The following is a 69,223-nucleotide window of genomic DNA, read 5'->3' as shown; positions in this document are numbered from 1 at the left end:
CTTTCAGAACCGGAGGTTGCTGCCTGCTAAACACAAAGTACAGCTGAGGCTAATGGGAATGACAGTTTTAGTATTTAGTTGTAAACCAAAGTATTAGATTTTGAATTGATGGCATTTTGAAAAGTTAACAGATCACCAAAGTCATTTGAATTTATTATCTAGGGACCTTGAAAAGCTGAAGCAAAACTTTCTACAGCGTTTCGCTCAAAACCAAAAAATGAAAAACCTGGGGAATACTAACGTCAGAAGGACTAGAATAATATGTAAACATGTATGTGTCAATCCATCCAGTAGATGTCAAGCTGTCTCACTGCAAGAAAACTAAACTTTGACTTGGGGATGGCGTTAGATGAAAAGTCAAGGGATCAACAAAGTCAGTAGGATGCATCATCTGGGAAACCATAACTTTACAAAATGTTAAAGCATTGCATCCAATAGTTGAGATATTTCAGTCTGGACCAAAGTGGAGGACTGACCAACCCACCGGTGTTGCCATCACTGGAGCCATGGGTTGCTAAAAAAACATTGAGCGTGCTTTATTTGTAACAAGCAGATGTTCCTGAAATACTTCTCAAAAACAAACTTTTGCCACTGAGCCAATAACTTATGTAAAGTAAAAAAAACATAGTTCAGGTGGTTCCATGTTTCTGTCAGATTCTATTCACAGTTCCAAATAAGTAGTATATAAACACAAAATCTAGGAAACAGGGTTTGTGAAATGATATACTATGGTGGTTTTATTTGAATTGGTCACAATATTTGTTCCGTTTATGCTAAGATTTTGTATTTGAATTTCTGTACGCCTCAGGAAGTCTTTCACCACCAAGGAAACGCGAGCAGCTGCTGCCACAGCGATGCATAAAACAAGCGTGACACACATGGAGGACGACGAGGGAATTAAACTCTGCATCTCATCAACGTCTGTGCCTTAATGTTACGGTTGCACTTCAAAAAAAACAAACACACAAAACACAGTGCCTACTTTCATACAGTGCATAATTATGTTTGCACATGTCACACAAAAACACACACAGAGGCAGAAACCTGACAACACAGACTTTCCAAGACGAAACAATTTCCTGCAAATGTAGGCAGAGAACAAACAAAAAAAATAATTAAATGTTTGTACTGAAACACAAATCCCATAACTGAATGATAAATACTTCTGATTAGCATCATCTGACCTTCAACAACCTGGGCAGCATTATATATGAATTTTGATCAGCGTCCTCTCCACTCATGGTGGGTACATATTGGCATTTGAGGTACAGTCGCGGGGAAAAAGAGCCGCGCTCTCCTCGGGGATCATGTGACGCAAGTCGCAAGAATTACAGCGCCAGATATGGCATGCGACATGGCACCTGTGTCGTTGCTATTCCGAACGGCATCCCTGCAGTGAAATGTGAAGGTCGTTGGCAAAGAGGAGGGCATATGTTGGGGAAAAGATCCAGCCTCCTGGATTAGAGATCCCTGGGGAGGAAAGCTCCCTGGCCTCTGCATGACATGCTGTCGCAGTAATAGATTGGTGGGGCAACACAGTGTATTGGACCATTGCTTTATGTCTGACCTGAGAGGAGTTAGTTCCCAGTAACGGAGAGACCACAGGCATGGACATGGATGCTAATAGAGTCTCTTCAATTGATTGTGGATTGAGCTCGGATATTTTATTTTGTCAAAAGGTTTGACAGGCGGGGGGCTGATGAAATCAAGAGAGGATTGTGGGCCCTCTCTCTGCCTTTCACTCGTCTTGTTGAACAGAATCAGAACGAGAGTCAACGCCTGAATAGCAATGAGTTATAATCACCACGTCCACAAAATATATCCGGGAATTAAACCCCGACTTTCATATACGGTGAAAATTGATTAGGGCTGCGACTAAAAGAAATCAATAACTTTGCAGTGATCTCTTATTTGGAAGATAAAACCTCATTAACAGTGAAAAAATACCATCACAATTTCCTATAGCCCAGGGAAATGTCATGAGACGAATAATCTGAAACCCAAAAAGATTGAATTATTGTGATGTAAAAAGTGAAAGCAGCAAAATTCTCACAATTGAGAGGCTCGAAGAATCAAATGTTTGGCTTTTTTGCCGGAAAAAAAACTAATGATTGCGGCTCCAGAACTAAAAGTGGGCAATACTCTAAAACACAACACATTCAACAGTTAATATTATTTAGTTATCAGCATATGATCAGCAGAACAAACAGTATATATGTAGCTGGGGAGGAAAAAGTAAAACGAATGTTATTCCTTCGACTATTTTCTCGTCTTAGAAAAGGCATCCTGCTGCATTATTTCTGCAAATTATCAGGCTTGCACCTTCCTGCAGTAGCCGATCGCAAGAGACACGTTTGAAGTGCGAACCACAGTTTGTACGGAGCAGATGGGCTGACTAATGTAACTCCTGAGCGGAGCTGTGAATGTTTCGCTGCCAAATCACAGTGAGAGATAGCAGGATGGCTCATTTGGGAACGTAGCGGGCTGCAGCAGGAATCACCAGGATGGAGAGGAGCAAGAACTCAATTAAAATGGTTATCACAATAAACAACCCCAGACATATGCTTATTTAATTTCGGCTTTCTCGGCGGCTGTAGATGTGGGAGTCGCCGAACGCAATTTAAAAATAAGATATTTTGTTGCGGGCGGGTTAGAGATACTTATTGTGCTGGCAAACAGCTGGCAAACTGTCATTTAGCGAGAAATTCTGTATTCCAGAGTCGAGTCCCCCGGAGGCTCGCTGACCTTTCCCGGAATAAATCCATATGGGAAGAATACACAATGTGTTTATTATGAGAGATGTGCACAACGGATCTTTCCAGAGCTTCCCTTAAATGTGATGGAGATTTTGTCAATGACAATTATGGTGTTTTCAAATGTTAAATAGAGATTTATTTACTTGCTGCTACTACTACTACTAGTTCTACTACTACTACTACTACTAATAATAATAATAATACTAGCAGAATAAATCTACAGCCATGCTAGCAGCTCTGTGAGGCCGTCCTTTGGCATAGCGGTGCTTTCAATGTCACTCTTCTGAAGCGCTTTGTAACTTTGCTCTGTGAAGAGTACTAAATAGAGGCGATGTTTAGCAGGTATAATGTTTACAGTGCTCACAAACTCATTTTAGCTTAATTGCATGCTAACAATTGCCAATTAGCACAAAATACAGCTTAGGCGGATGAGATTGTCATTAGTTTTGCAGGTGTATTTGGACAAATTTTGACCAAATGTCATTGTAATCCATTCAATAGCTGTATATAGCTGTGAGACATTTATTACATTACTGTAACACTAGTATACCTATAAACCCAATAATGCCATCAGGCAGTCCTGCCTATCAAGTTGCAACATTGCCCACAATACACTATTAAAAGGGATAGATACCAAGGTATAAAAGACATTCCAAAATTGGATAAAACGTTGCAAAGTCAGTATTATTTTTTGTGTAGAAACAAAATTAATCTGGATGGCTGCTATACTGTGTAGGGCTACCATTAGAAGAACGCGTCCCATATAAATTGGACATTCTGGACATTGTTTAAGTTCTTATTTTTTTGTTTTTTTCTTCATTGAAGGATAGTCAGGAGGAGGCGAAAATAAGGATGGAGAGGAGGAAGGTGTAAAAGAAGGAGAAAGGAGGAAAAATAAAAAAGAAAGCAATACTACAGCACGTAAAACTAGTATCAGCTTGCAGATAGATGGTGACCTTGCTTTGATGCTATTTTGGCAGGCTGGTGGTAACCATGGTAACAAAGTAAAAAGGGGGATCCCAGCGCATCCATTGAGCAAAGGGAATTTTCCTGCTCTGTATTTCAGGGTGTGAAATTACAACTTCCAGATTAAATTTCACAGCTTGCTGCCCACTAAACACAGCACATATACATTCACACAAACACCAACATGCCTACACACACACACACACACACACACACACACACACACACACACACACACACACACACACACACACACACACACACACACACACACACACACACACACACACACACACACACACACACACACACACACACACACACACACAAAGTAGGACAATATGCAAAGTAGGATTTGATATATCCTACTTATTTGGCTCTCATTTCCTCCCATAGGGCGGAAAATCTAAACACAGCGTGCATTTACAGTAAACATATACAGCCACACATGTATGCTCACGTGCATCAAAGCAAATAGATCACCTACATACTATCATGCATGCACACCCGTGCACAAAAGACCCAAATAACCACCACACAACGGCAGATAATGATGTGGTTGCCTGTCAGAGATTCCAATCAAAGGCTTGTTTGCAGCCTCAGGTAGAGTTGATTCTTATTATGCTCCTGCCACTTGTGATTCACTGTCTCCACATCGCCACAATGACAGGAGCATCACCATTACTCCGATCGTTTCACCCTGACACTTGCTATAGACTGTAGGAAGTTTGTATTAGAGAGCTCCGAGGCCAAATGCATCTCTTAAAGGAAAATTCTGATTCATCACATAGTGTGTCTTATTTAACATGTCAGAAAAAAACAATTTTAATGCATTTAGGGAACAGAGTTTTCTTCTGACTTTATTTGGAAGAGAAAACCTTGTAGATGGTAAAAATATAACACAAACCTTCCATCATAAACATATTTCACAGTTCCTAAACCAACCTTACTCCACTGTTCTTGCCGTAGTTGTGTGCACACTAAAAGACATTTCATGTTTCTTCACTTAGCTTTACCTTAAATAAATTGGCAGTTGGCTTTTTTTGTGTGATCATCTGACCACTACTGTTTAAAACAGACCAGAAGACTAAAAGAAATGGTCAAACACATCCACACTTTAGTACGAGTCAAGCTCTAAAACACTGGCTCCAACACATGCCAAGAGGCAACCGCAAATATATATATTGTGTATACGCAACACCAGGTTTGTAACTCAGGGTTTCTGTTATGAATTTACCATCTCCAATCCGATATTGACATAACCCTGATGACATCATTAGGGTCATCTTTCAACCCCTCCCAAGGCCACAGACGACTAGCTGAGTACGTGTGACATATAAACTAATTGTGTGTGTAAATCCATGGAGTGTCCCTTTGATATTTCTAGTTGCATCAGCACCACTGTAAGCCATATTCATATCTAATGAGGGGGACTGGCAATTTATGAAAATGTTGCGTTCAAGGGATTACAGGATTTTGCATTAATGTGATGAAGTACTTTGATTTATCATGTCCATCTGGTCATTTTATTAATAGATGATTTTCAATTGCATTTCATATGATTTAGATCCCTAAAGAGATAAAAGATATCATGCATATTGCCCACCTCTTTATCAGAATGCACAAATATCTTACTATGAATTGAAGCTCAGTTTTCCAGAGAATACATTTTATGACAATTAGAGCTGGCTGATTGATCAATATGATCATTTATCTTCTTTAATGGCATCATATATGATATTTGCTGATACCCAATTACGTTGTCTAAATTGATAACAAGCATTTACCGTCTGAAATTTTGCAGTAAAAATTCTTAATTAATTGAGAAAATACTCTAAGTATCTAATTCACACAAGTGTATACACAACCATGTGGATATTTCATATAACCATCTATTTATTGAATAATCAGAAAACATTGTGATCTAAATCGATTAGTTGAGTGTTACTTCCATGTTAAAATAATTTAAAATATAAATCTGTTTACAGCCTGGTTCAAAAACAGTTTTGGTCTTCATTGCTAAAACCCCTGTTCATGAAAACTGCACAGAGGGTGAATTTTTATATAACTCACCCATTTAAATCATATTAAGCTTAAAGCTATGCAAATTAAGGCAGTGGCCGCATATTAACATTAAGGGCATTCTCTTTTGAAAATACACGTAGGTCTCTATAAAATAAAGTCAATGAAGAGTAAAACATTTTCGGTGAGTGAAATTCTATTATTTTATTTTATTGTATTACATTTTATTAAATTTTTAGCCGGCTAGCAACACGGGGTAGCATATCGCCTAGCTTCTTAGCCTAGCTTGTTGGACCGGTTAGCCTTAGCTAGCTTTGTAGCTTTGAGCTAGGTGGGCTGGTTTCAGCAACCAGGCTTCATTTGTCCTGCTTGGCTCCGTCCACGCTCCACTTCTCAGCCTAGTTTTTGGATTAGGCTGTGTCGTCACTGCCAATATGGCGTAGCCGGAGCCGCCCACTGTGAGCTTGACTTTGGCTCTTCAGAAACTTATGGGTGATGTCACAGAGTCTAATACTACCTGCTTGTCAATTCTGCCTGTCACACCTCCAATATGATTCAACACTGACTATTTCCAAAAGGCCATAACTGCATCTGATTCCAACAAGCCCAACAGACATGAAAGTACTGTGGACTCTGTGTTACAGAACCATTTACTGACCCGGGCATCTGTAAAATATTTAACCGATAGCGCTGTGAGGGCCTGACTGAGGGGATGATTCAGGTCAGCTGAGGCGATGAGACAGCCTGGGCACAGCTGTGGGAAAGGACCCGGTGCAAAACACATCCGCTGTTAGCTCACAGAGGCAATGCATAATAATAGAGGAGAGGAGTGTTGCAAGGCAAATTGAATCTAAATAATAATGAGCAGTCATTTCTGCCTAATGACAATGATATAATGCTGCAATATTAAAAGCATTTTGCTCTTGCATTTCCCAGAGGAAGTACAAAACAGAGGCCATGTATGTGCTTTTTCGATGTGCTTCATCATTTTGTGTTGCATAAAGAAACACGGTGTGTAGGGGGGGGGCTGCTGTCCTCCATTAACCACAATATGTAATTTTAAGGTTTTGTTTTTTTTACAATTACCAGACCACAACAATCAAATCCAATCACCCAAGCCATGATGTAAGCTTCCCCTTCATTCCTTTTTAATGTTAATGGCCGAGCAATTCATCTCTTCTGCAAAAATCCAAACAAAAGCAAACAAAGCAGAAAGCTTCATGAGGACAGACTTCAAAGCGGGAGTCCTCATTAGACGTAGTGCGCCTTTGAAGAGACATCGGCAATCCTCAGTGCAACATCACAGATGGATCTCTCTAAAAGCTCTGTTTTGCTCCCACTGGGGTCCCTGTAATTATGAACACATTAACAGGATGTATTGTTTTGGGCTTTTAATGAGTAGTATATCTGGAGCCTCTGACAAGCAGGGTGGTGTTGGTGCTTGTGTATACATCACTGCTGAGTGGGATCAATTCCAACGCTGGTGGTGTGCTGCTGACAGTGCCAAAGTGCCCATAAATCTGAGGAAGAGTTTGTTTATTGGCTCTATTAAGTGCTTGCACTGATTCAAATGTGATATAAATAAAGCCAATTATTGTACCATCCATTTAGAGGAAATGGTTTGTAATTGGCCTTTTTATGGGTTTTGGAATATATTGTATGGCCTCAGGGTTCAAAGTTCATAGGAAAACATATTAGATCACAACTCACCATCAAGTATTAATCCCTCAAACCAGTTTGCTTATTTTATTTCCCCTAATATAACTTTAACATCTTTATCCACACTGTCAGAATCAGAATCATATGTATCTTATGTATTATCATAATCAACGTTTTTTTTGCGATTCATGGGTTAATCATTTTTTTAATAAAATAGTGAAAAACATCTTCAAATTGCTTGTTTTGTCTGACCAACAGTCCACAACTCAAAAGTATTTACAATTTACAACAATATAAATGACAGTATGACAGCAAATCTTCACATTTGAGGAGCTGCAACCAGAGAATGTTTGGTATTTTTTTCTTGATAATGAATTAACTAACTTTGGGAATTAATGCCAATTAATTTTCTATTTATTGACAAATTAATTAATGTATTGATTTGTTTTATCTTAAGTCTATTGCGTCATAAACAACTGACCAGCCCAGAAAATAACGTAAGTTATGATGTTACATTTAACACGATGTTTTTCACCTCCTTTTCTGAGCTCAGTCATTGCAGTTTAAATTCACATTTGTCCAAAATGTAACCACTTTATCATTTGATCCTATTAGACAGGATCAAAGGACATCTTTGTGAAACTGTCATAATTAGCATATGAGTTATGGCTCAAAAACATGATTTTTTTTTTTGGAGTTACAGTGACCTTTGACCACCAAGTTCTACTCAGTTCAACCTTGACAGCAAGTTGAGGCTTGTGCCAAATATGAAGAAATTGGCTCAACACATTCAAGGGAATTGGTTGCACATGAGGTAAAAGTCACCCTGAATTCTGACCTTTAACCGCCAAAATCAAATTAGTTCTTCCTTGAGCCCAAGTGACCGTTTGTGTCAAATTTGCAGAAACTCCATCCAGGCCTAAGACACTGCGTTCTCTAGAATGGACCAGACAGATGGTCCGCCATTAAGGAGGCATACAAAGGTAGTGACAACCAATCTTTCTTTTCTTTTATACCAATTCCGACAACCATCAGCCAATACCCTTTTCCCCCAATTTTAAAAATCTTTGCACCTCACTGCAAGGTGACTCATTGGAAATGATTAAGGTGATTTGAGGTGAGGGAATTGATGTGGAACTAACGGTGGCTGAAAAAAAATGCAACTATTAGCAGAAACACTGACACTGAAGAATATCTAATCTGGATTTGTCTCGTTGTGTTCAATACCTGATCCACTTAATGAGCTCATTATTGACAGAAATAATGATTAGTGCATCCCTGAGGAAAGGCCCTCTTCCTTAAACACAAGTCACATGTTTTATAAACTGTAAAACCAGAAAAAGAAAACACAGGTGAGGAATGAAAGGAGATCATCATCATATATAAGGAAATAAAACATATAAGGGACTTTTATCTCACCTAAATCACAACAATCAATGCCTCCCCTCTTCAAAAAACTATTACTATTCAGATATGTCTTTTCCTTAACTGCAAAACCAAACACTCAGTAAAACACACACGCAGACAATTTCCCAGAGCACGGTTTGTTATCTTGAGCGAACATATTCGAGCAAATGTGATAAAATATGAGGCGTGCTGGACTCATTTACTTGCAAAGCACTCACACAGTCACAGTCATTCATGCGCACAATGAAGACAGCGGAAAGTGACACATTTATTCCAAAAACATCCGCTCAGACTTTAAATGTGTCACGTTTGATACCGCTCACGTTTGTTCTCTCAGCACATCTCACTGAACAAACAAGTAAGAGATATTGGACACAGTGGCTGCTCCCTCAACACCAGGGGGAGGTCTCACTTCCTCCCGCCTGTGCAATTGCCTTAGCTCAATGATTTATGAAAAGGAGAACAATTTGTGCACAGATGGGACATAGATAAAAATATTCTGTCTCGTCACAAGGAGGCCAGACCGCTCTGCTGCCTGTTTCAGGTGATCTATAACACGGAGGATTAGAGCTGTGCTGGAACGAGTTTTAAAAATTCCTCCAATAAAAAAAGGGCAAAAAATGGGAAAAACTCACAAAGCAAAGGGGAACTGTATTATGTGTCAAGGCGTATCCATCTTGTGTTTTGGTTTTTTTCTTGTATTTGATACAAGCAACTTCAAATACAGCTGTTTTTATGTAATGACATAATAAATAAATGTTCAGCCGCATGAATCAAGCACATTGATATAGAATCGGCATGTGATTTAATCGTATGCCTGCTCCGGACTGCCACAGTTGTTTACTACCTACACCTGATCCAAGCCGGCTCATTACCAAGCAAACACATCAGTATGTGTGTTTTGTTTTTGTTTTTTTCTTTTGAAGGTTCCCGAGAGAATCGAAAGCAATTTTCTGTGACGAAAAACCCTCGTAAAGCAAAATGCTCATTTCACTACTCCATTGATTTTGGACAGAGAGTTACATCTGCTCAGACTGTGAATCAGAGCATCAACACTTTATTAGATGGCCCACATGATTGGCTCATTTGAGCATATCTGCTAAAGTAGTACGAAAAACCTGCAAAAAAAGAAGAATTTTATACCACTATATTGATTTTAAAACATAAATATTGATATCATCCTCAAAAATTCAATATAAATCAGGCACTAATTATCATTAGTGTCAGTTTCTAGAGTAAATCTACAAAGAGACACAAGGACTTTCTAGAAAGTGACATCTGGATGCTCATTCATTTCTGATTTAATAACTGGCTGTGGGTAAAACAATGGGTTTCCGGAGCTGCTTCATTATTTACTGTTCGATGAAGCAGCTTGGTTTGAGCCAACCACAGAGTTTCTCTCAACTAAAGGAGGACAAAAAGTTCTCCAAACTAAACCACTAAAGTGTCTGTCACTGTCGCTGCCTTCCAAAATGACAAATATCAGCAATTTCTGAGCCAACGTCAGAAAAACAGCAGGATAAAGTTGTTGGTGCCTTTTGTCATGGTCACATTGGTTGCTGAACATAAAGGCTGGTCTTGGCTCATTGCGGAATAGCTTCTTTGTTGCCGTAATGGACAATGAATGATAACCCTGGCCCAGGCCACTAGTTGCACAGCTAAAATCAAATACTTATAACATAAGTCAAAATGTTGTCACTTTTGAGGGAAAGCAATGCTAATTAATAACCTTCATTTGTACATTTTCTTTTTATCAGGAGTGGGAAATGTCTTGCTGCCTTGGCGCTGTTAAATGACTGCAGCGGAAACACTGGTTTCTCTTTGCACTTTTGTGTTAACCTAAATTAAGTTAAACCAACGCTGAGCTGTGAGTCGTAAGTGATTGTTTGCTGATGGACCAGAGGATGGCAGGGTCCCACCACTCGGCTCAAGAGAGGCAACACTGCTGGAAACGGGGAAAGTCCAGGAAAGTTGGAATGGCCAGCATTCACATACGGTCTGCATTCTGAATGCAATTGTAATCAGATGTTGCGGACTTTAAAGATTTTGTGTAAAGTACTTCCATTGAACGCTGTTACAAATGGCCGCTTTAGGATGGTTAAACTTCAGAGACAGAACAATTATGTTAAAAAAAAACAATATGATGTGAATGAATGTTGATCCACCCATCTGCAGGGATCTTTCATCCTCACAAACAAGAGCCAATACCACAGCTGAATTTAAAGCATCTTTATTTTAAAGCCCCACATACTGACTACAGTGATGTAAATCACTATTGCAATATTTGAGTTATTATAAAGATGGTAAAACAGCTGATACAAAAACAAATGAAACTGACAGAAAACTATGCGATCCGTCAGTGTTTACGTTCACAACACGGAATCCTACATCAAACGCCACATCACTCTCCCTCCGAGGCTCCGTGCAGCATGAAATGTATGTTGCTGTCTAAATATAGGCGTCATTATTATGCAGGAATTCCTTATGGATGAGCATGCATAAAGCATTCCCTGTAAAGTGGTTTTCAGTAAAGCCTTTGTCTATTCCCGAACAATCAGTCTCTGCACATCATTTGATAGAATCCTACAGCACCATGACTTCCACCAGTCGGACCATAATGCATTCCAGTCTTGGACTATCACAAAGATGAAGTCACTCATGCCTCGGAGGCTTTGTTCAGTATGCCATGGTGCTGCTGCTGCTGCTGCTGATGCTGACATTTAGTCCAATTCCTCACAATAAGATCTGGGCAAACCTTCCTCCACATAGAAAGCGTAATTAACCAATAATCTAGAGTTTTCCAGAAGTCGGTCTGTGCATCTGTTGTTGTTGGCCTCGCACAGTGAAAAAAATCCCTGAGAGGATTAATTTGCTCCTTCTAATGAGCAGTTGGACAGGCATACCTCATAAACTGTCGCTGCTCCTCTGAGGATATAGGCGTCAAAAACAGGATGTGTTATGCTATACATCCACTGGATCGGTGCAGAGGAGGGAACATAAAGATGAGAAATTAATGTAAAGTTCTTTGAGCATCTAAATTACTAAATGTTTTGACATATTTTTTTTAAAATCAGATTAATCTCATATGGCAACTGTTTTTAATCAACGCTGGCATGTAAACATTTAAAAAGAGGTTAAATATAATAATACAAAAATATACTACTGATCTATTAAAATGTTCGTTCAGTAATAAAAAAAAATGGAAAAAAAGATAAATACATGAAGGAATTAGCTATATGGGAGTTTTTTAATCTACTTTAATATTCCATCATGAACAGTGTCACCATGACTCCACAGGAGGGCAGCAGATTGCTAATCCACAAACTCACACTGCTGGCTGACTGTGAGGTGTTGTTTTATCCATCTTGTTTCAATTCTGTGGGCATTCAGCAGCAACACTGCTGGACCGAAAACGGACAACAGACAGATTCATTGAAAATGACAGCAAAGGCTTAGTAATGCTTTTTTCTTCTTCACCCTCTCATGTGGCAGACTGACCGACCACCTCAGTGTGGATTAAGGATGTTTAAACTGAAAATCCCATGCTCACTGCAACTTCAGGGCCAAGGACAGAAGTGTGCAGTTAGTGGTGATGCACAAAAGGTCTGTGTTTACTCTTAAGGTTAACCCTCTGAACCCCAAAAGCCAATTGGAAAAGCATGTTTTCTTATTATCGCTGGATTATCAACTTCTCCGGCTGTCCTTGAACGGATCATGTAACGCCTCAGTCAGGAAATGTAAACAAATAGAAGATTAAAATTGTGATATTTCATCAAAATCACTTAATTCTGTCTCATTTAAAATTTTGTGACAAATAAACCGTTTGCACCAACCAGACCCCCAAAAAACATTAAATTATTTTCTACAACTGGGAAGCAATGAATGACCAACAGTCACATGACCAAAAGTCAAGAAAACTGTAACTGAACTGCAGGCTGTTTACACAGAGCATAGAGGAGAAGACAAGAGAGGTTGTTAGTAGAGGTTGTAGGACACTTTCAAAAAATGTGATTATATAGATTCCAATTTTTTTCCAATTTTTGTTAAAAGAAATTATCAAAAAAAATTAAACTTATGTTTCCATTCTTCTTTTTTGATGCATGGCATTTTATTTATGTCGTACTGCCCAAAAAACATTTGAGTTCTCCCCACTTTCTAGACGCGACTGTGCTGTTTCCATAGAGTTGTAAGACTTATACATTTCAGTGGAAAACAAGGCCACAGTTAGTACAAGATGACAGGAGCAAAAAGAAACTGCTTTGGGTTCAGAGCGTTAAATCACCCCAGAAGGTCACAAGCTGGAAACTGAACATATTGTAGAATAATATATGTAATCAATATTCAGTGATTGGTAGCACTTGGATGAACCTTGTTTATGTTTTAGCGGATTATACTGTAGAAAAACATGCATACGTTTATGACCGCTGGGACGCTATAAATTCCATACAAACGGTACCGCAGCAAATGATTACCCATAAATCCTCCACAGCACATGGACTCTTGGAGAATGTACAATAATTCAGACTGTGTTTGAGTGGAGCCGTGTTGGGAATTATGGATATATGAATTGGACACATCTGGCGTCCAGATGCTAAATATTTGGTTGCCATATTGCGTGTTCGTTTTCATGTTACAAGTGGGCCTAATTAAGTTTAGATGTGTGAGATCATGTCAGGTAATTATGGAAGAATTGCTCTATTGTCTAATGCCGTAGATGTAAAAAGAAAAGTCCAGAGGATAAAGTATCGAAGTGATAAAAAATATAATATAAAGCATTTGCGTATTTTGCAAAAACTCGCTAAATGGGATTACTGCAAGTTTTATTTTCCTGTAACATAAATATAAAAATTCATTACTGCTTTTTAGAGAATGTACATACTGTATCTTATTTTCAAATGACTAATAAGTGGTACCACAGCTATTAAATATACTGGCATGCAATTGTTTCATTCATTTTAGAGCTTGTTCAAAATGAATAAAACAATTTATTATTTTATTCATGGCTAAGGACTATTTATTTTTTACATAGCTGTATTAGTTGCTTAGAGTTGTTTGTGGATTTACACACATGTTGGTGCTTCCCAGGGTAGTTCACAGAGACAGTGTTTTTACATGTTTTAAATACATTTTTTAAGAATGGACCTGTCAGAGTGCAGAAATATTGGCAAGGACAGGAAATGTCTGCTCAGTGAGGTATGCTGCAACTAATCTCAGGTCACTCAAAGAGGGAGAAGCACATTATACTTGGAAAAAGGCCAGAACAATCACAATTTTAGTGACAAAGTAATTCCTGATTTCAAGTTACCTTTCATGAATATTATGCCAATGCGCAGTGTGGTGGACAGACTTTAAATTTGGAACAAACAGAGCACTACTCTTGGATCGGCACTTAGTAACAGCAGATATCCTAAGGTTTCACATTGGGATAAAAAAATTTTAATAATAAACCCCCAATAGTCAATATTGTCAGTTTTTGTTCATTCGTTTGTTTTTTATGTCCAATGCCAACATTTCTCACATTCCTAACAATGGTAGTGGGGGAGACCAGACAGATAAAGATGGACAGCAGTCAGTAAGAATATAAGCGTAAACATGTTTTCCATTTCTTTTAAAATCAGTTCCAAGTTGGTTTCATTTTTTTTTTTTTACTGCTGACTCAATGTTTTCGCAATTCTTTCAGTGGGTCTTTAAGCAAAGACAGAAAAAAAAGAACAAGGGCATTTTGTTGGCACTAAACTTAGACCATTTACTGTATTCATCCAATCCAAGTAACTGCAACCACAAAACGACCAGAGAGAAAGAAAAAAAAATCCTTGCAAAGAGAGACAGGCCTGAGTTTCACTCAATGTGTCCTTAGCAGAGACGGAGGGTTTGATCAAACAGTTTCAAAAGGTTGGAGGGTCATCTGATCCTCTGTGAGTGTGAGTGTGAGTGTGAGTGTGTGTGTGTGTGTGTGTGTGTGTGTGTGTGTGTGTGTGTGTGTGTGTGTGTGTGTGTGTGTGTGTGTGTGTGTGTGTGTGTTGTAGTGGGGGGTCCTCAAAGCCTTGGGTCAATGGTATAATAATAGGCACTAACCCAACCCCAGGGCCAAACCTCTTCAACCTTTAGACAAAGTGTCCCGCCTCAGCCATATTTGATTTCAAGGGCCAATCTTTGAATTGATGGGTGCTGGACAGGTAACGGGGGAGATAAAGGGAGAGGACTGCGCTCTTTTGATTTTCCTCTGCACATTTTTCCCTGTCAGGCTAATATAAAGTTAATGTGATGGCCTCAGCTCACATAAACGTCAAGAAAAGACATTTGTAATAGATCAAAAACTCATATTGTTGCTTTATGATTGGTTTATAATCAGTGTTATGGCCTTGTGAGCCACATGAGACGTCTGGCTAATGCATTTGTTCACCACTTGAAAGGATTTGTCAGTGCTTATGAAAGGCAAAATGTGGTTTATAAATAGAATAGAAATATGTTTCCAATCTTAGTAAGTAGTAGGTTGAAAATGAGTAAATGTAAATATAAAATGTATAGATAGAAGATGTAATATGTTAAATAAGAAATACTAGTTTCACTACAAAAAAAAAAAGGTGTCATGGAAAGACTCAGCCAAGGAAAGATTTGACAAATCAGTAGAGATGGAAACTCAGGGGTTGCTCTCTAGAGAATGGGTGCTTGAGCTTTTACAAACAAAGATGTCTGTACCCATAAGAGGAAATGGCACCGAATAATAAAGCCAATTTACCAGAAGTACGTTTCACATTGGGAAACATTCCAAGTGGATGACAGACAAACATTCATGGATGTGACAGCAGACTCCTCTGTCAAAGTGTGTTATCCACTGATCCAGTACATCAGCCTTCAGGACAAAACTGCTGGGCAGTAGCACTGAATCTCTGCCGCGGGGCATCAGTGGTGGGAAGTGAGCCAAGTCAGAGATATAGTGCCTTGTGGAGAATGGCTGACTATATCACAAACCCTTATTGTGGCCAGAACGACACTTTGACTGACGTACATCATCTGGCATTGAGATCACAATGACTGATGCACACACTGACTGTGAGTGTATGGTCTGTAAAATACAGCTGGCAGAAGTTTAAAGCCTGTTTAAGCCTTTTAACTGATTGTTAACTAATTTCTGAAGCAGTTTTTTAGACTGTTTTCCTTCTCCAGCCAATAGTTTGAATCCATTACAATTCATATTTTTGTTGGCCTTTATTTACTTACATTAATTTATCCATAACATTACACTTTAAAAAAAACCCTACTTGGTCCCATGCAAAACTTGATTCGGCTGCTGAGAAGCACTGCAATAAAAAGGATATGAAAATGAAACAAAATAGACAAGAACGTGCCAAACATCAATGCGATGAAAAGCATGACATGAATTTGGTTGTTTCTTGAATGGAAAGATTGCTTTGAAAAACATTGCAGTCAGTCTGAATGTTGTATGTTTAGTATTTAAAATAGTCTCTCATGACTGCATTATGTGGTACATACAGGGTATGATTTTGAAAATGTTCACCAGTAATATAAAGTATTTGTAAGTAACTGTAGTTCACAGGACTAAATAATGCGAAACCACCACGGCCTATAAAATAAAACAGTGGTAGGAAGGTAAGATGGTGAACCAAAGACAAATATGCAGACAACATTGTAAATTGTAGAGTTGATGACACTACCCTGAGCCTTCCACTTAGCACTTATTGTATTCGTATTAGTTTGTTGCACTTATTGTATTCCTATTAGTTTGTTGCACTTATTGTATTCCTATTAGTTTATTTCTGTACTTTTGCTCTGTTTATTTCTGCACTGTACTTTTGCTCTGGTTTATGCTTTTAGATGCTTGTTTAAGAAAGGAGATGCACTTATGACTTCTGGTGACTAGTAGTTCTCTTGAATACCTATGTTGAATACACTTATTGTAAGTCGCTTTGGATAAAAGCGTCTGCTAAATGACTAATGTAATGTAATCATAACAATTTAAATATTATGCATTTATCCTTCACAACTAAATGAAGTGACCACCAGGTTGAACATTCCACCTTAAGTGAAAAAAAAACGAGGAGAAGGAAGTGAATGAAATACCGTCCTGGTGTGAGCGTTTGAACCATCACACATCAGTCCTCACAGAACTCACACAACCTCCCACCTCACACACACACACACACACACACACTGAAGCCTTTGTAAACAAACACTAACTAGAGAGAATAGATCCCTCGATCATCATCACACAGCTGTAAACACAGATGTGCTGAGAATCCTGTCATGTGACAGACGCAGATGAGCCTGAACAGGAAGTACAGTAGGTTCTGAACACATTAAAGAGCGGCTGCAGCCTATAAAACAATTTAAAAAAGCCCAGAGTTTTCTGAATAACCGTAGAGAAATGAGCAATCAGGTGCAAATAAGGATTTAAATGAACGGATTCCTGGTTGAGAACAATGAGCTTTCAGGACAGCAAAGACTCAAACAGTCTGATGTGAAATCACAGAATGGTGGAGACATTTTTTGAATTCTTCTGTTTGAGAAGAAATTGAATCCAATACAGAAATGTTCCTTTCTGTCAAAGACAACACAGCCATTGTCCTCCGGAGTTGGGGAGCCTTTGCCTGAAAGGCTATCTGCCTGGTGGCCCCGGGCTAATCTGGGCTGTGTGGACTGGAGGTCACAGGGCACATGCTTAGACTGGTTTGGCTGGTGGGCTGAGCACAGATCCTTCAGATCACTGCTTAGGTCAGGTGCTCAATTTGCTTGAGATAAGCCCACAAAAGAGCTGACGTACCTTTCATAGGTTTTCTTTTTTTTTTGTCTCAGTAGTTTAGTTTCAGAAGAAGTAAGCCGCCACTGGCTCTGAGGCTGTGAGTTTAAGATTGATCTTTAAACTAAAACCAGATTAAACAACCTTGAGGTCAGGAGTCAAACACAGAGTCAGCTTACATACACATTGATATTGTAAAAGTCACCTGAAAAAAAATGTTTTGATTAAATTTGAACGCAACCCATGTAGCAGCAGCAGAAGAGGACTGTCTGCAGTGAGTGTAAAGACATTAATAAAAGGTGATGACCAAGTGTTTGATAAATAAAAATAGCAGTTGCTGCAGTTAGTAAAAGTAAAATGCTTTTGCAGTGTGTGGAAGTAGGATGGTAATAGAAATTTCTTGAACAAAGCACGGTAACATGTGGACGTTATAAGAGGACGATAATAGCAATAGAGTGCAATAAAGCAAACTAATTTCACCCTATTTAACCAAATGGATTACAAAGAGAGCCAAAAATCACATGAACGACAGAACAACAGCTTATCTGAAGTCCAAACAGACAAGTGAAGTCCAAATAAAGTGTTTTTCAGGATTGTATCGTTTGACCATAAATATTTTAATGGCAAAACTACCCTACAATATTATACTATTATATAAATCAATATTGCAAACCCAACCATGTTCTCTGCATTCCTGATGCATCCACTGAATGGTTAAGGCAGTAGAGTTTTACAAAGTCGGTGCATTTCGGGGACATCATCACTAGAGTACAACATATTGGCCTGTTGCACTTAGTCACCAACACGTGAAAATGTTTATTTTATTCTCCGTTTAAACTGTTGTTGGAATTGTGATTAAAATTGTGCCATCCATATATTGTAATATTATTTGTGAATCTTCACTAATGAAAAAGTAAAAAATGTTAAACCAAGGACACCAGAGCAAGTTGAGAGTGATGACCTGAATAATTACATTGATCACCAAGTTTTATATTATTATTATTATATATTAAATTATTATATTCAATGAATCTGGATTCATTGCTTTTTAGGGTTCAACACTGGCACAGTTTAATGTTTAACACAGTATGCTGTTAATTCATAAGCAGGTGAATGAAGTTTCTGTTTAACCAAATATGATATTGTTCCGGGTGTTTTGCGACAGAGCACCCTAAACTGTGTGTAACACAACCGTTGTTGACCAGGAAAGCCGATGCCTGCTGTGAAGATGACCTGCGCTACATCTTGCTCTGCTATGGCTTTGTGGTAATCAAATCTGAGTGTTTCATAGAATGAAGATTAAGCCCCTACTTCCTGCTCAGTTCCACGAAGTCAGCTGTCTTTGCAAACACTGGGTCTGAGTTGATGTGGCTGATGAAGGCCAGATGTGGATAGCCACAATCCGCACATTTTCTTTCTTTGGCGTAATTGGGAGTTGCAGCATTGCCTTTACAAACAGACCAACTGATCTGTGGTCCTCCATGAAATACCATACATGTCACTGGTAGTTCACACTGTATTAAGCAACACCTTGGTTGAGTTTTGGAGGGGATCTGTTTAATATCACGTATATTTTCTTACTTTCCATTTCAGTTTTTTGTGTCTTTACCAAGAGCTTGTCACAAAGAGTCATTGTAAACCAATGACGATTGTTGTTGCATCTATTTTTGGGGCTATTTGTCTCACCTTTTTGTCCTTTGACATTTTTGTCCTGGAAAAAAAAATGAATGTAAGAAAGGGTTGGAATTGTGCTTATGTTGAATCCTCGTTTTCTCACGTTCCCTTGATTTGAATTTTACTATCAGAATTGAGGTTGAAATAAGAAACAGTTCACTGCCTTTATGCCAGACGTCCATCATTATCTCCCCACAGGAGCTACCGTAAACATGAACCATAACGCTCTTCCTGTCACGCACACATTGAATAGCTTTTCCTCCCAATAAGACCGCGTTTCAGGCCTGCATCCCGTTCAATAAGAACAGATCTGGATGCTCAAATTACATTGATTATAAGATAAAGCAATGGTGTACAACATATCCCATTCTGACCTTCAGCCAACAGCACAGTTACTGGAATAAAAAAGGCTCATAAAAGCCAATAAAATGCAAACGCATAGATTCCCATGGTCAAGGATAGGCTACATGCTGCTGCCAAACTTATATTTCAAAAACATTTAGTGCTTGCATAAGTCGCTACAACATCAGAAACAAACCATGAAATAACCATACTTGTATTTTCTTTACCTTGAGCAACCTGTCTGGTTAAATAGAGCATATAAAAAGTGGCTGTAAGTTGACTTCTGCACTCAAGACATTGAGCAAATGCTATCTGTCCCCCAAAACAACCATGTGTGACTTTTGTTTCCTGCTCAGTTACACTGATTCCCAGCGATGTTTCCTCCTCCGCTATTATTATTCCCAGCCATGTTTCCTCCTCCATTGTTACTATTCCCGGCCGTGTCTTAAGACGTCCAAAAACAATGATGAACAGCAGAGGAGGTCTGGTCTGGCCTGGCCTGAGTGACTAACTAGGCTCCTGCAAATGAGTTTTACAGGAGATCAGTGTGAGGGCCGGGTTTCAAATCCCCAAAGCCCCGTAGTGCCAAAGCAGGAAGAAGCAACTGATGTAACTCGCCTCTCATGGGTGTCTGGTCATCCAGATTCCCTAAAGACAAGTCTTACTATAAAGTTCATAGATGACAAATTGAGTCTAATCCATTACATAGCATGGAGCTGCATGTACTAGCTGAAAAATGATCGGAGAACTTGAGGGCAGCTTTTCAAAACATTGGCCTTGACCTCTCTTAAAAATACTAGCCATGCCATGAAGAGTTCAGAGCAATAATCAAAGCCAGAGTGTAATCCTTTGTGTAATATGGTAAGCAGATTCTGCTTCCATATGTTCTTATTAGGATCCAGATGTGCGTAGGCCGGTAGTGACAGTAATAGGAACACACTGAAGCCTTTATTTATAAAAGAAAAAGAGACTCGTAACACTTGTTGTGGGGGTGAGGTGAGACGAAAAGGACACACTGATCCAGAGAAACGCCCTCAGAGCCACATCTGTACTTTTTCCACACCTGGATTAGTTTACGCCGTCTCACCTCCAAGATCAAATCTTCTCTTGAAACATTAGCACCATTCACTCGCACGTACTCTGTGTTTCATAATGCGATACACTCTGTAACTCTATCCTGTACAAGAGTTGGTGTCGACAATTACGTCAGTTTAAAAAAGAATGTCACCAATTTAACATCTGGGGGAATACAAACACCTGCAAAAACTCAGCGGAGAGGAAAATGAATAAAGGACATCTCAGTTTTGCATCTTTTTAGAATGATAAAAAGAAAAACACTCTATTCCAGGGTTGGAGGTCAGAAGTTCACCATTATCGACTAGAATATCAGCCAAAATGAGAACATTTGTAATGAAAAATCCTTGGAAAGGTTCCAATTTGTGTAATTAATTGCTCAAAGAAGGTCATCTCATAAACATCTGACATTATGAGACATCTGGGATTTTTTTGGAACGATACTCATTTTCTGGTTGTTAATAACCTGATAAAGGCCACCTGTTATTGTGGAACTTCCAGAACTGAAATCCTTTTAGTTCAGTTCTAAGAAGAAATACATAGATTGATCGTCTGCAACCGTTATTGAGATGCAATAAGTGTAATATATCTGAAAAAAGGGTTTGATAGTGTAAAATAATTTCACAAAGATTAGATAGAATGTATTAATTGTGCCAAAGATGCTCACTATACCAGTAACTGTGTTGAAGTGTAAGCAATGGAAAAGAACTGTGGAAAGAGATGCATTTTACAATATAGAATATATTACGAGCATTGAAATATGGAGTACCAATAGGGAAAATATATATACTGTATAAAAGGATGCATCAAAGTGCAGGTAGGAGATAAAATGACACGAGTAAGAGTGTGCAGCCATGCTAGCAGCTGTCAGGCTGTACTTAGTGACAGCTGTGCTTTGAGTTAAATGCTAATGTCAGCAGGCTAAACTTTTGCTAGTTAGCACTAAACACAAAGTACAGCTGAGGCTGATGGGAATGTCATTTGTTTTCCAGGTATTTAGGCATAAACCAAAGTATTGGACACATTTAAAATCTGACCCAATGATGTTAGATGAAAAGTTAAGGGATCACCAAATTGATTAATATTCATCTAAAAATGGGGAAATTAATATCTGTACCAAATTCACTGCAATTCGTCTAATAGTTGTTGAGAATTTTACTTAAACAAATGTAAACCTCATGTTGGCACTAAAGGAAACGTTAGAGAATCACCAAATGCCAGTAGCTTTCATCTGCTGGGAACAATGGGTGAAAAGAAAAAAAGTGCCAATCAATCCTTTAGAGTTAGAGATATTTCATTCATCAAGTGACACCAATAATCGCTAGCATTAATACTCTGGACACAACTAATACTGGGATTTTATGGCAATTCATCCAATAGTTGTTTGATATTTCAGTCTGCACCAAAGAGGTGGTCCAACTGACTGACAGAAATTTCAATTATCAGAGCCACACTGCCAGCGAGGCTTAAAATAGTACTACTAGGAGTCAACAGTGGATTGAGTTTGAGACGTAAACAAAGAAAACAAAACTAATTTAGTTCACGGTAACATGGAATAGTTGTCATGTATTCAAATAAACTTTATTTATACTGGTAGATCCACAGTTCAAACTTTAACATCAACAGTAGACTTTGTGTCATGGAAGCTTCTGAACATTAACTATCATACTTAAACATATAAATGAGTTATGAACCCTCAAAAAGTCAGGCAGGCACTAGGACCTGCAGCATTCAGCAGGCAGACAGATCCTGCAGCCTCTGGGACACTTCTCACTTACTTTCAGAACAATTTTCAAACAAGTGCAAGACTCAGAAAGGACTGTTTGGGATAATTGACAAAGATTTTGTTCTTCCCCTCCCTGGCATCTTGTGGAATTGGACACAAACTGGAATATATTCCAGTGATCCTCTGGAGTCTTGTGTCCGTGGAGAGAAGCGAGAGCTTTTGCAGAGGTAGAGGACTATTTTACCTTAACCTGTACTGCATGAAACTACAATTACTTACAACTCTAGTGAATGCAAAGAAATTGAACATGTTTGAATTGCAGAATTTTTTTATTAGATGTGCAGCTTTCAAGTTAGAGTAAAACAGTTTTTATACTTTTTGTATACAAATACATTTTATGATAGTTACCTGCTGAGGATTTTTTATCACAGTTGCTATGTTGTAGACAGCCAATGGGGGTTTGGGGTTGAATCATCTCCTTTGGATCCCTTAAGAAGCTGTTGAAGCTCAGCCTCAGGCTCATCAGATTACAATAGCACCGATCAGACCTGCACTCATCACCTTGGGCTAGTTGATATTTTCTCAAAGCATTCCTGCACAGTTTTTGTATTTGTACAGTATGTTGGGTTGGAAACAAGGAACTTGCTGCAGGGTAGTTTTACTCAAATTATGTGTGCCACACAGAGTTAAAACAAATTATTGCATTCTTGTCGTAATAGCAGGTGATTATACTCGAGAAGACTTGCTATGCAATTTTGATAGGTACTTATTCCATACTGTATACTTTCCATAATGGAATAGGAATTCAAACACACCTTGATATGCATGTTGGACACATATTTTCATGAACCCATTTGCACTCTCCTGCATTGACAAAAATCCTACTTCTTTTAGATGATTGCAGAGTTTTTAAAACTTTCCAAGTGTATAATGGTTCACAGACAGAGAGAGGGTCTGCACTTGAGCTACATAGTAAATATGGGAACAGAGCAACTCATTTATAATCTAAACCACATGGCTGTTATCAACTGGCAGGAAAAACAATCTGCAGGATCAATAGGGAGGCTTCTCTGCACTCAAACAAAAGAGGCAGTAGTCAGTTTACAACGACAAAGAGAGTGATGAAATCAGAGGGGGGTGAGCTGAAGGGAGGATGGTGGTCTCTGTGCTTAATTAAGGAAATAACAAAAGCAGATTTCTTGTTTCCTTTACATACCCACGATGGAATCTGTGGTTGGGCTAAAGTTCTTTACATCACTCACTAGTTCATCTACATCAATGGCAGCTTCATTCCAAGGCCAACTTTACTCTCTGCGATGAGGGGCGGAGCTTGTCATCCAGTCTTTTGAGGCATCTTTGAACTCACGTTCACTTGTTCTGTGCGGTTGATGCTCTATGCTGCCTTCAAAAGGGAGCTTGTAGTCGTGTTTTTGACATGGGGAGGTGAACATACAGTATGCTTGGCAGTTGTGGTTAAACTTGCAATTGAAAGAAAAAGTGAACGCTGACTTCTTGTTGTATTCATTTTAAATGGTAATGATTTTGTGTTTTCTGCATTGTAACAAAGGAAAAGAAAAGTACAACAAAGCATACTACCCTTTAAATACTTTTTTGTGTAAACCTAAACATCTGCTTCTGATCTCATGGATCATTCATATGGACTCTACTGAAAAGCAGTAAACACAATCACATTTGATTAAATGAACACAATTTCTTAGGAAGTCAAATTTCATAAAATGCCTGGTGAGAAATATGATTATCTAAACACTATGCCATGTATGCAAAGCATTTTTAAAAGAAGAATTTTTTTAAATCAAAAATATGCCATAAATTTCACATATTTGTTTGATTTATGCACACTGACTTCCCCAAAGCCACATGTGTCCGCATGCAAGCTTTTGTGTCTTGTGACTTATAATAGTGTGTTGCTGATTACTTGAACATCGAGTAATAAAATATGTCTGAACTTCCCAAACTAAGGTGCTTATTAAAGGTGGCGGGCCTTTGGAAGGTGTTTTCCCATAGCTTATCCTCAGCTGGCTTGACTTTCTGCAAATTATGCTCGCACAATTATTTTCATGATTGTAGATACCCCCTTTTATCCTTTCTTCAATTAAGTGACAAATTGTTTAGTCTTTAAAATGTCAAATAAAAAAGGAAAAAATGTCCAAGTTCATCAAACAGCCAAAGGTGAAGAGTTTGAAATGCTAGTTTGTCCAACAAGCAGTACAAAACCCAAAGATTTTCAATTTACAATGAGAAGAGAGAAATAGCATCTCATCACATTTAACAAGATCAAACTAAAAAATGTGAACTTGAATCTAAAGAAGTTCTTCAACTTAATCTTTCAGCCCTGCTACAAAACCTTTTTCTCCATGATCCAGTCATAAAAGATGTGCTGCCCAGCAAAAAGGATGAAATCCTATCAATGCCTAACTTTACGTGACTAAACAATAATTATGAGCTCGGCCACATACTGCAACCTTATCATTCTTGAGAATGTGCTTTAAATTGTATACATTTACGTTTTTCCAAATTCTTATTGCAGTTTGTTCAATGTTGACAAAATTCTTAACTTTCTAATCTGACAGAAATGTTTAAATAGACACACATGAAAAGTGTCCAATTGAAAAGTGTATGAAAGCCAATTGGGGTCCAGACTTTTCTATTTGATTGAAATACAATTTTCGTGAACAAAATGTGATGATGTTGGACTTGAGCTAAAAAGGTGTTATGGTAGAAGATGGGGAAAAATAACCGAACACATTCTCGCGATCTCTTGTGGTATGCAAAGCATCAATGTGCATCATTGAAGCCGTACTGCACCCCAACATTCCTCATTGCCGAACAATCTGTTCCACAGGTGGATGAACAGGGTCTGGCAGACTGGGCTCTTACACACAGGTTACAGGCGCTGGATGGACCAGTACCACCCCGGGTGTAAAGGCTCATGCAAAGAAACATCCATCTGCATTGGACAGTCTTTCCCTTTTTTTTTTTGTCATGCTTCTGCTATTCTTTCCAATCATCTGAGAGACAAGCGTCTGACTGCATACCTTTGGTTCTGTTTTGACGTGCTATGTAGAAGATGTAATGAGATCAGGTCCTTCCTTGCAAAACTTAAAAGTGATTTCTAGACTTTTATCAAGCAATAGATTTACATGCAGACTGGTGGTCCTCCACTCCAAACCTTAATAATGGGTTCATTACATCTTCACAGCACTATACATTTTTTCTTAGAATGTTTTTTTCATCTACATCTTGCACCTCTTATACGAGCGGTCTTTAATTCTGTTCTCACATTCATAACCTGGTCAGCAGCACAACAATGAAAGCTTTTTAACACCAGTTTCGTACCAAGTGTGCAAGATATACAGTTTGTTCAAAGTAATCCATGTAGATTTTACACAACCAAAGGAATTCAGAGATGCACAAATGTATCTTTTCGTCTTACCGTCAATGCCAGAATGCTATTCAACAAGTGGACAGCAGCATAAGTTTAAGTAAGGCCAAAGTTTAACTGAGTCCAAGTTCAAATTCCAAGAGATTTAGATGAATTTTGGGAGAAAATCCTGGCAGAAAATTCAGGTTAGTGCTGGTCCCTATGGCTCTCTCTTTAGGATACCATGACAAAAGTGAGCATATCAGAAAACAGTTATGCCGAGGCTACACAGAAGACGTAAAGGATGCAGACTGCTCACGGAGCCGATGTTTCTGTTTGCTGACTATACCTGCAGCACAGGCAAAACAAGATGATGACCTTTTTCATTTTGGGATTGTGTAGCCCAACATGTGTGAGCTTACATCTACAGACCACAGTAGGCTGTGTCTGTGTAAAAGCATGTGCCTCGCATGGAAAATATAAATAGAAGATTGGCCTATTTTTACATTTATAGACCACTCAAAATCAAAATCAATCTATTGAAAAACTCCTTTCTTACCATGTTTAGGTGTCTTAATACAAAAGATAAATATTTTGATAATTGCCCTCCTCTCCTGCCCCCTAAAAGAGCAGGACTGTAATTGCCTACAATTACAGAAGCTTGTGTTATTCCTCCCTTCACTGGCATCAAACCCGATTAGCCATCCTTCATATATAATTGCATCAGCATCCATCCCTCCATGCAGACATGTCCCATCATCTCTTGCAGCCTCAGGCTCAGTTCAAGGAACATGGTACCCTCTTACAAAACATGGAAAGAAAAACAAGCCACTGTTTAAACTTATAGCTGCATAACAACGGCGTTTTCTCTCCCTGTGATATCACAGTTGACACTAATATAGAAAAATTGGTCTCCGTTCAAAATGTTTAACTGAAGATAAATCAGTGTAAGAGTGATAATGTGTGGGGATAAGCAGCAGAGGTACAACAAGCCTGTGCGTGTGATTGAGCTGCATTTCCTCTTTCCGCTGAAGTGCCCCTGAAAGCAAGAGTACCTCTTCATCCGAGTGTGAGTAACAATCAGACCACACACACTGTGTGAACTGTGAGTCACTCTCCTCAACCAGCACGCCAACTACAACTCGACCCTTAACCCAACTATGAGAAAATGATGCTTGCTTTTAGAATAACATATCCATTCACTTTTAAATTAAAATATGTGTTTCAAGCCCCAAAATGAGACTGATGATTGTTTTCAACCATTAGTACACTGTAAACTGCTAACAAAGGTCTATGGGCTTGTCCAATATCCAAATGTATATATATAGAGCATATACTTATTTAGTGAAGGAGTCTCCATTTTGATTTGAGTCTCTATATCAGGCGAAAGCACAGACGACCACTAAACGTGATGGGATACAAACAGTCAAATCTTCTTTAAACAGAAAAGGTCCAACACAGCACCACATATGAATTTCTACAAACACACCGCCACTTCTGTGGCGTCACTTTATTTACCTTTCACAACAGAAGGGTTGAATTTATTTGGAGATGGAGTAACCATAATATATTCCAGGGATATGGAAAATTACTGCGAGGCTACAGAGTCACGAGGGTGTCAAGAGGTTTGATTGGTCATAAAGGTGCAGGCAGATGTATCACACTCTCAGTGAACTGAGACTTTACACAATCAAATGGGACAGAGTTTGCCACAAAATGTCAAAGCAAAGATGGAAACAAAAGGAAAATGGAGTCCTCATTCCACAACGTGAAGACTGTCTCGCACTGGAAGCTGCTGGACAAAGAACTGAAATATTTCAGCTAAGAACGGTCAGCACTCGACAAAGTCCAAAGCAATTATGTGTTAATTTTACTTCAAATGTTCAAAAGCTATGAGCCTCTTTGGTTAAATTAAAAACCACAGCATTTATGACATTTGTTTGAAACAAAAAAGTCACAGAGTCACCACAAACAACAGACCACAACTCAATAGCTGACAAAACAGCACAGGGGCATGTGGCTCAGAGGTGTACTGCAGATACAAATGTTACATTAAAAGACAATGGAAGAAATTCTGCAAATGTATTTATTCAGTCATTCCCCAGTCTTTCGGAATGACTTGTTTTTGGGAAATTTGTCATGTCAAATAATACTTTCCCAGACGGGACCAATACCCATAAGCTACTCTGGAGCCAGATTCCCTGTGTAAACTGATGAGTCCTCTTTACTGTGTTTTTACAGCAAAATTGTTCGACCGCTAATTAATAGGTCAGCAGCTTTCCTGAAATGTGAAAAAGATGTGTTTGGCACTCCTTTTGGAAATGCTCTGAATGCTTGTTAATATAATGACAGTAATAGACTCAACATCAGCCAAGTGAGGACACTAGAGGATGTAAAAGTCTGGCCAAATCATTTTCCTTAAGTGAAAGGAGAAATCAAAGCAGCTATTCTGTCCAAGCATTGAAAGCCGTATCAGATCTGGCGTCTGCCGTTGTAATGTCCTCAAATAACGCAATTGCTGGTAATCCGTTAAAAAAACAATAATCATTGGGGTTTCACTCATCAGCAGGAGAACTTCAGACAGACCGGGTCACCGAGGCTGTTCTACTCTTAACAAGGCCAAAGTTATATAAGAGCAGATGATGATAGAAAGTTCATCTCAGGAGTCCGAGGTCTGCCAAGGCTAGATCACAAACTGCAGGAAACTCAACTTCAGCCGCATTGTTGAACAATAACCCACGCCGACCCCCTTTAGTCCTTCTTGTAGGAGTTAATTAAACTAATTTAGAGTCCTCGAGTGGAGCCCTGTTCGCCTCAGAGCCTTACATTGTGTATAGAGACTGGGGTCAGCTGTGTTTCGTCAGCGCTGAGAGACCAAACAGCCATCAGTGAGTAATGAAACTGACCTTGTTAAATCTGCCATTGACCATTCTCATGTGGTCGTTTCTTTTCTCAATTCTTGGGTTTGTGCAATAAGATGTTGTGCACTTTTTGACACATTCTTTCTCACACAAATTGCTGTTTTCACTTATCTGTGACGTAATGAAGTTCAATAGATTTCGTTGCGTGTGATCTGCTGTGTTTTGCCGAGCAGTCAACAGCAAGTATAGTCCTCTTGTGCGAACGGATTAGCTTATAAATACTAAATCACAAAGCTGAATTGTAATTTCTGCAGAATGTACATCCTCTCTCAGGAAACATAAAGAGAGTAAGCTGCTATTGCCATCCAAATGTTGCAATCAAAGTATCTACTCAGTGATAACTCTGAAGGTTTCTATCTGTTGCGTCACTAAAACTCTTTGAGCTCCGGTCTTTGCTGACTGACTGGCCCCTTCCTGATCCGGCTCTTTGGCTCCACTCAGTTTGGTCCTAGTTTGGACCTGATGTGGTCTTCAGGTCTCAGCGCCAGGCAGACTTTCACACATCTGCCTTAAATCACAAAGGACTGCCAGCAGAGGCCCCATTTCTCAACTAAAGGTCATACTTTGTGAGAAACATTTCCCCGCATAGTTGTCTGATAACAGTAAAACTGAAAGTTGCCTCAACTAGATGCAACAGGACAGCAGTCGGGGGGGAAGAAAGGGAAATTATGTGCTTCAATTGTATGCTATTATCCTTCTTAAAATGTTTCCTTTGACTAGTTGCCAAAAGGCAAAATACAAGATTTCACTTCCCAACAACTCGAGGACAAGCTAAGGCAGGAATTCCTCAAAACCTTAAATGTAACCTTAAATGTGTTTCCATGTTCACATTTGTGTTGAAGCACACCATCCGATACCCTATTTTAGCATGTCTGTTAGCATGTGTGAGGTAACGGGATAAAATTATTATGCAACACAAGAAACGTCTTGGAATATGTTATGGCGGTTTTTGGTTGTAACCGAGAAAAAGCTGGGCTTTGAAAATGTTCTGGTTCCCATCCTCCAGACAGCTATTTACTCACTTCAACTAAAGAAAAATAAACTCTGGGCAAAATCTGAACCCACATAACGTCAAGTTAGTCTGAAGCTCTAGTGTGTTGAATTGTTCAACAACTGCAAATAATTCATCTCAAGGTTTAGGAGAAATATATGTTCGCTGGAGATTTAAAAAATTGATATTAAACCGTGTAAGGTCCGAGATTGGGAACATTTCTATTGGCTCTCAACAGCTCTAAACATGTCAACGGCGATTCAGCGGCTCATAGCTAACGACGCTAACAGCCAAACTGTGTAATCTACATAGCAAATAGCAATTCGCTGCTACATTAGCGTTCAGAATGTTAAATACAGCTCCTTTAAATTATATTTATTGACCTCATCTGGTAACCAAAAACACAAGCTGTTGTAGATTTTATTCCCCAAGTGATGCATACTCTCTTCATCGACTCATGTTCCTGATATTTCCTGGATAAAATGACACTTTTTACAATTTAATCTAACACAAATAGCCGTGTTTCAGCGACAGACAGACCTCTCTGCAGTTTATCTTCCACACAAACGAAATGTCTTGCTGTCTTTTGACCGGTGCCAGACCATCATCTGCTGATGCTGTGCTGTGTGTGGGAGTGTTGGGTTTTTGATAAAAATGACTCCAATTTGAATACACTGAGGGCTGTCTGATGAAAGACAACACCATTTCATCACAGGGCCGAAGGGAGTATCAATGAGAGGACGAGAACTGAACTATAATTCACCTTTTTCTGCTGGACCGGACTCGAGAAGTAGTATCAGTCGCTATCTGATTTAACCCTTATATTTAAAGCAGAATATAGCTGCACAGAAGCTGAATGCAACTTTCCATTGCCACTGTTTTCTTACCAATGTAGGCCTACCTACTCCTGTGACTCAAAGAAAATACCCTCGGGAAGGAATATACAGTACAGTTGGCATAGCAACAAAATTATGATATATTTACCTTTGACTTAAAAACACTCTTCAAATCAAGAGATGTTTATCATTCCTGCGTTTTCCTGCCTGTCATTGTGTATCTATGAAATCACCACATCAGAGCTGCGTGCACGGTTAATTGATGGACTCCTATCCGTCAATTAAAATGTGAGTGACTCAAGAAACAGGACACAACAGCAACTTAAATCTAAATATAGTGGCAAGCAGCAAAACGGTGACATGTTAGCAATTTAGTCACTAAGGAGAGATATGATTTGAAAGTTTTAGCATTTTTTCAGAAATGAGGAGTGCAATTAAAACCCATTTATTCTCATATTAAAAGGTTGTTCAAAACTTTTTGTTTGATTTAAATGATTAAAGTCTGCATCGCTTTAAATAACATAGGACCATTCTGCAGAGTGTAATTCAGGATTGTTGATATATATATATATTGTAAACTAAACCATGTATTTGACGAAATTGGTACAAATTTTAACATTTGAGGATTAATGGATGAAAGTTTCCTAAAGTCATCTACTACATGTCAGCCATGACCATCTATCAGATTTATTTCACATATAGTAGATAAATACCACTTTAAACATGAAGGGAAATGTTTACAGTTACATTTACAGTCAGATATTTGCATTTTGTTTTGATAATTGTTCACACTAAAAAGATATATTAATAATCAAACAATGTTGAGCAAAGTTTTAGTTACATTTGAACAAATAAGTTGAAAGTCTCATTATTAGAATCTAAATATTGGACAATTTAAACTAGGAGAGAGAAATATTCTACTTTGAACCTACATTTGGGTAAAACCTTCGAATATAGCTATAGCACAAATGACTAACTGTTTTAACGTTTGGATTATTTGCTACAACACCAACAAGAGGAGAACTGTCCCATAATCTGAGCATATATGATTTAGGAGCAAACAGGTAATGGAAGAAAGGAACGAGGGAAAAAAGAAAAATAGAAAATTCTAGTTTCTATCATCAAATGTCTAAAGACAATAGTATTCATGTATTTCATAAATATCCCCCACGGCTGTCGTTCCAGTAACCTCAGAGTTTGAGGGCTTGAATTCAGCACAAAGCTATGAAGTTTTGCATGAATGACCACAGCAACGTAATGAGCAGCATGTCATTCAAAGCCCAGTGGTGGCTTTCAGATAAAGTCACCTGCACCTCCCTTCCTCTTTGAATGAGAGCCAGCACTGGTGGGTCAGGTTACGAGAAGGGCTGTGTGACTTTTACCATATGAATGAAGCCACCGCCATTTATTTTTTTTCCAGAGGGAGGGGGATTGTTCTTGGTCTGCAGGCTGGATTGTGTGCCACCAGGTTGCTCGTCAAGTCATCCCAGACGGGGTTCATTAAACTGACTCCATTAAAGCTAATGAGTTGTAGGTCACCTGTTATGGGTGGCCTCTCTATTCAGGGCTAACAGACCAAATAACCGATTCAGTTAATTCACAACGACAAGGGATAAACTGTTTTGGCTGCCTTCGCTGCCTGCCTGCATCTACGGGAGCCTCAAACTATCCTGTAACAAGAAAAGTCAACATAATGCCTCAATCTCCACAAGCACAACACCAAAAAAACACCAAGCTCAGAACAGCAGAGACTGGGAGAAGACAATAACAAGCTCTCGCTCAGTAGAGCTTTGACTCTACAGGTGGATGCTGAGGTGATGCTGAAATGTTTTATAAGCAACAGCAGCAGTGTAGCAGCAGAGTTTGAACATGAGCAGTGCAGCAGTAGCACACAGTTGCAGAACAATGACAGCTAAAATTGACCACAATATTGCAAAAGAAAACATGCCCATTACAATTCCCCAGTGAACAAGAAAAAGCATTTATATTCTTTGTTTTGTCAAATCAACAGTCCAAAACACAAAATAATTCAACTTACGATGATAGAAAACAAACAAAAGTAGCAAATCTTCATATTTCAGACGCTGGGCCTGGAAGAGTTTGACATTTTAGCTCTAAATATGATGATTAATGTTCTGTCAACCAACAACCAATTAAATGTCCAAGCTCCACTGCAAACTCTGCATATGACTGATAGGCAGTGAGGCAGTGAGTACACGTTCATGTATAAAACTAGCAGTGCAACTTTAAATTGTCAGCCTGAACTAGAACACAGGTTTATTCCTTCATTGTCCTCAGTACAGCAAAGATTGAGCAGAACTAGTTCTAAACTTTTCCCCAAAAAATTGTGTAAGACGCAGATGCAGTCAGCCGCTTTATGATGTGGAGGCTACAGGAGAAGAAACACCTCCTGTTCCAGAAATATACCATCTACTTCATTAAGATGGATCTAAACCCTGTAACAGACCATTTTCAAGGCCGACACTTCAATATATATCATGTATATCAAGGCTGTATGGCTTACTGGGGCACATAAATGCAACAAACGTAAATAATGTAAATATTTTCACCTGTGTTTTTTCTGTTAATTGTTAAATGTGTTGAAAAAAATAAAAAAAAAAAAATAATATATATATATATATATATATATATATATATATATATATATATATTCACCGGACACACAGCAGCAGAGCTTAGACTCATAAGTTATGCAGCAGACAATGAAAATAATACGATGCATAATAAGGAAGTTTTCACATGTCATAAGAAAAAGACAAACAACAATCAAAAAGGAAATCCAGCCCATAAAACAACTCAAACAAGCTTTCAGCAGCATTTCAATACTTTGGACCAACAACAACCAACAAAAAAAAAAATAATAATGCACAAGAAATGTATTCACATTTAAAACATATCAAAGCAGATATTAGCAGTCAGCAAACAAAACAAAACAAAACAAAACAAAAACAGCCAACACTAAACAGTCAGCAGCCTGCAGGCCTCACAGATTGTTTATTTCCAAGCAGACAAACACCAACTGAACAAAGCCAAAACATCAATAATCATTTCAGCATATTAGGTTTGCATGAGCAGCAATAAGTTACTTATCTTGATGAAGAGATGCGGTGATATTCGGCATCTCAGCGTCGATTAATCGTTTGGGGAAGTTGGCTTGTCAGGTGGTCCAAAATGATTGTTTCCCCGGCCTGGAGTGACGTTTAAGGAACACAGTACATGTGGCCAACGACTGAGAATAGAGTACCTGAATGCAGCACCAGCACCATTAGATAAAATAACCTACCTGGCTGAAAAGGGTGCGTTCAATGTTGATAAGTGTGTTTTTAACGTTTTCTTTTTATGATATCCTCAGTACTTTCCTAGATAATTTCCTGAATCATTTCACAATGCATACAGTACCAGTCAAAAGTGTGGACACACCTTCTCATTCTACTACTTTGAAGAGTCTAAAATATAAAACATATTCTGGTTTGTTGAGCATTTGTTTGTTTACCACATAATTCCATATGTGTTCCTTCATAGTTTGGATGTCTTCAATATTAATCTACAATGTAGAAAAAAATAAAAAAATAAATTAAAGAAAAAACATTGAATAAGAAGGTGTGTCCAAACTTTTGACTGGTATTGTATGTGTTCATATGGTCATCATTTTTACTTATTTCAAGTACTTATTTACTACTGTCAGTTTAGTGTAGAAAGTAGTTTTAAATACTATGATACTCATGAGCTTCTGCAGCCCTTGCTATGGAGATGAAGCCTCAGATTACAATTTTTCTGTCCAGTGGAAACCACAATCTCTAGATTCAATTTAAGATGAAGTGTTCCTTCGTGGGTTAAGACATTTTCCTACTTTATAAGACAAATAAACTATTTTTAATAACAAAAAACAAAAAAAACACTGTTGACTTTTTAGAGATAAGTGGTTCTCAAGGACAGCGTCAGTACAAATTTATGAAGATTTTATAGAATATGATGCATTGCTGTGGATTAAACCGCCCAAAAGCAGATAAAGGAGCTAAAATTGTTCTGCAATGAGTAGGCTTCTTTTACTTTAAGTATATATTTGGTGTTGAATGGAGAACTTTTATTTTGTAGAGAAATATTGACACAGTGTGGTATGAGTACTTTTACTAAAGTATTTGAATACCTCTTCCACCACTGCTAAAATGATCCAACATTAATAAAGAATCTCAAAGTAAATTGATTTATAATGTTCCGTCATTAAGTAGCTGTTTTAGATCGTATACTGTAACATGATCTTCATCAGCAGAATTGTAGATTTTTTTTTTCCTTAACACTGACCCATCAATTGTGGCAAAAGAGTTGAAAATGAAATGTATTGCATATATAAATAAACGGTACTGATCCCACTTAAACAGCTGCAAAAGTAAGTAGTAGAATGGAGAACTAGATTATACATAATGTGCACACTATATCAATATTGAAATTATTATAATAAAATATAATTCCATTATAGCCTTCACCATACATGTATATTTTTGCAAAGCTTATTGAGACACAATCCCAAATAAAGTGAAGATATAGGCTAAAGAGGCTGCTTATTAAATAGAAAAAAATGCACTAGTGGGTATAAAATGTATTTTATACCCAGAAGTTTAGCGTGAGATACAGTTGTTGCACTGGTAGCAGCAAATACAAAACAACACTTTTTGTTGTATACTTCTCAATTTTTGATTCAAATAAAAAGGGGAAAGCTGGAGTCCAGTAAAGCCAGCAGTGTTTTAACAAGGTCTTGAGAATGCTCCTTGTGATTCAAGAGCATTTTTCTGCCGTGTTATCATTGGCACATGTGCTGCAAACATCCTGTTCAACATCATCCCAACGGCGTTTTATTGTATTAAATCTGGGAAGCTACAAGCATTTTCAGGAAGCTAAAGTCAAACCAGAACCACTAATACTATACACAGAGAGGCCAAACATATACCAGCTCCTCCTTCACTGTTGCATCATCACCGTTATCTGACCAAGCAGCATTTTTCCTCTCTCTTCAGTCATCAGGTGGTCGTGTGCTGCTGCAGAACACATCTGCTTCAAGGCTCAATGAGTAGTGCGATGTGAGATGCCCCAGTGCACACTAATGTTGTACAGCGGCGTAATGTGCATATTTGTGGCCCACCTAGTAGCTTGAATGAATGTTGCCATTCTCCTCATGCCACAGGACGAAACTGCTGACTGCATGTTTTTTTAACCACTCAGTGGCTGTTACAGTTGTCTGGTACTCAAAATAACTGAGACATTTGTTTTCTATTAACGTGATGGCTCTTTTGCATGATATATGTAAAAACATAATGTTGCAGAATTGAAATCACAGCATAATACAGTCATCTTCACAAAACTCAATCGTTACACAGATGTTAGCTTTAGTGCCACATCATATGTATGGATCGAAATCAATTTTTAGGTGCTGGTATTAACTGGTTAGCAGGTCAAGTAGTCTCAAGTTACTGAGCTATGATCAAGCAGAGGTATCTTTAAGATCAGATAAATATACACATTATTTAAGTCCGTCCATCCGTCCATCATCCGTTATTGCTTATCCTGTTCAGGCTCTATTATAATGTAGACATTCACTGCATCGTTCTTTGCTGTGATATACACAAAATCTGAGGTACTTTCTTTTATGAATATCACATTTAATAACCCGCTTCTTGTCCATTCCTATCCTCTTACATTTCGTGAAACTGTTATTAAAGGTCTCAACTTATTTTTTGCTTTTGTACCACAATGTAAAAAAAAAGTTGACTTTAACAAAATGTTTTCTTCTCTTGTACATTACTAGCCCTAAAATAAATCTATAGTAGTTTGACTACTTCAATGGTCAGCAGTCAAAAATCTTTTTTATTTTTGTTCAATTCATAGTAACACACAAACATTATAAAGGCAAGCACGTGTGTGGTGAGGAAGGCAATTCCCAAAAGGCCCATGACAGTGAGTGTAATAAATATAAAAAAATTATGAAGAAATGTGCGTTTCTTTGCCTTTATGTAAATTAAATAGATTAAACCTCCTTATGATTTCATATATTGCACTAAAATGACCAAGAAGTGCTAAGAAGAACTGATCTCACATGACAACAAATTAATCGCCATGAGAAAACTCTGAAAACGCCATTAAGTCGACCTGTTAGTGTTGTCAAACTACTTCTAAGTTCAAGAATGAATTTCCTGCATGTATAAATAAAAAAGTATATATCGTACGTATCAGCTGCCGACACATACGTGTCCTGTTTGCATTTTTTTTAGAATGCTGTTTTTCAGTTCAGTTATGTTCCTTAAGCATACTGTAAAAGTGTCAGTGGTGAAAAAATAAACCTGGACTACACAGCTGGAGGTTAGTCTTTATGGTAGTCCAGCAGGTAATTTCTTTGGATTCTGCACAAAAGATAGAAACGGGTAACAGAGTCACAAAAGCAGGGTGGCTTAATATGTTCAACAGTCCGTCCCGTAATTGAAAGGTCACAGGTTTATATCCCATGACAGGCAGAGAAACCACTGTTGTCGAGGTGTCGTAAAGCGAGAGCACTTCCTGTGCCGGCGTAGATTCTTTACAGGAGTGTGCTGGTGTCATTTAGATTCACAGCCCATTAACTTCTGTTTATGTGTAGTTTACATTCCTGTCATTTTGCAAGCGAGCCATAACGTTTGGCTACTCACTGGTTCCAACTTCCTCCAGGCGTGCTTGAAAGTTACTACACGCAGACATATCCTGAATTAAAAAAAATATACATGAGTAGGATCAAGTTTAGTGAGAAGTTTTCAGGGATTATTTCTTAGCTTTTGTTTGTGTGTGTGTGTGTGTGTCAGGTGATTGACACTAAGTAAGGTGTAACATAACACGTAGTCTGCTGACACTTAACTCAAGTACACTTAAGCACAGTGACATTAAAATAATACAAAATGACCAGACAAAATGAAGGCTTCTGGTTCACTGTGATGGATAATCTTCCTGGAATGGTGGCTGTGTTTCATCACTGCACAAAAATGAATCGTGTCACTCTGGATGCAAGAAATCAAACCTGAACAGAGAGAGAAAAAACAGATAAAAATGAAAGATATGGGGTGTTGACAACTCCTCTGCTGTCTGTATGTGGCTTCATATACAAAATTCCTGAATGATCTGGTTTCTTATTGATCATAAATATTCTTTAAACGCCAAATGTCTTGCTATGTATTTCTGTCTTTTAAGTCTCAACAAACCTGTCAACACTCAAACTGAGGAATGCTGACATATATTACTGCGTTAATATTGAGCTCCGGGACATGTTTCCACTCCAGATAATCTACATTATGCAGGTCTTCTTCTTTATTTCGGTATGTTCAGTATGTGAGGATCTGGTGAGCGGGAATAACACATTAACTTTATCTTCCCAGTATCGGTCTCACAGAGGATGTGTTTACAGAGGGTTTATGAGCCGGGGGGAAACACTTTCTGTGCTTTTCTCTCTCGACAGGGATACGGAGCGGAGGGAAGAGGAGGGCAGAGGTGTGCTGGATGGGGGCCACAGCCGGGGCCTGATGGCAGGAGCCCAGGACTCAGTGAGCTCTGATCACTTCCTCTAGAAGCCGCTACAGGTGCTACAGTTCACGTGGATACACTGAAAAGGTACAGAGACGGATGGAGGGTAGTCTCCAAAAAGAGAAAGTGCACTAAATTACACAATATGTCGATGGATGAGCAGATAGACCAAACCTTGTGTTGGGTCGCAAACGCAACATCAAACAAGTTGTGAATATTCCTCATTTTACCTTTTTCTGCCACGTTTAAAACACAATTACACTGTGTTTTTGTTTAGGTCAAAATGTCACATCATAAACATCACAAAATCTGATTTAGGCCAAAAGCAAGGAAATGAATGCTGTGCAAATACATTTTTTGTTTAAATCCTCAATATCTCCAGGAGGTAATTAAAAACAATTATTTAATCATATCATTGTTAATTGTAATTGAAAAAAAAAAACTGGAGCAGGGAGGAAAAGATTATACGACTGGATGAGGTGCATCAGATAAATCATAAGGTCAATTTAATACCACATTGAAAATAAGGATGCATGCACTCTTTATTTTTAATTGCTCCGCTGATAAATGCAATAAAAAATACATATTGTCTCAGAAGGCGTTAACTTTCCAAAAACCTTTTTCAAATCATAAGAAAAATTAAAAACACAAGTGTAACTAATAACCTTAATTAAGGCTCTGCTCCATTTAAGTGTCCCTGTAAACCATGCCAGCAAACCGGCAATATTATACCCCAGTTGTCATTTTTGAAATCTCAAATCTCCAGTGGGCGTGTATGATAATAGCAGCAGATTTGTTCTTCTTATGAATATGATGTATGTCCTGTAAGTACAATTACATTCAGGTTGCAATCATTAATAATTTTCAAATTAATTGTGTTAATGTGTTATAATATGTTTAAAAAAGAGACTGGAAAGATCATTTTCCTCCTCATTTGGGATTTCATCTTGATTTTGTTGCCTGTTACTTCCCTTTTCAAAAGAGATCTTGCCATTAGGGAGTCGCTGTGCTCATTTAAAGTGTTTATCTTTTCATCAGCCTTGTTCTCAATCCATGTATCTCTTTTTTTTCTACTGGATGAATGTTTCCTGCTTCCTACTGTAAAAAAAACTACCTTCCTGTGTGTCCTAAAGCAATCCAAAAAAGGAACCGAGACCAGACTCCCCTGCAGTGGTTTCATCTGTTTATATGAATTATACTAACCGGCTTCCTCAAATTGCTGCAGTAATGATTTATGGAATAATGATTTATGGAATAATGATTTATTTCATGTCCAAGTGTTGCCCTGCACACAGGAAGAGCCAAAGAGAGAGGATGGATGTGAGGAGAGACACTAACCTGAATTGAACAGACCTCACATCAGTGTAATCATAGCTCACAAGGTGTAATTATGAACAGGCTCTGATCTTTCTTTTGATTTGTTGTGCCAACAATTTTAATCCACCAGCAGACACCCTGATCCCTGAGGGGAAACATAGCATACAATGTGTCTGCCTGACAGAGCCTGCTAGCAGAGCCATCGCAGGTGTTAACGCATCTGTCCATGTATGCAGACCGCTGAGGACAGATGTTGTGGTTTGTGGAGTCACAGTGTGATGCAAAGGGAAACTGATGGGCTGTCACTACTGTGTCTCTGAGATTGATTGTGTGCAATGTGACACCATATTTCTTGTAACTAACATATACACAAGATCTATTTGTTTATAAAATATCCTTCACTGCTTCACAAAAGGAAATCCAGTTCTGTTTCTGGAGACTTGCATTATATGTTTCCTTCTTAGGGAGATAAATCATTACATTACATTACATTACAGTCATTTAGCAGACGCTTTTATCCAAAGCGACTTACAGGAAGTGTATTCAACATAGGTATTCAAGAGAACTACTAGTCACCAGAAGTCATAAGTGCATCTCCTTTCTTAAACAAGCATCTTAAAGCATAAACCAGAGCAAAAGTATAGTGCAGAAGCAAATTACTACGAAAACAATAATTGCAACAGACTAATACGAATATAATAAGTGCTACAAACTACTACGAATAGGATAAGTGCAGTAAACGAATACGAATTCAATAAGTGCAGCAAACTGATCATTTGATACCTTATTTGTGTCTGTGAACACAGTTTGAGGATGATATATAACTGTGAGCTTAGCTGAGCTCAGATCAGATCATGGATATCTTTGGGAGCAAACCTCTAAAATAAAAAAGCAGATTGTGTTTGACACGAGGTCTTAGCCTGCCGCTGTGTTCAATAAGACAGTACTGTCCAAATAAGATATACTTTATTATCCCCAGTATATCTGCTTGGATAAAAGATCTGCATACAGCTGCAATTAGCTTAAAACAATACGTAGCCAACAAGACAGAACGTATATCTGTCTGTACGGGAAGTGAAAGCTGACCAAGAAATCCCTGTAAATCTCCTTTTAAATGATATCAGACACAGAACTCTGTATGTACTGTTTGTAAAGATAGCTAATGCTAAGCCAAAGAGCACTAAGCATCAAAGCCTCATTATTAGGCAAGGTGTGTTTTCCACTTTAAAGAAGAAAGCTCTCCTGTTAGGTCAAACTCACCGCCCAACATGTTGTGCCTTGAAAGCTGTGAAGAAAGAATGGGGAGTATCCACACTTGGGATTAAAGACTTTCTGCGTCTATCATTTGAAGCTTTAATCCGCTGTTTAACTACTCTCCATTGAATGTGTTCCTCTGCACCTAGTTAAAATACAGGTCGAGATGTGCATACATTTACCTGTCTGCATCAGAAACACAAAAAAAGGCCCCAGAAACAGAGAATTACTTTAAAGTGGCCCTATTATGCTTTTTCACTTTTTCCCTCTTCTTTAGTGTGTTATATATATTTTTGTACATGTAAAAGGCCCTTATAGTGTAAAACCTGAAGTCCACACCTAAAAGGAGTTACCCTCCCCCTCAGAAGCTCCTGAGCTCCTGAAAAGGCTCCATTGGATTCTCTCCTTCACTTCTGTAACTTTATGATGTCACAATGTAACGGAAGTGACGTAAAACTCCTTCCGGCTAGTTTGGCCCGCAAACAACAAAAGAAGAGTTTTTTGAAATGTGAAATGTTGACCAATCACAACAGAGTGGGCTAGCTGACCAATCAGGGCAGACTTTGCTTTCTGGAGGGAGGAGCAAGCGCTACAACGGAGCATTTCAGAGAGAGGGTGAGAAGAGGTGCTGCAGGACAGCCAGGATGAGAAAAGCAAGGAGGATTATGAGCATTAACGCATGTAAACATGTTGTAACTGTAACTTGAGGTAAAAATATGGACCCGGTAAATAGCATAATAGGGCCTGTGTGATGAACACATTGTAATGTGTATAATGGAGTGTTTTTCTGCGCTTGGTGATGCTCTCAGGTCGTTTGCCCATGAGGTCGTCCATGCTGGTCCTGTTCCTCCTCTTCAGTGCCCAGGCTGTGGCCGCCATCGGAGGAGCAGCGCAGCAGCAGGGTCCAGGCAACAACCACAACCCCAACACCTCCATCCCCACGGTGGACCCCAAACTCTTCACCAAGCGCCGCTACCTCTCACCCAGGGTGCTCTTCAGCGCTCAGCCGCCCGATGCAGAGCCAGCAGAGTCTCAGGGTGTCGGCAGGAGGACCCGCAGGCGAGCCGGTCAGCCTCAGCACCGCGGGGTCTACTCAGTGTGCGAGAGCATCAGCGTGTGGGTGGGCAACAAGACCAAAGCCACGGACATCTCGGGCAACGAGGTGACAGTGCTGCCGGACGTGAACATCAACAATGTCAACAAGAAGCAGTACTTCTTTGAGACGACGTGTCACAGCGCCCGCTCGGGCAGCTCTGGCTGTTTGGGAATCGACGCCAGACACTGGAATTCCTACTGCACCAACTCGCACACTTTTGTACGAGCGCTGACTTCGTTTAAGAACCTGGTGGCGTGGAGGCTCATACGCATCAACGTGGCCTGTGTGTGCGTGCTGAGCCGCAAGTCGTGGCGGCAGTGAAGACTTTTTATTCAAATACAGTAGAAACACAAATATACTCATCACCAAAGACTTCCCACCCCCTGCACAAAGTAAATTATTGGTTTATGTCAAAGTATCAGGACTACATGTATATACACCAGCCCTGGGTCAAATAGTATCTGTTTTGAGCTGTTGTTTTTACCTGTTTGGGATTTACCAAGCGGTGTTGCTGTGTCACTTAGTATCCGACTGTCTGAACTGCGGTTTATAACAGATCAGATTGCAGAGGCCATATTTATCAAACTTCTAGGAAATGACACCTGAAGGGGAACTCAACCGATTTTACAGATCAAAGTTAATTTACGGCACTTTTGCATAGTTTGGAATAAGTTGTGAAAAAGCCTTTGTGGCTCAAGATGAAGCTGATAAAGTTTGTGATGTCACGGGAGGCAGCGCCAGACGTAAACTAGTTTGAAAATAAAGAAAAAAAGAGTGTGGCGTAACGAAGAAGTGATCTTAACAAACCTCTGCGGTCTCTTCCTCATCTATGCTTGAAGCTAACAGGATTAGTGTTGCATCCTGGGTAGGGCATCGTGGGTAATGTAGTAATGCAGGATTTGATAAAAAAAAAGAAGAATGCATGGAGAAAAAAAAGACGATATAACATATTTAAAAAAAAAAACTGTAATCATTCGAGAAGGCAAATAAAAAAAAGCTCTAAAATTGTAGTTCTTTGCTGACTGAAGAATAAGACACATTTATAAAGCGACCTACTCCGTTTTTTAGAGATGTATATACTTAAGTTATATATTTCTTGTTTTCGCCTCTAAAGAAGGCAACAAATATCCTCCTAAATGTTCAAATTCTGAATTACAGCTATTGAATTATTCATTATAATTAATTTTGTACAATCAACAAAAACAAGTATGTTCCCTCACTTCTGTTTCTGTGCTGCAGTCCTCTATCTACTCTTAAGAGACGTCTAGACACTCCTAAAATCAGAGCATTTTTAAGTACTAGGATCATTTTTCCTCTTCTATAAAGATAACAACCAAAGCACAGCTACAGTCCGTCTTACACAATGCAGATTTTTACTTCTATCTTTAACTTCCAAACGTTCACTCTAGCGGTTTGATAAATACAGGCCCAGGATCAGCTGAACCACAGCTAAACTGCAGCATAACCGAACATATAATGATAAAGTTACCTTATGAAATCCACCCCACAAAATCACAGGTTGTAATTAAGATTTTCCATTATGAATAACTGCTAAGGAAATACATTTAAAACACCACTGGAACCAGTGTGTTGTTTATCATTTACAGTCCAGTTCCACATGACCTTTAACCTCCGTTAAACCTCTGCAAGAGATTTAATTCAGACCTCACATACATGGCGTTCAAGTGCCCACTACAAGACATAGGAACTGCATTTATTAAACTAAACAAGTGCATTTTACGCTAAAACTTGCAAAGACACAGCAGTGGTGTTTTAAAAACTGTGTTATTTTCTTAAAGGAGACACGGGTTTGAACCTGTCTTAAACCTTAAACCTCAGCTGAGCTAGTGAGTGACAGAGTTTAAGCACCACAACTCAATCATGCTGATTATGGGTGTTTTTCCGCCACCTATTATATTTTCCTATAGCACACCCCGCTACATGCAGACTGACGCAACACAGTCTGCATGTAGTGAGCTGGAAATACAATTTGACCCAGGTCTGATATAAGTTAACCTTTTGTTAAGATGTTGTTGATTGTTATTTATTAAACACTTACATAAAAGCACTGTGTGTTTTTGAAGTTTATTGTAAACCCTGTTGTTCCTCGGAGACCGAGGACTGAGAAACCTCTAAACACAAAAAATCAGTTTAGTTGTTTGGCTTTGGTGGGAAAAATGAAGGGAAAACCCATGTGGCTTCATTTAACTGGCAGTAATTTGGTGTTTGGCTTTGTTTTGTGTTTTTTTTTTACTACAGAAGATTTGAAACAAAAGGAAAACGACATTTACACGAATAAGATTCATCAGCTTAATCTAGCAGATAATATCATGGCTTGCTATTTTCTTTGTTTTGGCAGTGACATTTCTGCGTTGTCAGGGCACAACAAATTGTACTTGAGTAATACCATCAGATATGGTGATTTAAGTTTGCATCACAGCTGACATTTAAGATGTCAGAGAGCTTGGAGGTAAAACAGAAACAATGAAACTGCAGAGGCTTTGTTTCTGGAAAACAATAGACTTTTAACAGAAGTATACCAATGTGAGCTGTCTAGCTGCCAACTGTAAACACTACTTTTAAAGCAAAACGTATTTAGTTTACTTCTGACTTTTTGACTTCAAACTCAGGCATTTCAAAGCACTGCTCCAAAATAAAATACAACACTGCCCTCTAGAGGCCAGAGGGGGGAACACGTCTCATATGACTTTAAATGAAGCTTCATAACGTATAGGCCCTATACGTATAGGGTATAGTCGTAGGTAGTGACAATGTGGACTGCGCATGCGTCCTGCTGAGTTCATGGCTCAGACTCTCTGCTTGTACAAAACACAACTTTAAATGTTTTAAGAGCTAGTGCTTAAATCTTTCAAAAGTAAAAAGTATCAATAGGACAGCGTAGAATAACTTAAGTCCTGCATTCAAAATGTGTGTAAAAGTACAAATATATTAGAATCAAAATATACTTAATGTATCAAAAGTAAAAGTACTCATTATGCAGAATGGCTAATTTCAGAATCATGTTTATTATATTATTGAATTATAAATAATGGTCAATTTGTTCATCATTTTCATCATTGCAGCTGCCAAAGGTTGAGCTATTCTAACGACTTTGTGTACTGCAATCTATAATAATACAGCATCATTTATAAATTGATTATATTTTGTATTAGCAATCTTAATCTGCAAAGTAACCAATGGCAAAAGCTTTAAAATCAATGTAGCGGTATAAAAAGTAAAACAACACATTTTTAGAGGAAATAATTTAAATGCAGGAAGAAAAGAACAATAATTAATTGAGCGGGATGCTCTTGGATATAGTTTGACAAAATAATCTCATGTATTTAAGACAAAGAGATTTGGTTGAAAAACCTAGAACTGGACCTTGAACTAAGATTGTGTTGTCAAAATAACTTAAGTATAGTAAGTAAGTGCAAACAGAAGAAAATGTATGATAATTTCAACAAGAATATAATAACCTTAATAATGTATATGTTTTCTTTGAACAAAATTCAAATTTAATATAAAAATGTAATGGCATATATATAAACCACCTTAACTGTATTTGTACATCTCCGTCTGTCCACTAGACGGAGACACTGATTTGACCAAATATTAAGTCCCATTATACTTCAATGTGTCTGTCTGGTCCTAAGGTTTCCATTCTGCTATACTCTCTTGGTGCTACAGATGCAAACATATGATTGTTTTCTTTTTAGGTTTTCAGATGCTGACACACACTATTTCAAAATAGTCTACAACTATTATTTTAAACCTGTTTAATTCTTTATAAAATTAACTGATTAGCATGGCTTGTCCTCATAAAAGTATATAATTCTGTCTTGTCACCCCTGATGTCTGTTGGATCATAAGTATGACAGTTTCCCCATATGGAGATCAGGTTACGTTATTGCAGATTTACATATGAAGCACAGGAGGGTGAGGCGGCTGTGGAGGGATAATGGCATTTTGACTCCATTATACTCGGAGGATATGGTTTCAGTTTGGGTTCACTTCCACTGTGATAATTACAGTCCTGAATTCAATGACAGGATTGGATGACCAAACTGATATTAGGTTAACGTTGATGCAGTTCAGTGATCTTATTCAGGGTAACATGGAAACTATTAATCATTTCTATCCATCTATCTTTCCATCCATCCATTTATCTACTGACTCTTGCTGGAGCTGTCATCTGATAACTGTAGAGGCGGTGATGTGATGTGTCTCATGATCTGATCCTCACTGATACTCTGTCAGAAGAACAGGGGGGTCGCTGTTTCCCTCCCACATCAGAGCAGCAAACAAAGGCGGCACAAACATGAGAAGCTTGACTGTCAGAGCGGGTGAACCCGAGCTGACCCCCCTCCGGCCCTGCAGAGAAGACACAGAGGAGCTTCGTACGCGGCCTTCCCTCAAAGGAAATATGGCTTACATGCCGAGTACAATTTCCATATTAACGCAGAAACAGGTATAAAAGTAAACAGGTCGCTGTGACATGTAACACAAGAGAATACACTACAGAGAATACACTACAACACAAGAGAGTAAAGCTAACTGAGGTCATGTCCTTAGGTTTGTTTTTTTAAGCAACCTGGTGGGAGTTTACATTCTACAATTTAAAGCTAACACGTATTTTTTTAAGGGTTGCTATATTCTAATAGATTTCAATAAACTGTATTTGTTTTGGGGGGTGCAAACATAAACAAATAAAATATTTTAAAAAGCACCTGAAGTCCTGAAAGATGAGATTTTTTTTAATCTTTTGCACACTGATAAAAAACAAGATACTTAAAAAATAATAATAATAGTAATAATTTGTATGCATATCTTCTGAACAAAAATTTAAATACATTTTCTCAAAGATAGACTAAGTCTAAGAGACTAAGCCATGATAACAGCTCAGTGGGGCTTTTTGGCATTTTGGTGCTTTGTGGTGTTTGAGTAAATTGTTGGGGTATCACCATAATCGTCATTAGGATTCATCCTACAGGGACCATGAATGTGGGCACCAAATTGAAAGGCGAATCATCCAATTGTCGTTGTGATATTTCAGTATCGATCAAAGTGGTGGACAAACTGACATTGCCATCCAGGGAGTCAGGCCACCAGTCTGCAGCTAAAAACATATAATCGTTCAGGACTTTGGGTCTCTGTATAGGATTCACCATGTTTCCCCTTCTCAAGTTTTTTTGTAACGATGATGAAAATTGCGATGGAAGAGGGTCTATTTTTTAGAATATATGCATGTTATACTGTTTTGAAAATATAGGGTCTTCAGCTTTCCGAAGCTGTAAACCAACTCTATGTTTTCCTAACTATGTCCTATTGAAAAGTATTTTAACAATAAAGTCCGTCAGCCAGCGAGTTGCAATAGGTTTGCATGTTTTTGTAAATAGGATAGTGCAGGAACAAGGCCTATCATGAGTTAGCATTTTTGCACTTTCGATTGCCTCGTCTCAAAGTCAGTGGGTTTCTTGAACCGGTTTTGGGTTAGATGCCTGAATTAAGGGACTGGGGTTAACACAAGCTTGAGATATTTTCTCTTGTAACTACCATGATCTTGTGTTTGCCACAGAAATTTATTTTCTACAATAATCCAAAATCAAATGGAAAAATCTCATACTTCACCAGGGCTTATGTTATTTCCGCCAAAACAGCAGATGTTTGTTACTTACGGTTCTACAGTTATCAGTGAGCCTTTGGGAGCCAACAACCACCGGAAGTTGTGTTTACACTTGCGAGCTACAAGCACGCCAAAATACATTTATGCTGAATGTACTGTTCGTTGCATTATTCTCCGAAACGCCAGATGGCGTACAAACAAATGCACTGTAAAGAAGTAGGAAGATACGTTTAACCTGCAAAACTCCATAAAGAACCAATTGGTATTAACTGTAAACTAATACCTCATAATTATGGACTTCTCTATGGCCTTCATACAAGCCCTGTAAAGAAAGAAGTCAAGTATTTATTGCACTATAAAGAAATGGTTGCAAACTCTGAAAACAAGTTGATTTGGCAGGCAAAATATGCAGGAAGAATATGCAGTCAAATGTACATTCTTAAGACCTCTTAAAAATGAATGAACCATCTTTTTTAAAGCCTTAATTATGTTCATAGTGCTTTTATCAGTGAACTATTTGTGACGGTCATGTCTGAAAAGCTGTGATCCAAGGACAACATGGGCGGCCAAGCTTAAAAATGTCAGAAGTGCACGTTAAAGTGCCACAACCACTTGAGGAGCCTTTGGCTGAGAAGTATAAACTAAGCTTAAGTCAGGTTTGACTGAGTTGCAGTGGTTGGACCTATGTCAGTCCATGGCCACATTACATTACAGTCATTTAGCAGACGCTTTTATCCAAAGCGACTTACAATCAGTAGTATATTACATATCATTCACCCATTCACACACTGATGACAGGCTACCATGCAAGGTGCCACCATCAGACTCTAACTAACATTCATGCAACATCCAGTCCACACCGATGGCAAGCCTTCGGGAGCAACTTGGGGTTAAGTGTCTTGCCCAAGGACACATCGACTGCCGAAGCCGGGTATCGAACCACCGACCCTCTGATTGGAGAACTACCTTGCTCTCCACTACGCCACAGCCGCCCACATGATGGTTACATCGAAGCACTGACACAAACAAGCCTACAATTATAAATATTTTCCCTTTACTGAGACAAATCTGTGGATACGTCACAGTGCAACGTGGGCCCTGTCATTATCCATTTCTCTGCCTGTATAGCATGGAGCTCCTCAGTCATACATGAATATTGATAACTGTGCATTGTGTTTTTACTATTTAAATGTTTATGAGAGATTTATGTTATTTGTAAGATGGTTATATGAAATTAAATAATGTTTTGAAGTAAAACTGTATAAACTTACAATTCACTCATAACTTACAACTCATATTCCTTAGCTTCTTCCTTTGCCTTTCAAAGTAGACCAGAAATATGAATATAAGCCTTATAGTTGTATAGCTATCCCTGATTTATGTTATCTTAGTTATTTTTTCCAGGGGATAGGACTTAAGAGATAAATTATTATTATTTTTCACTATGATAGTTAACAGATTTCTTTAAAAAAAATCTAATTATTTGAATATAATTCATTTTTTTAGGCTCTGGTATAACTTTAACTTTAACTTTCATTGTTCATATGTGACTCCACTCAGGTGGCTGTGTGTCTCATGTGCATATATTTATTTGCACATGAGACACATTCCCATATTTCCAAAATAAACACTCATATCAGTGGCTAGATGTATGGTGATGCAGATTTGAAAGCGTTGATGAACTCTTGTCCAACTTCAAATTTTTAGTTCATGAAGGTAGGGGAGGTGAAAGTGAATATTAAAAATGCATTGCTTTATTAAATCCAGCAGTGGGGACTCTGGGGGTCCTCAGGACATTGATCAATAAATTCATCATATTTGCTCAAAAGTAGCAAACAGATGGCTGTTTATAAACCAGTTTCACATCTCCCACCCACACAGATTACATCATTTGGTATTAACTCAGTATGTACCCACACATATATTTCACAAATAAGATTTAGTGGACAAAATCTGACTAAACAGGGCTCTTGCTTTATGGATTTTATCTTAAAAAAAAAAAAAAAAAAAAAAAAAAAAAAAAAAAAAAAAAAAAAAAAAAACACGCCCTAATTATCACTGCACTAAACTCTAAACGGTGATATTACACACTGAATTGAACATGTTCCCTATGTTGTTGGGGGACGTCCCGGAGTCTCCCTCGGGGGTCCCAGATAGTCCCTGAACACCACCTTGGGTACCACGACACACACACACACACACACACACACACACACACACACACACACACACACACACACACACACACACACACACACACGGATGGGCGGTGAAAGTGCGAGCATCCAGCCATCCAGCCCGTGTGCGCATGTTCCCATGTTTGGATGGTGAAGCTGTGCAGGTCTTCATCATCATTGCACGGTTGATGTCCAACTGGGAGACGTGAGGATTTTATCAGAATAACATCGTTCAGAGATCCGGATATATATCGACAAATCAGCCGACATCATGAGCAAAGTGCAGGGAGGGATGAAATGCGTGAAATATCTGCTTTTCGTTTTCAACTTCATCTTTTGGGTAAGTCTGCTTCGTTTACATGGAAACAACGTTGTTGCTGTTTTTTTCTGAAATCAACGTCATGTTTTGAAAGCCATCTTTTATTCCTCCGTTATGTGAGCCGGAATATGTCATATATATGTCATATATATTATTATAAATGATGAAGCTTTGTGAAAAACCTGCTGGTGCTCCGCCTTCTTGAAGTGTTTACATGTCCAGCACACTGCTGGCTGATAGCCTGTCTATTTATTTAGTTAGGTTTTTAATTAACCTGTTAAACACTGGAAAACTTGTGTTACTACCCACCTGCTTGGTGCAAACTCTTCTCTGACTCTGTTCTGTTTCCTTACATCCTCAAACCAATCCTTCATTATGTTATCAATCATCACTATGATCCATTATAAATACCCCCATTATAGCTCTTAAAGTGCCCTCTATCTATGAAATGCTTCTAATAATTAATGAGTAAATCACATGAGAAACTGTAAACCACTAACCCTTATAACGCTCATGTGATTTATGTAGTATGAAGTAATGTGCTGTGGTCGTCCTGCAGCATCTGCCACTTTTCCAGCTCACCCACAGTTCAGATCCTCTCCCATGATCTGGCATTGTGCTGTGACTTTTTTGCAGCAGGTCTAAAGGTGTAGGCAGGGTGTGTTTTTTTTTTTTAATCTGTTTTGGGAACACCATGGAAGGTTTTGTTTTGGTCTATATACTAGATTAAATCTGCTCAGATAAGGTTACCTGTGGATCTGTGGAGTCACTTTCGATTTACTGTCTGTAACTTATCATCTGTTTATTATCTGTGGAGATGATGGTTAAGCACACATGCAACCTGTTCAACGAGAAAGACGGATTCTTTTCTTCTCCAGACTGTTTTATTTTGAGAAAGTCGACAAGCAGGACCCTGCAGATTTGGTTTGCAACCCATTGGGGGTCTTGACTCCCAGGTTGCAAACCATTGCAATCCTCTGCGTACATGAATTTTGTTTAAATGGCTCCCATTTGTTAATTCAGCATTAATTTAGTTTGCAACGGGTTCAAATATATTCCTTAAAAACGATATAACCAATAAATGAAAGGGCTGCAACTAACTAAGTGATTTCTCAACAATCATTTGGTCAATAAAGTGTCTGAAAACAGTGACAGATGCACTTAACAGTCCTAAAGCCAAAGGTCATGCCTTCAAATTGCTAGTTTTGTCTGATAAAGAGTCCAAAATCCAGAGTGATTCAATTTACTATCACAAAAAACAAATAAAAAGCAGCACATCATTACATTGACAAGCTGGGAGTAGGTAATCTTTGTCTTGAAACATGACTTATCCAATGCATTGGTGACCACACTAATTGCAGATCCATTTTATCGATTAATTACGTGCTACTGACTCTTGCAGTTGTCATTGATTGATGCTCAAGTTTTACTGCTAAATGATACAGTACATTTGGATCCAAACGGCTGCGTTCACTCATCTGTGCTCTGTAAATCGATCACTTGTGTCACCCTAACAGACAGCGGCCTCTTTGTCTAGGAGTCTGGGCACTTAAAGCAGAGCTGTTGTGGTCGGAGCCAAAGGGGGCGTACAGTACGCTGTCATTTTGGGGTGCAGAGCCAAACGAGCAGCCAATGCCAGTGTGAGTTACATCACCCAGGCACCGTGAGGCTGGCACAGCCTGTGGCTGAAATGCACCATGGGATATGGACCATTGATGCCGCCGTTAAGAACTGATATTTTGACGGTCCATATGGAAACATGAGCTGCTTGGCTCCTTCTTTAATTATTTGTACTATTGCATTTCTTGCAGTCTCTTCATTTGATATGTTTCTTCAGAATTGAATTGTTATCATAGAGATCACTGTTAAAGTTTAAATGTACTCTCAGATATCATATCACATATATAAGATAAGTAAGAGAGAAAGGTTTGTCATTTAGTTTTAGACAAATTGTTGTAAAACTGAATTTCTAAAATCCATTTATAAACTGATACACATTTAGTATTAAAACCCTTCATATGTATCTTAAGTGGATATAAATTTAGCAGTAACCAAATAATGCTATTTGTTGTATGTAGAAGGTCAGAAGGATTAACTTTCTCAGGGTGACACCTGGTCTCAATCGATTGGTTTATTTCTGGTCGAACTCGCCCAGAGAGCAACGATGTCCTCTCAATGTTGTGACAAACTCATCAGACTGATACGCAGGCTGCACTTCAACATACGACCAACTGACAACAAGAATATTGCAAAAATGTCGTAGAGGTGTTCTTTTGGCTACACGTGCAGCTTATGATCCGTTTGGGAGTCTAAGCAAGTCCTAAACTTTGACTAAACCTTCAGTCGATAACGAGGTGATGCATTCACATCTCTGGAAGCAGTTTGTTTGGAATAAACAGAAGGAAAAAACGCAGACAGTGAGCTTCAGGAGCCACTCTGTTGACGAGACAAAGACGAGAGCGCCACCAGCAGAATATTAATCATCAGAGGAGCCAAAGGAGAAAAAAAAGTGTTTAACTGTGAAGAGATTTCTGGGCAACAACATTGAGAGCTGATCTCCAGAGAAAGAGACACTTAAATCCTAAAAATAATTCAATTCAAGACGGTTCAAACATTGTGCATTAAAGGAACAGTGTTTAGCATTTAGGGGGATCTATTAGCAGAAATGAAATATGTTATATATATATATAATAAGTGTGTTTTCTTTGGTGTATAATCACTTGTAAATAAGAATCCCTGTGTTTTCATTACCATAGAATCCGTTTATATCTACATACAGCAGGCCTGTTCAACAGAAGTCCAGAATTAACAAACAAAACAACATTCATGTTTGGCCTCCGTAGTTCTCCTACACCATGGATGTATAAAGAGAACTGGATTGAACGTCGGAGGCTGGGCCCTGTTCATTGCTAGGAAAGTTCTCTCAAAAAAATTAAAATTCAGATAAAATTACCCATATCTTCTGTCACAATCCTCCACATCTATGGGCCTATAAAGCATTCGCGGTTGCTCTTCCTTTAAACCCGCCTCCGAGGCCTCGGTCCAGCCTCGTTTTAGGCATTCACATGGACGGAGAAGGTTAATAACTTGGCTATTAGTGCTTTTTTTTTTTTTTACTTTTAGGACCTAATCATTTAAATAAGGGGTATGCATGTGTTGATACTGGGAAGTTCATTTACTTAAAACCTTTTCCCAATATAAGTCTATGGGACAAAGTGTTTTTGGGCCCCATGTCATCACGCGACGGACCCGGAAATGGTCATTCCACTGTTTGGCCACTATGTTCAATTTGCTCCAAAGCATGGCACATTTCATGGGAAGCTTCAGTTTGTTGCAATCTGCAACCTCACCATTAGATGCCGCCACATCCTACACACCTTTAATATTCTGTAAAAGTGTCTAATTATGACGTGAATATTGATTGAGTATTGTATCGTCCCTCAGCTGTCGGGCCTGTTGGTGCTGGCTGTGGGACTTTGGCTCAGATTTGACCCAGAGACGGTGGAGCTGCTGAACGGTGACGGAGCGCCCGACACCTTCTTCATAGGTACGTCCTCCAATCACACCGCACCTCACATCTACAGGTCTCTAAATATGGTACAAGATAATGAAATCAAATGCTTACATTTTTTATACATTTTTTTATTGTAATACTTTTTTTATTGTCATTTTAAGGTCATTTTAATAACTCAGTAGTGACAGTTGTGTGTATATTTACTTTTTAACAATGTAAAAATGTCAATATGGGCTGCAGCTATTATTCATACAAGTAATGAAATGAGGAAGGAAATGACTCGTGGATTTTATCAGCGACAAAGAAGCAAATCAAATCTGTTGCTGATCAATAACCTCTCAAAGCCAGAAAGTAGAGTTTGACATCTTCAGATAACAAGTATCAAATATGAGACTGTCAAAGATGTCAAACATATAATCTTTCAGGAGATTAACAGACATAATCAGCAACAAAACTAATCTAATTTAGGTTTAAAAATGGCTCCTTATCAAACAATCTCCTCTTGGTGCGCTGTAATAATAATTTACAACAAACTTCCCATGGGGATTCCCCTCCGCCATTTTAACTGAAGGGTATTTCCGGGGCAGCAGGTGTTAGTGAGCACTAATGAACGCTTTACAGGCACATTTCACCCTCAATGCATTGTGGAGTTTCATCCCTTCCTCGACGGATACTCACTTTCCATCAGTGTTTTTTAATCATCATTGACATCCTCAGTTATAAGGCCCGTTTTTAAATGTGACACCTCTCTCTGAAGGACCACTCATACTACATATGGTGCTGGGGGGGGATGTGAAAGAGGACTTGTCAAATGGTTATCGACATGCACCATTAGTGGTAGTGCTCTGTTTTATGGGTTATGGAGAGAAATGCTCATGTTTACAAATATTGATTAGATTTTCCTCTCACTGGAGTTCTACAGAACGATCAATCAGAGATGTTCGAGCAGTGATGAATGGACCGGAGCCTCGGACTGATTAATGAGCTGCTCGACTGAAAGATATTTAAGTCTGTAGCACTTTGTGCTCAGGTTGCTTTGGATTAATGATAATCAATCAGAATAAAACACACAGTAAAGGTGATTAAACATACAGCGGAGTGGACAAACACCCTTCAGTGTGTAGTATTGGAACAGTAGTCCATACAATAGGCCCTCTCTCTCTCTCTCTCTCTCTCTATCTCTCTCTCTTTCTCTCGTTCTCTCTGCGTAGGAGCAGATGATTAGAATGAAGCCTATTCTTGTTACTCCCGTTTATACCATGACCTAAAATGGTGACTTCACTTCATCAGCTCTCTGCTGTCACGGAGCTGGCTGCCTCCCTCAGGACATGAGGAGCAGGCTGGGTGGGGCAGGTGGCAGGAGTCTAACCTGAAGACCCCTTTAGTAGTAGTTATAATACTGTACCATGCAGTGCATCTTTGTAAGAAACAAAGTCATGTTTCAGAAATGTGAGGGGGAAAAGGCTGCACAAATACATCCTGCAACTGTATAATATAAACTGGACATATATGCTGTCAAACACAGCATACAGGATATTATTCAACATGTTATTGAGCCACAACACGCTTCTGTTCTCACAGTTTGTTATCCGTTTATGCAAACTAGTGAAGGTGAGATCATTTCTCTACAGTTTTGGCTCATTTGACATGTAAATATCACAGAGCTCGCCCAACTTGTAACACACATTTTTGATGTGTGCACCTAATCAAGTAGTTCACTGTACTTACATTGTACTTTACTTCACTAAACATTCCAAATAGTGTGTAGTTCCCTCCCGATACAGTTACTTTGCAGGTAAAGGTCCATGTTGCCCAGCCTTAAAACTGGATTATTTATATATTTGCAGTACTATGAACGTTGTGTCTCTAGTGACATTTCCAGAATAAAGTGCTGTATCACATTTTTTGATCACAAAAAATATAACTATGCACACAATTTTAAAAACTTGAGGCTTATGAATCAACTACAATATTCTAGACTGCTAAACTTTGGACTCTCCAAAGTATTTTTTCACTCAAATAGAAATTTATAAGACTGAAATCTTGGTTGAGTCCGAAATTTCCTAATAAAATGCTATTTAGGTACAATACGCCCACATAAATATCCCAGAATGCAATGCGGTAGTAACAGCAACGTTCATAATGTGGTGTGGGGTCTCATGAGGTCGGCAATGGGTTACCATGGCTACGCATCTCCAACGGCCAAGGAGGCTCTCAGGAAGTGACGTGAGAATTAAACACAGAGTACAGTGTGACAGAGAGACGCATGCTACTGTTTATACACACAGAAGTACGTTGAACTAAACACATACTGAGTACATAGTGCATAGTATGCAGCACTGTCAATACTTCCTGCGCAGGTGTTGATCTGCCTTTTTTGGGGGGGGCGACAGACTGCAGCAGAGGGCTGGATGCAAATTTAATCGCTGAATCTTTATATCTGAAAGATCCTGCAGAGGGTCGATCGTCTTACAGCGAGGCCTTAGCAACAAAACAAACATCATGAGAGTGATGGAGCGCTGCTGCCTACATTCACCTCCAGCAAAGACACTGCACAGAGTGATACCATAACAAGTTCAGTGGAAGCATTCCCTCTGGGTGACTAGCTTTTCCACTCTCTCACCTTTGTTGCTCTGTCCGGAAGAATGTAAAAAACCATTACGTACATTTAGAGACAGAGAGAAACTAAAGAGACACTAAGGTGTTTACACTAATACGTACCGCTAACAGCAACCTGCTGCCAGCATTAACAAGGAGGAAGAGTTCTGTTAGATAGCACCAGTCTCCTTAAGAGGAAGCGCTAAAAACCAGAACAAGATCTCTTGTGTGCAGACACTTCATATACACAGTAGAAGCTGTCTTGGCACATTCTTTTTTTCCATTGCTAACTCTCTGCTTTGAAGCAGCGTGTCCCTCGTTCCCAGCCGCCTTGAGCTACTGGCCTCATCTTTACCTCCTCTTTTGTTCAGCAGCAGGAAAAACAACAGCTTGCAAACCCCCCCCATGTGGATTAATTAAATTGCAGAAGTGGTTGCTGTCTATGTCACCAACTAGACCCTTAGCGTGGACCTCTGGGACGGGTCTGGTGTATAGTTACAGCGTGAAGGGCTCGGTAGTGAGGGCTGGGAGAAGGGGAGCAGACCGGGGAGGTGACGACATCCAGGCGCACGGGGAGCTGGGATGGTTGGGGGGATGTAGTCTAGTTCTGCAGCAATCAGAAGCCCAAAAATTAGATTTGGCTTTTTATTAGACAGATGGCATCTGTTGTGCTGATCTACCCTGCAGACACCATGAATGCACGCCGTCTGAATAAAAAGTAAACTGGAAGTGTTGTTACTCGATAGACTCTATAGCTCCATCAGCTCAAATTCAAATTCAAATTGTGATACAGAGTCTGACTGCACCTCTGAGACATAGATAAGAAGAATTTCCATCATTTGGAGCTCGCCAGCTGCCAGACAGAATCCACCGTATTGTTATATTCAATACAATGAGAGGATCAGCAGATGGTATTTATTTTCAGAAGTTTCCGTTATTGGACTGTACAATACGCTCATCCATTCAACCCAAGGATGGATTACTGAACAGGCCTACCATGCACACGCCATGCAGTCCAAAGTGTCAGGGCCCCTGTAGCCTTCACCTACAAAATGTCACTCAAAAAGTCATGAACCAACCAGGAAAAGACTCAGAATGACCACAAAAGAAATATAAAATAACTACAAAGAGACATATTGAGACCAAGGAGACCAAAATAGCTGCAAAGAGACACAAAGAGACTCACATGACTATGAAAAAGGGATTAAAACTATTTTAAAGATACACAAAATGACTACAAAAAGACACAAAGAAACTGCAAAGAGATGCAGTACAACTAAAAAAAGGGGGAAAATAGACAGGAAATAACTACAAAATAACAAAAAACTTGCAACGTGACACAAAACAACTACAAAAAGAGGCCCAAAAACTTTAAAGTCTGTTTGTCTTGGTCCTATGTAGGAGAGCTTGTGGGGCCTTTTGCATGTGTGTGCTGAGGAGCCAATAGTCTCATAATTCGCCCATGATTCAACCAATCGTTTTCTGGAGCTTTTTAACTTCTTGTACGTAACCTATTTCAGACACAATGACAACAACACCAGTACAGAGTTCAAACACTAATCTGACTGAATTAAATGCACTCATCTATGACTCATGATTCACCAAAATAACAAAGATGAACTATTTTAAGCCCCAATCAGACATCAAAAAGTGCAGTTTGTTGAGGTTCTTTTTTTTTTAGCGTTTCTCTTTTTCTTCTTTCATCTCGACTCAAAGCTTTAATATTCACAAGTGGCTTTGCTGAAGGAGTGGGCTGATAATCAGACTGAATTTTGAGTTTCCACCTACACTTTTCTGCTGGTAGACGAAAAACAACAACAGCCCTTTTATAGAAATTCTGATTAAGCAAAGACATGAAAAGAGTTGAACCATGCTGCCATCCTCAGTTAAAGCTGTGAACTGCAGAGCACACGAGTCCTTGAGTCTATTACCATTGATTCCTCTATGGTGACGTTCCAGGGGTGGTGGATTGATTCCTGATTTATTTACACAGAGTTACACAGTAATAATCTATGTGCTTTTTCTCCCCTCGCTCAGCCGTGTACATCCTCCTCGGTGCCGGAGGGCTGATGATGATCGTCGGGTTCTTTGGTTGTTTCGGTGCTGTACGTGAGTCTCAGTGTCTTCTAGCGTCGGTGAGTTGATGTGATCAAAAGTGTCGCCTCTCGTGTCGTGTTTTGATGTTCCTTTGCTGGTATTTTAAATATATACTGTTTATTTTTACTGGTCTCAAATTTTTTTAATAAGGACAAAAATAAATTAAATCATTTCCAAGTAACTTCCATGACAATTGGATAGCTCTAGGTGCAATTCAGTAGTAATTATAGGGGAATTAGAGTGTGATTGGTATATTGATATTAATTAATTAATTAAAGAGTATTGTATTCAGTTCACAACAGGGGAAACAATGTGAAATGTGCCTGCAGACAAGCATACAATTATGAATATCGAGAATAAAGCTTCTAATAATAAATTGATAATAAATAAATATTAACTTTGTTTTGAATGGAGTTTTTCTTTCAGACATTATTACTATTTTCCCCATTAGTAAAGTAGTACCAATTACATATTTATTTCCAGGAATCCCCCCAGGAAATTATTAGGAAATTGACAAAAGAATCTCTAAGCTCAAGAAAGAACTTTCATTCTCAATATTAGTAAATGAATAGGAAATAACTGACCCGTAAAATCCAGTGTTACAAACTCTTCTTGTGTGAAAAGTGTAGATGTATAAGGCGTTAAAAAGCCTCTCCTCTGTTCTGCAGTTCTTTGCTTGCCTTCTGATAATCTTTGGAGCAGAGATAGCTGCTGGTGTGTTTGGATTCATAAACAAGGAACAGGTAAACCACTTCAGTATCATTTATTTTTAATCAGATTCTAATGTATCTTCTAAATTTACAAAAAAAAACAAATAACTGTTTTTTTTGTAATCTTGTCCCACTAACAGATTGTTGAAGAAGTCCAAAAGTTTTACAGCAGCTCCGTCTCTGACTCCACCAATCCGAATGGCACCGCTATCGCATTGATTTACCACAAAACTGTGAGTGAAACTCGTCCTCCTCCACACGGTGGTCACAACAAACACAACCGGAGTCACAATTTTAATCTTTTTTTTTACTTTTCACATCTCCAGCTGAACTGCTGCGGAGGTTCCACATCAGAGATGACTCACGAGCTTTGTGCAGGGGCAGAGGAGAACACCCAGGTAAACCCTCATGCCTGCTATAACATGTTATACCACACGGTGGCGGTACAGAGCTGATTTAAGATCAGACAATATGCTGCAATTTGGTATTTGTATGTCAGTGCATCAACAGGATTATGTGCAGCACTTGTAATAACAATATGAATGCTTTATTGTTGTTTTTTTAGGACTGCCTCACTGCAATAACAGAGTTCTTCAACGAAAAGCTGCATGTTATTGGATACATTGGCATTGGGATTGCAGGAGTAATGGTGAGAAGTTACAACAAATGTGTTTTCAAATAAAAAAAATATATTTCTGATTTAATTTCCTCGTGTTTTAACATGTCCTTAATGTGTGTCTGATTTCAGATCATAGGGATGATCTTCAGTATGGTTCTGTGTTGTGCCATCAGGACCAACAGGGAGGTTATATAGATGGTGAGTTGACTCCCCCACCCCCCCCTCCCTCTCAACATCTCCACCAGCCAGCCCGCTACACTCTCACTGCTCACTGACCCCTTCATAAAAACCCGTCTGAAGGGAAACACCAAAGTCACATTTCACTGTCATCTCTCACAGTCCAGAGTGATCTGGTGGGGGGGGGTTCACTGAACACCACATTCCAGTTGTCCACGGGCCAAATTCAACACGATACGCTGGACCGTTATCCTCACACCTTCTCCTCAACTCCACCAGCACTGGAAATTATAATTTTGTAATCTTCTACGTAACTCACGCTCTGCTTTCGGCACGACTCTGTGACATTCCTTCTTTTCTTTTTTTTGGTCACACAGTGCTGCACTGTTAGCTCCTAGTCCGCACAGGAAGCCTTCTTTGACACAGGAATGTCGTGACCGCTGTAAATATGGACAGCTATTTTATGCACCTGCTGTTAACTTTATTTATTGTGCCCTTTCTAGCCCGGTTTCTGTAATCAATACTACTTTGTGTGCTTAAATGTTTTTGAGGACTAGCCAACCTTTCGCTGAGTAGATTTCCATTATGTGCCTATTTAGTCCAACACGAAACAAGCCTCCAGCTATGGCACTATTTACCTATACCGTGTGATTTTAATGTGTACATATTGGTATGTACAAGTATTTCTACTTTAAAGCACAATAGAGGAAGCGTAGATGTGATATCAACCCAAAGGGTTAGGGAAGGTCTGATGATAAACTGCCACTCTGTGAATTCATCTAAAAAGGTCATTGATAACACTTCTGTATGTCCGGAGCTCCTCTGGAGCACGTGTGAACTGTAACAGTGAGCTAGTTTGCATTTTGTGTGAATTCTTTTGGATGTAAATTTTGTTGGTGTGCCAATAAGATGTGAATTATAGAATAATATAGTTTCTGCCATGATGTTAACCGTAATAAAGACAAATACTGGGTGCTTTTATTGATGAGTTTGGTTTTTTTTCTTTTTTTTTCTTTACACCTCTGAACAGTCTGCTTCTTGTGAGGCGTTTGCAGTGGAAGCGGAGCAGAGCTTTTCTCATGACTGTAAATGTCAGGTGACAGGAAATGGCAACCATTGAAAAGATAAACCAGAGTTGAGTAATGCTGGCAAATGCACAGTTGCATAACAGACCACAATGACATGAAGGACCCAGGGCTTTAGAAACAATTCATCGTAGGACAGAATCATCTCTGTAGGAGGCCCGCTTCCTTACATGCTTATGTTAAACTTATTGTTACATTTCTGACCAAATGTCTCAAGTATAATGATTTCTTTCACGACACATTACATGCTTTTTATGCTGCTCATTCATTGGTTTAGCAAAAGTTTAAGAACAGTTTAAACCAAGCCTTCAAACCTTCATATAAAAGACCTACAGACTCTAGTGAGTTGTGGGGGGAGGGAAAAAAAAAAAAAAAAAAGTTTCACTGAGCCAAACAAAGCTAAAGCAGCCATTTTGCTTCCTCCATTTAAATAAACAGTTAATGCTGGTTACCCCTTAATTTGCATGACCCTTGTGAAGCTGTTCAGTCAAAAATCAATCCATGGACACAGAACGAGTACATTTCAAAGTTTAATGTATATATACACACGGTTATGTACAAAAAGTAATCACAAAATATTGTAACAGTCATGTTTCCATGCTCAGTCGCAGCAATAATGCTCTGTTAAGGCATAAACCAAAGAACGTCTGAAGTTCAGGTATGCATATGTAAATGTAAAAGTTATGTGGACAAACATACATGTAGACAAACATAAATATAATGTGCATGATTGAATCTCAAGTTTTTGCAGGTAGTAAGATACAAACACTGCAGTTCACAGACTACTAATCAACTCCAGGGCTAAAATCAAGTATGTAACTGAACCGCTTATAGTTTGAAAACCACATGGTCCCAGGTCAGTAGGAAGGTTCATGATCAATGAAACTAAACATGTACATGCTTAAGTTTTTTGCTGAAAATGCATTTTGTTTAAAAAAAAAAAAAAATACAATTAAAAAAAAGAGATCCCTTTGCTATAAGTTGTGTAAATTGGGCCCCATGTGTCCCTCATTTGAAGCCTTCGTTCCAACGCGAGACATCGATGGAAAAGACACCAAAAACATACAAAGTACTAAAAGCTGCTTCAATGAGCAATTCAAAAAACAAAGTATAGAAAATATGAAAAAGTGATAGCATGGAAGAAAACACAAAAATGTGTGTGTGTCTCTTTGATGGAGTGAGCTCCCCTCCCTCACAGAGGGAAACAGGACTGTCTCAGGGACAAAGAAAGAATAACACTGCAACTCTGAGTCCCCATAGCCGGTAAGGCCAACAGCTTCAAGTGCAAACATTAGACACGCCTCCTGAATAAGTCACAAAAGTGTTTTAGTGCAACACAGCTGTCAGATGTTAAAAAAAAAATTAATAATAATAATCAAAAGGTCTTCATGGGTCTTTCTGACTGTTAGACAAGACTTTCTTTGTCGTCGCTGTAAATGGATGGTATGTAGCTGCCAGTTGTTCCACCATCTACGCTCAGAAGGTCCTATGAATAGCCAGCAGGTCGACGGTCTCTCATGCCTGCAGCAGGTTTAGAGGAGTGTTTTCAAGGATGTATTCAGCAACTCCAGCGAAGTACATAACCTGAGCGATGCCGAACAGAGGAGCGATGACCAGAGCTCGACAGCCGGCACCCTTCAGGAACGCAGAGGGTCCCTCCTTTCGCAGTATTTTACTGTGGAGAACCAGAGGGAGGAGTTTATGTTTATGGTCGCTCACAAACAAACAAAACAAAACGACATGGTGTTATGTAGGAGTGAGTGAACCGTCTTACCTCACACAATCCATAACTCCGTTGTAAGTCTCCTCACTGGCCCCTTTGTTCAGTGACTGCAGTCTAGTCTTCACCACTGGAAATAGAGATAAAAAATATATATATATTTAGTGTCATTCCAGAAACATTATAGTACTGCTACTACAGGGTACCCACTCTTTTTTCTAGAGATCATTTTCAGTGATGATCTAGCGGTTTGAGAAACAGACATTTTCCTCTCTTTGGAAGTCTGATATCATACACAAGTACTCAATGACTATGACTTTAAAATTATCATCTAGAATATCATCTTTTTTGAATCTGAGAAGTAATTTAAGCAACATGCTAACAGTATTATTCAACAGTTTACAACAAGTTGTGAAGATAACAGCGTTGTGTTCTCGTCAATAAACCATTAGAAAGTTGATATGACCCTGAACACAACTTGGCTCTTTCAGATGCTACTGATTTGTTTTGGGGAGCTCTGATAGATGGCCTAGAAGTTCCCCATCAGCTAAAAGCAAAATAAAAATGTTGAAATAAGTTTCCAGGATATTGCAAGATTTTCCTGTTTTTGCCATCTCATTTTACATGAAGAGTCAACGACTGAAGAATTGTTTTCCAGGCTTTATAAACACCTGTGAACCCTTTTCTAACAATTGTGTTGCTCTTAAACTCACCGTCACAGGGGTTAACGGCCACAGCTGCAGTAGAACCTGCCGCACAGCCTGAGAGGAAGGCCCAATAGAAGGGCGACGTCTCACCGGGACTGGGTTTGCCCAGGTTGTTCAGGTTGGCAAACAATGGGAAGTAGATGACAGAAAAGGGCACATCCCTGAAAGAAATGGAACAAAAAAGGTTTTGTCAGACTGCAAAAACCTGATATGAGGTTAAAACTGGTCTAACAAGTTGCCATGGTTGCTCTTCATGAGGGCGCAGGAGTTTTACCTCATCAGCGTTGCTCCCAGCCCTTTGTAGAGCCCCTGGATGCCCTGCGTGCGGAAGAGTTCTTTTGCGATCTGTGTGGCGGACACGGCTCGCGGCGCCGACACCACCGCGCCAGAGTTGTAGGAGCGGCAGAGCACGGCGTTGGTGGCCACGAGCTTTGTGGGAGACATCATGACTGGTTTCTGCTGCTGGACCGCTTTGGAACAAAGACAAAACGTGTTAATATACAACACACGATGATAAGGACTCAAATTAAACTCACACATGGATGATATTCGATATTAGTGTTGTGCGCTTCTCACCAACTCTGCCTGCATCCTGTAGCTGTATCTTGAGCATTTCCATCGGGGTGGTGACTACGACCTGGCACATGCCGGCACCACAACCTGCCAGCATCTCCTTAAACACAGTCAGCCCCTTTCTGTTAAGAGATAAGAGAAATATTAAGTTACACAACTGATTATACTTTGTTTCCCTTAGATGACGATGATTTCATGAGATGACTCTGCTTACCCATCCTTGGAGAGGTACTGCCTGAAGAAGTCATTAGCAGCGAGCTTGATTGCCTTCTCAGGGGTGACCAGGGCCAAATTTACAGCGGCACCTGAAGAAAAACAAACACGCAGTTAGCCTTGAAGTCACAGACAAGTTCTCATTCAGCACATGTACATAAACATTCCCTTCCACTATCATTACAACATTAGAATTCAATTAGCCAGTTGTATAGCTTATCTACACACAGACAAGAAAAAAAATGCTCAATTTAAAGTAGCTTCAGACATGATAATGGAGGGGGATTATGTCAAAAGAAATGAGAAGAACAAGATGAGTTTAAGGAAAATGAGACGAGCAAAGAAATAAGACGAGAGGAAATGAGGAAGGTGATGAATAACTACAGGAAAATGCAAATATGAAGTCTATGAAATACAGTCAGACAAAAAAAAAGAAATAAAAAGAGCCCACTTTGTACAGAAGAAATTTTAAGAAAGTAAGTCTGTTTCCAATGAAAGGCTACATGTCAGTGAGTGGGTTAATGACAACAATGAGAAGATGTTAGTGAAAAGACCTCGACTATGTTCTGTGTGCTGACTTTAGGCAAACTTAAAAAAATGTATCTGTGAGACTGTTCATCATGAAATAAACCAGATTATTAGTCCACCACAGAGTCATTTTTTTTAAAGATCAACCAAAGTCTGCCAGGACACGTCTTCATAGTCAGTAAAACGAGGATCTACCACAAGTTGACAGGACAGTGAAGAGACAGCCAGGTAGTTATTAACGAGAAGTAAACATTACAGAACAAATAGATGGCAAAACAAAAACGTGTGCCTATAGTTTTAAATAGAGCAATATTGTAAGAACCATTATATGATTTGCGTCCAGCGTGGCTGCGCCTTATCGGCTAGCCTTCAATATCCCAGGGGGACCCAAGTCTGTAATATGAAAAACACAGATGCAAACAAACAGCTTTCCTCACACAAGCAGAGACCCACAATAAAAGGTCTGCATTTTTCTCATAGTCAACTATGTCCACAAGATTGTTATCTTTCTTTTTGACATTAAATCAATGAACTGATGATTAAAACAGTGTTTTCTTACTTACTGCATGAATGCTAATAAAAACAACAATACATCAAAGAGCAGCTTTGGCCACTTTGTCTTTATAAATGACTATTATTCTAACTCATAACTATACTTTAGAGTTAATCAAGCAACTCATGCAATCAATATACACTGCATCTGAACAAACCAATCAATGTTCAACCCTAAGCATATAAAGATCTTACTCTCTCCTACATTTAATCATCTACTTTATGTTCAAGCCTTCTGCTTCTTAATAGTCAGATGAGCATAACTCTTACCTCTGTACATGCCAAAGTATCCCTCGGATCGAACTGTCTTGACAAGGCAGTCCACCCTAAAAAACAAGAAAGCAAGGAAAACATTATTGACCCATTTAAGGCAGCTGATTGGAAAGAAACATTCGACAAAAAGACTATTTTTTTTTAAGGAAATATCAATGGTAATTTATGATATCTTATTAGGACACAAAGAAACTCGCTTTGAGGGTAAACGAAGCAGAACATATCCACCCTTCAGAGGCATTTGGATCACCTCATGAGAAAGCAATGATTCATAGTTGTCACGGTCCATTAGGTCAGGAATTTCCCTTAATCTATACATTCATCACGATAGCCTGCATGTGTCATTGTGAAAGGCCAGAGCTGGATTATATACCTATACAATGCCAATTGACAAACAGGGTGTTGTTGGGCAAAAGACAAAAGTATCTTAAAAACACTCACATGCTCTTGTAGACCTGCTGTCCTTGTCTCTGATTCTGAAGCCTGGTCTTTGCCAAGTCAATGGGGAAAACGCAAGTCACCCCAACGATGCCAGCAATACCTCCATTAATGAGCTTGGCTGGGAGGCTGAGAGGACACAAGGAAGAATGTCAACATTTCAATGTGGAAATCCAGATACAACTGTGAAACCATGAAAAAATAAATAAAAGGCCTATAATAAAGGATTGGAATAAAAATCAATCAACTGCAGTTTCTGAATGTTGAAGATTTTATACTTTTCTCTGTTTAATATCATTGAAAGTCAGTTTCTTAAATCATGAGCTTTTAAAAAAAAAAAAAAAAAGTGGACAGTTTTCATATTATATATTAAAAAAAAAAATGTATATTTAAAAAATAAAGTTGTTTACTTGTTTTGCTTTGGTGCCAATAATGGAAACTGGTTAAATATAAATATAAAACATATGGACAAAAAAAAAAAAAAGAAGAAAAAAAAGGCCTATAATAAAGGTTTGGAATAAAATCAATCAACTGCAGGATCTGAATGTTGATTTTATACTTTTCTCTGTTTAATATCATTGAAAGTCAGTTTCTTAAATCATGAGCTTTTAAAAACAGTGGACAGTTTTCATATTATATATTTAAAAAAAATGCTTTGCTTGTTTTGCTTTGGTGCCAATAATGGATAAATATAATATTTATAAATATAAAAGATATGGACAAAAATGGGGGGAAAAAAAGGTAATGAGAATCACCTGATCTGCTTCTGAGACATGATGACTTTGAAATAAGCACAGACAGAAGTGTGAAAACGTAGTGATGTGGATCCAAGTGTTCTTCAGTCAAATGAACGTAAAGAGTCCTAGAAAGAGAAAACAGGTGGAGTTATGTCACAGGAGTGATTAGCTTCCCGAGTACTGCTGCATGCATGCGGGGTCATCCACCCACACTGCAGGCTTTGGATAAGCAGAGTCACGGGGCTGCTTGCAGAATGAGTAGTACAACCAGTGGGCGTGGCCTAACTCGCATTCCGGAACTCCATACATGGGCATTGGCAATTACCATTCATGCGGATAGAGAAGTAAACGGTAACAAGTCGAGGCGTGAAATGATAATTAAAAAAAAATGAAAATGAACTTGGCTGCAGACTGAACTTTTTAAGGACGGTCATTATCATTAATGCAGAAGAACTAGAGAGAGCTGCAATTATCTCTGCAAATATGACATGTTTATAGAGTTTCACATAAAAACTGCTTATGCATTATCTTATTTAGTCATGCAAAATAATTATGCAATAGTTAAGATATTAAGAGATGAAGGGCAAAAACTATTTAATTGAAAAAAAGCAAAAAATGCAAAAAGAAATAAAAAAGAAAGAGCATTTGCTTTCCGGTTTGTTGGGTTAGTAAAGATTCCCATTCATAAAAACACCATGCCTAGTTAAGTCAAACCACTTTATACCTTTTAAATGCACACTGAACTATAAAAGGAGAATGTACTCACCAAAAGATAAGTCTTGTAGTAAGTCTGTGAGATTGTTTCGAGCCGCTATCTGTGTTTCCGTGTGAGTGAGGAGCTGTCTGCCTGCTGCTATATCCGTGAGAAGAGAGAGTGGAAATTTCCACTGGGTTTATACCAGAGGGGGCGGGGCTACGACGCGTCACCGCTCAACCGGTTCAGATACACGCAGCTGATTGGCTCCTTTGAACCTCCTCTTGTTTCATTGGAAGGGCCTGTCAATCAATCTACCTTTCCACCCAATCAGAGAGCAGCAACGATGATATAGGGGGCGGGAGATGAAAGAAACCATTGTTCATTGAATACTTCTTTATATTATTATGTTTAAAGGTGAAATGAATACAAATGCATGAAGTTGGACATTTAAAGAGCATTTTTTTTTTTTTTTGGGAGGGATTATCCCTAAAGTAGGTGGAGATGTGAAGGATCTTGAGGTTTAGATCATCCAAGTCCCATTGGAAATGAATGGGTTAAGATCATGATGGTATTAAGAACATTCTAGTAAAGTTGAGAGATGACAGCATGCTTATCTATGCTACAGTGTGATGGAAAGTAACCAAGCATACAATTGCATTAAAGAACAATTTTGAGATGTTTGAGTTCTTGTATTTTCACTACTGAGCTACATTTCAGAGAAATAATTAGCTTTTTTACTCCAATATCTGACAGCCATAGTTGTTAGTTATTTTAAAGATTTATATTTGACCTACAAAACATATCATACCTTTATAAAATATAAAATACATTGTTGAAGATGAATTACCCAGCAGTACATCACATAGCTAAGATTAGCTCCCTCTTTGCAAATTTCCCCGCTGCGGGACTAATAAAGGATTATCTTATCTTATCTTTACCTGCTTACATGTCAAAGCATTATCATTAGTAGCCTAATGATAATAAAATAATGTAATATTAATCAACTATAGGGACCATTCTCCTGCATTATGAGTTATTTTAGTTTTGATACTTTTAACTGCATTTTGCTGATAATAGTAATATAAACTTTGACCAAGGTAGGTTTTAAATACATGACTTTTACTTGTAAACTTAAAATTCTGATACTGCTACTTTAATGTTACTAGTTTGTCCTGGTTCCTTCATGCCATCCAAAATTTGACGGTTTATTGTTGCTAAATAGATCAAACAAGTACAGGTCTGAACCAATTTCACCACAGTCTCCATATCCTTTGAAGTGTCACGCTGTGTGTATTAGAAGTTGCCTGCCAATCAAAGAAGCAGGTTTTGCTGTAAAACACGAGAAGTACAACTGTGGCTTCAACTCATTAAATGTTTGTTTGAAAAAGAAAGTAATGATGTGATAAAACAAACACAGTCGATCTCAACAAGCTTGTCAGGAAGGCCAGCAGTGTGCTGGGGTGTCCACTGGATACGGTGGAGGTGGTGGGAGACAGGAGGATGATGGCCAAGCTGTCATCCCTGATGAACAACACCTCTCACCCCATGCAGGACACCCTGGCAGCTCTGTGCAGCTCCTTCAGCCACCGGCTGCTTCACCCCCGGTGTGTGAAGGAGAGGTACCGCAGGTCCTTCCTTCCTGCTGCTGTCAGGTTGCACAACCAGCTCTGCTCCCAGCAGACCACATGACCACATGACAATAATAATTTCATGACAATAAAAACCTGTGCAATACATTACACATTACACTGTGCAATAATAGTTAGAAAAGTTAAAATAGTTAAAATAGTTGTGTTTTTTTTCTCTGTCTGTAAATATAATATTTCAGTTATTGTTGTTTTTCTACTGTTTTTTTTTATTGCTTATTTATAATACTTGTTTTATTTTATTTTTTATTTTTTTTTTTATCTTGTCTTCATTCTACTATGTCTCTTGTGTGCACTTTACTCTACGCTGTTGTAAGCCTGCAAATTTCCCCACTGCGGGACTAATAAAGGATTATCTTATCTTATCTTATCTTGTCCAGGTTAAATCAGGAACAAGAGGTAGCCTATCGAATTACTCAAAAGGGGTATTTCCAATGTTTTATCGGACCATCTGGTCACTTGAATAGGTTTCAATTGCA

General features: G+C 38.7%; 3 protein-coding genes across 4 annotated transcripts; 2 read left to right on the top strand and 1 right to left on the bottom strand.

Moving 5' to 3' along the window:
- The first annotated feature begins 41,462 nt into the window (after window positions 1-41,462).
- Window positions 41,463-42,059, top strand: ngfb (nerve growth factor b (beta polypeptide)). The gene has a single exon (XM_054617759.1). It carries the CDS (start codon window positions 41,463-41,465, stop codon window positions 42,057-42,059), a length of 597 nt encoding a protein of 198 aa, XP_054473734.1.
- A 7,615-nt stretch (window positions 42,060-49,674) lies between these two features.
- On the top strand, window positions 49,675-60,549 carry tspan2a (tetraspanin 2a). 2 transcript variants are annotated; one of them, XM_054617069.1, is made up of 9 exons: window positions 49,675-49,881; window positions 53,305-53,407; window positions 58,010-58,107; window positions 58,738-58,812; window positions 58,920-59,012; window positions 59,106-59,177; window positions 59,345-59,428; window positions 59,528-59,596; window positions 59,738-60,549. In XM_054617069.1, exons 1-8 carry the CDS (start codon window positions 49,813-49,815, stop codon window positions 59,591-59,593), a joined length of 660 nt encoding a protein of 219 aa, XP_054473044.1. In that variant the 5' UTR covers window positions 49,675-49,812; the 3' UTR covers window positions 59,594-59,596; window positions 59,738-60,549. The 2 variants fall into 2 exon arrangements, with proteins under 2 accessions (XP_054473044.1, XP_054473043.1); XM_054617068.1 differs by having other exon boundaries at window positions 59,528-60,549.
- Window positions 60,550-61,177: 628 nt separating this feature from the next.
- slc25a55a (solute carrier family 25 member 55a) lies at window positions 61,178-67,252 on the bottom strand. The gene is made up of 10 exons (XM_054616673.1): window positions 67,168-67,252; window positions 66,420-66,526; window positions 65,668-65,793; window positions 65,224-65,279; window positions 63,875-63,965; window positions 63,664-63,782; window positions 63,362-63,557; window positions 63,094-63,248; window positions 62,435-62,510; window positions 61,178-62,335 (listed from the first exon to the last, which is right to left on the bottom strand). Exons 2-10 carry the CDS (start codon window positions 66,437-66,439, stop codon window positions 62,176-62,178), a joined length of 999 nt encoding a protein of 332 aa, XP_054472648.1. The 5' UTR covers window positions 66,440-66,526; window positions 67,168-67,252; the 3' UTR covers window positions 61,178-62,175.
- Window positions 67,253-69,223: the final 1,971 nt, after the last annotated feature.

This window comes from Anoplopoma fimbria, chromosome 17 (genome assembly GCF_027596085.1).
Source record: "Anoplopoma fimbria isolate UVic2021 breed Golden Eagle Sablefish chromosome 17, Afim_UVic_2022, whole genome shotgun sequence".
NCBI classification, from domain to species: Eukaryota; Metazoa; Chordata; class Actinopteri; order Perciformes; family Anoplopomatidae; genus Anoplopoma; species Anoplopoma fimbria.
The sequence above is the reverse complement of the archived record's forward strand: the minus strand, read 5'-3'. Positions and strand labels throughout refer to the sequence as shown.

Excerpts from the sequence above, each read along its gene's own strand:
- tspan2a (XM_054617069.1), top strand. The coding sequence starts at position 49,813 with ATGAGCAAAGTGCAGGGAGGGATGAAATGCGTGAAATATCTGCTTTTC. Across the intron at positions 53,408-58,009 it reads GCCCGACACCTTCTTCATAG|CCGTGTACATCCTCCTCGGT; the intron begins GTACGTCCTCCA and ends CCCCTCGCTCAG. Across the intron at positions 59,429-59,527 it reads TTGGGATTGCAGGAGTAATG|ATCATAGGGATGATCTTCAG; the intron begins GTGAGAAGTTAC and ends GTCTGATTTCAG.
- slc25a55a (XM_054616673.1), bottom strand. The coding sequence starts at position 66,439 with ATGTCTCAGAAGCAGATCAG. Across the intron at positions 65,794-66,419 it reads ATGTCTCAGAAGCAGATCAG|CCTCCCAGCCAAGCTCATTA; the intron begins GTGATTCTCATT and ends GTGTCCTCTCAG. Across the intron at positions 63,783-63,874 it reads CAGTACCTCTCCAAGGATGG|AAAGGGGCTGACTGTGTTTA; the intron begins GTAAGCAGAGTC and ends ATCTCTTAACAG.
- ngfb (XM_054617759.1), top strand. The coding sequence starts at position 41,463 with ATGAGGTCGTCCATGCTGGTCCTGTTCCTCCTCTTCAGTGCCCAGGCT.